Genomic DNA, 72,089 nt, shown 5'->3' with positions numbered 1-72,089 from the left:
AATATACATATATATATAAACCACTAAGGAACAATTACATTTAACCTTTCTAACTTTAAAAATAACTCTAAATATGTATAAAAATAAGTCCAGTACTAATTCTCAACGTTAATTCTACCTTCTAACTTCTTATTTCTCCTCTTTTGTTTTCGTCATTCACACACTCTTTATACACATTATCTAGATTCATTGAATTTCCATAAAATTTGTAGCTTTTCACTTATATAAACATATCCAAATGACATTCTCCTAAACGGTGTCTAAGTTTGTTTTTTATTCAATTCATTGGACTAAAACCTCACCCACAGTCTGCACTAGAGACAAGAAAGGCTCCTCCAATATCCATCAACTTTTCCAAGTCTCAGAACTTCGTTCTGAAGAGCAACTAATACTATGTGTTAAATTTTAAATAATCTTGTATCTAATTTTTCTTGCAACATCAAACTAAATATTTCTGTAGCATCAGCAAGAAAATCATGATGGTTAAGACAAAGGGCAGTAACATGTCCACCAGATGAAAAATCACATTGACCATTCTTGTACCTCATCCTCAGGAAAACTGTCCTGTACATGGGTGTAACATTTTTCATGATTTCATCCAGCCATTCTTCACTTGGAGTTCTTTTTCACTTCACACCCTTTGCTTCATTTGAATCTGACAAGATCCACCAGTTCTATGCAATTCTGTTATTTGTATATATTTTCTTAACATTTGTAAATTTACAAATAGCTACAGATTACAGAATACAACCATGTCTGTGTGCACTATTTACTGAACATAGTTGTTGCCTTGTTTTGTTTCCTGTTGTTTACCTTTAAAATACAAAGTTGGGATGGATCTTTCCAACAGCTCCCTTTCATCTTAATTACTATGATTTTTGCTTTGGCATTGTTTCAGTGTTCCTCTATTATCCAGATATCTCTACTATTCCAATGACTTGTAGTAGCCATTTTTTTCATCAGTATATTCTTTACTCCTTTTGTTATTTTTGAAATGTAGGTTTCTCCAGGAAATTACAGTGATTTTCTTTTCCATTTGGAATTTGAAACAAAAAAAAAAAAACACATTGAGATTGTATCAATTATTCAGACTATTTAATTTGAGGGTACAAAATTAATAACATCCTTCTAGATTTATTTCATTGGACTGAACTTGTACTGGTGATGTATAACTGCTGAACATACAAAATATTTCAAAACTATGTGTAAAACTATGAAATTGTACACTTATATTTCAAAGGTCATTGACAGATTCTCAAAATCACATTCTTTTTGTTTTGAATGCATTGTTATGAAATTAAAGGATTAGTATCTTTAATTAAAATATCTTAACATCATTTTCAAAACCTTGTGCACACTTTTTTCCTTTGTATGCTAGTTGTGAAATGTGTGCACAAACACATGCACAAATCTTACAGGGAATATTTTTCATCACACAAGTCACACTGGAATGGCTTCTTTCCAGTACAAGTCAACATGTGATGATTGAGACCTCCTTTGTGAGAAAGCACAATCACACAGGTCACACTAGGAAGGCTGCTGTCCTGTATTTACCTAGTTGTTTTTTATGGGAAGAGAGCTATGCTTATAGTGACCCGCTTTTGTATCTTTCAGCATCCAGTTTGATCTTAAATTCTTGTATAGTTTTTGCACTGTTTCTTTCATTGGGGGAACCTGTCTCTCTGTCCTTGTTCCCAATTTTGTGAGTTTTCAATTGTGGGGGGATCACATGATATTTGAGGTGATTCTTTTGTGATAAAGTTGCAGTGCACAGGAATGGCTTCTCTCCATTGTGGGTCCTCATATGCATTGTGAGAGAACCCTTTTGTGAGAAAGTTACATCACACATGTTGCACATGAGAGGCTTCTATCCTGTGTGGGTCCTCATATGCTTTGTGAGAGCTATATCATACAGGAATGGCTTCTCTCCATTGTGGGTCATCATATACTATCCAAGTCACATTGGATAGGCTTCTCTCCTTTATTTACCTAGTTGTATTTTATGGGAAGGGGAGCTATGCTTGTGGTGTCCTGTCTTCATATCTCATTTTATCTAAACTGTTTTTAAATTCATGTATTATTTTTGCACATACCACTTTCTCATCTAACTTGTTCCAAATGTCTATTACTCTGTGGGGAAAGCTGTTCTTTTTTAGATCTCTTCTATAACTGTGTTTCTTGATTTTCTTTCCATGTCCTCTTGTATTTCTGTCATCCCATTTTATTAGATCCTCTCTATCAATAATTCTTATGCCTTTTATGATTCTATAAATAGTTATCAAATCTCCTCTCTCTCTTCTTTGCTCTAATGTCTGTAGCTCAAGTTTTGCTAGTCTCTCTTCATATAATAGTTCTGAGTGTTGGTGCCAATTTTGTAATTGCTCTTTGTATTCTTTCAAGTTTTGTTATACATTTTTTGTACTTGGGGACCACATCATTGCTGCATATTCCAATCTTGGTCTTATCAAGGTGATTAGTATTTTCTTCACCATTTCTTCATCCAGGTATATAAATGCTACTTTGATTGTTCTTATTAAATTATATGTTTCTCCAAAAATCTTGTTTATATGTTTCTCAGGTGACATATTATTCATAATAATGACTCCCAGGTCCTTCTCATTTTCTACTTTTTTTAATTCCTTCTCCCAATTTATATGATTCTACTATTTTTTTTTTTTTTTTTTTTTTTTGCTTCTTCCAAATTCCATTATACTACACTTCTTAGTATTGAACTCCATCTCCCACATCCTGCTCCATTCCCATTCTTTTTTCAATAGTTTTGCATAATCCACAAAGAAGTTCATATAACTTTCAATTCCTTCATCCATATCATTAATATATAGCAAACATTATTGGGGCCAGAACTGTTTCTTGTGGAACACCACTTATCACATCATCCCAATCAGAGTGTTTGTCTCTTATCACCACTCTCATTTTTCTTTCATGCAAAAATTCTTCCATCCATTTCAGCAGTTTGCCCTGTATTCCTTCTGTATTTTCTAATTTCTTAAGCAACTTCTTATGTGACACCTGGTCAAAAGCTTTTTTCAGGTCTAGAAATGCACAATCAGCCGATCCATCTCTTTCTTGTATTATATCTATTAGCCTTGAATAGAAACATATTAAGTTTGTGACGCATGATCGTACTTGTCTGAATCCAAATTGTCTTGGATTTAGTACGTTGTTTTTTCTAAATGCCTCACCCATCTACTTTTGATAATTCCTTCACAAATTTTTGCTATCGTGCTTGTTCGAGAGACTGGTTTATAGTTTGTAGGGTCTTCTTTGTTTCCCCCTTTATACATATATAGGTACTATATTTGCTCTTCTCCTGTCCTTTGGAACTTTTCCTTCTTTCAATTAACTGTTTATTAGGCTATGTATTTTGTATGCCAGTTTATTCCTGCATTCTCTCAAAATCCAGTTTGCTATTTCATCTAGTCCATGCGATTTTCTGACATCAAGATCACTCAAGTGTTTCATTATTTCATTCTTTGTTACTTCTATTTCTTTCATAGGGGGGACTTTCTCCTCCCATTCGATATCACTATGTTCTCCCTTGTAAACACTGTTTTGAAATGCTTGTTCATAATTTCTGCTATTTCTATTTCCTCTCTGTATTCAACTCTTGTCATATTTTCTCTAGATCTTGTTTGTTTTTCACTTTGTTATTTACAAATCTGTAAAATAGTTTTGGTTGGTCTTTACATTTTTCTATGACATCTTTTTCGTATTTTCTTTTTTCTTCTCTTTTCACCTGTACATATTTATTTCTATAACTAGTATATATTTTCCATTTTCAGGTCTTTTGTCTTTTTTTCATTTTGTCCAAGCTTTATCTCTTTTGTCATTTAACTCCCTACAACTTTTGTGGTACCAGCACTTTACATATTCTTTTCCTTGCTTTTGTCTTGGGACATACTTTTCCACTCCTTAATAAATTCTTGTCAAAATATTCCATTTCTCTTCCACTGTTGTTTCCTCTTTGTATATTCTTTCCCAGTCTTCTTTTTGAAAGAATTCTCTTATTTTATTAAAATTTGTTTTTCTATACATCAATCTTCCTTTTCTATATTTATTTCTATATATGCATTTTCCTTTAGTTCCATTTCAACCAATATGAGGTCACTTTTACTTATTGGTGTCTTGTATTCAATCTTTTCTACTATTTCAGGTTCTGATGTGATTATTAGGTCCAGTCTCGATGGTTCTTCTTCATTTCTTTACTAGTGTTCTCTTGAATCCATTGCGTCATTGTATGGTCAATAATCATATCAAGTAGTACATTTCCCCATGAGTCATCTCCACCCTTTACTGTCGTCCCTTCCCAGCAGACTTCTTTACAATTAAAGTCACCCATTATAACTATTCTTCCTCCATCTTTCATTATCTTATTTAATGTTATCCTTGTGTCTTCTAACATACTTTTATGTTCTCTCTCTTCCCACGAGGCTGTTGTAGGAGGCACATAATTTATTACAAACTTTCTGCTTTTCCTATCTTTGTCTTCCACTTCCATCATAATCATCTCTACTCTATTCTTTCCATATGTGACATTCCTCACGTTTATATCCTTCTTAGTCAGGAACATAACTCCACCCCCTTGTTTTGCCTCTGTTTCTGCTCCAATAATTATATGCACCATGTCCTACACTGTTGGGTGGTAGTGGACCTTTCAATTTTGTCTCTACAATTCCCATTATGTCCGGTTCTTTTTCCTTCAGATAACCATTCAGTTCATTCAATCCTGTTATTAAGCCATCTATATTTGTGTAAGACACTCTTAATTTTCTGCTACTTCCATTGTATTTTCTGTTTCCCTTTTGTTTTTCTCTGTTATGTGCCATTTCCTCACTTTCATATTCACTACTCTCCAATATTTTTCCTCTTTTTCTGACTCTGTTCTCATCTCGTTTTTCCTTAGCTTCTTGTCTTTTTGTTTTCTCATCCTCTCTTTCCTCTTTATCAATTGTGATAACCCTTTTGTGTGAAAGCAGACTCGTACATGTCACATTGTAAAGCTTCTTTCTTGTGAGCAAGATTCCCCTTACATGAAAAAGCAGAATCATACATGTCGCATTGGAAAGACTTGTCTCCTGTGCCGTGTAAGAGAACCCTTTTGTGAAAAAGTAGATTCACAGAAGTCACAATGGAAAGCCTTCTTTCCTATGTGGATCATCCTGTGACACTTGAGCTGATTCTTTTGTGAGAAAGCTGAATCACACAGGTTGCTTTTGAATGGCTTCTCTCCAATGTGGGTTGTTATATGCATTGAGAGAGAACTCTTTTGTGGGAAAGAAGAATCGCACAGGTCACAGTGGAAAGACTTCTCTCCTGTGCAGGTCCTCATATGCTGTATGAGGGAACCCTTTACTGAGAGAACATAATAGCACAGCTCAAACTGGAAAGGCCGCCCATCTGCAGGGGTCTTCAAATATAGTGTGAGAAACCTTTAATAAGAAACAAGGATTCACAAAGGTCATACTGGAAAGGCTTTTCTCCTGAATGGATCATGTGTTTTTTGAAGTGATTCTTTTGTGAGAAAGCTGCATCGCACAGGTAGCATCACAATGGCTTCTCTCCAGTGTGGGTCCTCATGTGCTTTCTAGAACAATTTTGTGAGAAACCAGAGCCACACAGATCACATTGGAGTCTTCTCTCACGCGTGGGCCTCATATGTTTTGTGAGATAACCCTTTCATGAGAAAACAGAATCACGCGTCATAAAGGAATTGTTTCATTTCTATGGATCATCACATGATATTTGAGGTAATTCTTTTATGAGAAAGCTTCATCACAAAGGTCACATTAGAAAGGCTTCTCTAGTGTGGGTCCTCATGTTTTGTGAGATTAATCTTTAGTGAGAAAGCAGAATTACACAGGTCACACTGGAGAGGCTTCTCTCCTATGTGGGCCCTCATATGTTTTGTGAGATGACCCTTATGTGAGAAAGCAGAATCATAGAGGTCACACTGAATAGGCTTCTCTCCTGTGTGGGTTTGAGATAACCCTTATGTAAGAAATCAAATCCACACAGGGCACATTGGATAGGCTTCTCTTCTGAGTGGATCATCATATATTAGATTACCATTTTGTGAGAAAACAGAATCCCAGAGGTCACACTAGAAAGGCTTCTATTCTGTGTGGTTCTTCACATGCTGTATGAGATTATTCTTATATGAGAAAACAGAACCACAAAGGTCACACTGGAAAGGCTTCTCTCCTGTGTGGGTCCTCATATGCCGCGCGAGATGACCCTTTTTAGAGAAAGCAGGATCACACAGGTCACACTGGAAAGGCTTCTCTCCTGTGTGGGTCTTCATATGCTGTGTGAAATTACCCTTTACTGAGAAAGCAGAATCACACAGGTCACTCTGTAAAGGCTTCTCTCCTGTGTGGGTCCTCATGTGACGTGCAAGAGAACCCTTTTCTGAGAAAGCAGAATCACACAGGCCACACTGGAAAGGCTTCTCTCCTGTGTGGGTCCTCATGTGACGTGCAAGAGAACCCTTTTCTGAGAAAGCAGAATCACACAGGCCACACTGGAAAGGCTTCTCTCCTGTGTGGGTCCTCATGTGACGTGCAAGAGAACCCTTTTCTGAGAAAGCAGAATCACACAGGTCACACTGGAAAGGCTTCTCTCCTGTGTGGGTCCTCATGTGACGTGTAAGAGAACCCTTTACTGAGAAAGAAGATTCACACAGGTCACACTGGAAAGGCTTCTCTCCTGTGTGGGTCTTCATATGCTGTGTGAGATGACACTTTTGTGAGAAAGCAGAATCACACAGGTCACACTGGAAAGGCTTCTCTCCTGTGTGGGTCTTCATATGCTGTGTGAGATGACCCTTTTCTGAGAAAGCAGAATCACACAGGACACACTGGAAAGGCTTCTCTCCTGTGTGGGTCCTCATGTGACGTGCAAGAGAACCCTTTTCTGAGAAAGCAGAATCACACAGGCCACACTGGAAAGGCTTCTCTCCTGTGTGGGTCTTCATATGTTGTGTGAGATGACCCTTTTTTGAGAAAGCAGAATCACACAGGCCACACTGGAAAGGCTTCTCTCCTGTGTGGGTCCTCATATGCTGTGTGAGAGAATCCTTTTGTGAGAAAGTAGAATCACACAGGTAACACTGGAAAGGCTTCTCTCCTGTGTGGGTCCTCATATGCTGTGCGAGATAATCCTTTCGTGAGAAAAAAGAATCACACAGGTCACAATGGAAAGGCTTCTCTCCTGTGTGGGTCCTCATATGCTGTGTGAGATGACCCTTTTCTGAGAAAGCAGAATCACACAGGCCACACTGGAAAGGCTTCTCTCCTGTGTGGGTCCTCATATGCCGTATGAGATTACCCTTTACTGAGAAAGCAGATTCACACAGGTCACACTGGAAAGGCTTCTCTCCTGTGTGGGTCTTAATATGCTGTGTGAGATGACCCCTTTTGTGAGTAAGCAGAATCACACAGGTCACACTGGAAAGGCTTCTCTCCTGTGTGGGTCTTCATATGCTGTGTGAGTGACCCTTTTCTGAGAAAGCAGAATCACACAGGCCACACTTTTTTGAGAAAGGTGAATCACACAAGTCATACTGGAAAGACTTCTCTTCTGTGTGGGCCATCAATTGATTTTCAAGGTGACAGTTTTGTGTGAAAGCTTTATCTCACAGGTCACACTGGAATGCCTTTTCTCCAATGTGGGTTATCACATGAAGTTTGAAGCGATTCTTTTGTCAGAAAGCTACATTACACAGATCATATTGGAGAGGCTTCGCTCCGTGTGGCTCATCACATGCTTTCTAAGAGATCCCTTTTGTGAAAAGGCACAACTTTACAGGTCACAATGGAAAGGCTTCCCTCTAGTGTGGGTCAACATGTGATATCTAAAATTACTAGTGATATAATTGTGCCAAAGATGTCACACTGGGTCCTTTTCATCATGACAAGTATGAAATCTGTAGATAGCTCTTCCAAAGAAGTGATGATATTTACCCTCATCCTGAAAAAATGTAATTATATCATTGACATCTATCTCTGAATGTGTGCAATATATTCTAATAAGACACTGGAAGTTTTGTGCACAAACTCTTTCATACTCAAGTTTGTACCTAAACCAACCATTCGTACATGCCATGACCTATCATAAAATAGGGTGAAACACTAACAGATATAGAGCTATCATATATTCCATTCTACTTTTTCATTAGAAATGTGAAAATCATCCTATAGCTTCAGGCATACTCATTCACCCACAACCACAATGACTCAAATTTTGCTTTAGCTTTTTCATCATGTCATGAGATTTTGGAAGTGGGCAAGGGTCTAGCTAGCCACAACACTCGTATTTGAATATAACTTCATAGCATACCATGTTTGGGCTCACAAGACCTTAATCTAAACCAACTCAAGGAAGGTTTATTCAGTTCATCTGACTCAAATAAGTTATACAAGTCACATACAAGAATTTAAGAACAAACTAAATGCTGCGAGATACAAAGAGAGGTCACTACAAGCATAGTTCCCCTTCCTGTATAATACAACTAGGTAAATACACTGGTAAGTGGTGTACCTGTGTTATTAGTCTGAGCAAAATGTGATATTGATCTAGGAAACTGTAGGGGTATTATCCATATCTTTTCTTGTCACATTTAGTAAAATACCTGTTTGTATAAAACACTTTCACCCCACAGGTCATTTAAACATAGAGGAATTATATACACATACCTGGTTGTCTTTCAGGAAGCCTGTGACATCTCCATTTATGGTTGTGACACTTGTGATAATAAAGGGGAAGGAAAAAAATCCTAATTCTATTTGTGGAACTTTTATTCGATATTAGTACTATCTCAGTTTAGGTGTCCCTGCCCATTAACATTAATCAATGTCAAGTTGGGTGTTCTGCAAGCTTTGCTCTAATTAGAGCTTATCCCACATTACTGCTCAAATGAACACTTCCCACATGAACACTTTATACAAAAACATAATAACAGTACAGCAGGTGTACTATCATCAGCACTTATATTCAGTACACTGGTTGGACAGTGGCTTGTGTCAGAGACATGGTCTGGCTACCATATGTCTGTTTACATTGTAGTGAAAAATATGAATGGGTTCAAGCACCCTCCATTATAATGACCAATTAACCATTTTTGGAATTCACAATACATTTATGAAGTTGATATGTATTTACCTAGTTGTATTTTGTGGGAGAAGAGCTATGCTCATAGTGACCCGCAGTTGTATCTTTCCACATCCAGTTCTTTCCTAAAATCATGTATAGTTTCAGCACTCGCTGTTTTCTCTTTCAATTTGTTCCATGTATCTATTTCTCTGTGTGGAAAGCTCTCTTTTTTTCAGATCTCTTCTGTAATTGTCTTTCTTAAGTTTCTTCTCATGTCCTCGTATTTCTTCCGTCCCATTTAAGTAGGTCATCCCTATCAAGGATTTCCATCCCTTACATAATTCTGTAGATGGTTATCAAATTGCCTCTTTCTATTCTTTGTTCCAGAGTTGATAAGTTAAGTTTGTCCAATCTTTGTTTGTTTGTCAACTTGCTAAGTGTTGGTGCTGTCTTTATCATTGCTCTTTGAATTCTTTCTAGTTTCTTTATGTTTTTTTTTTTTTTTACTAGGTGCCCATAGTGATGCTGCACATTCTAATTTTGGTCTTACCAGTGTAACTAGTATCTCCTTTACCATTTCCTCATCCATGTAGTCAAAGGCCACTTTCATTGATTTTATTAAATTGTAAGTTTCTTCAACTATTTTGTTTACAGGTTTGTCTGGTGTCATGTGGTTTGAGATAAACTCCTGGGTCCCTTTCTGAGTTTACTTTTGTAACTTCCTTTGTCCCAATTTTGTATTGACCCGATACTCTATTTTTTCTTTTTCCAAAGTCCATTATACTTCATTTCTTAATGTTGAACTTCACTTTATTCTTTATACTCCATTTCCAGACTTTGTCCAGGTCTTCTTGAAAAGATTTGCAATCTTCTTCTGTACTTACCTCTTCAATAGTTTCGCATCATCTGCAAAGAAGTTCATATAACATTCGACACCTTCATCCATGTCGTATATATAATCAGCAAACATTATCGGAGCCAATACAGAGCCTTGGGGGACTCTGCTTATCATATTTAGCCAAGTTGAGTTCTTTTCTCTAAGTACCACTCTCATTTTTCTTCCATTCAAGAAGTCTTTCATCCATTCCAATAATTTTCCTTGTATTCCACCTATTGTTTCAATTTTTCTTAGTAGCTTTTTGTGTGCTACTTTGTCAAAAGCCTTTAGTAAATCCAAGAAGGCACAGTCTGGCCAACCATCTCTTTCTTGTATTATTTCTATTAATCTTGAGTAAAAGCATATTAAGTTTGTAGTACATGGTCTTCCACTTCTAAATCCAAATTGTTTGGGGTAACATGTTGTTCTCTTCCAAGTGTTTAGTCCATTTACTTTTAATAACTCTTTTGCATATTTTTGCTACTGTGATTGTAAGGGATACCGGTCTATAGTTTGTTGGATTTTCTTTATCTCCTCCCTTGTAGGTATATTGGTGCAATGTTTGCCTTTTTCCAATTTTGTGGTACTTTTCCTTCTGTGAGTTCATCTACACATTCTTTTAATATCCAGTACGCTATTCTGTCGGGCCCATATGACTTTCTGATGTCAAGTTTCTTTATTTGATCCCTTATTTCTTTCTGTGTCATTGTTATTTCTTTCATTTTGGGGGATCCTTCTCGCTATCCTTCATCCCACATTTCAATTGTAAATACAGACCTAAAGTGTCTGGTCATTACTTCAGGCTTTTCTACATCTATATATTCTTTGTTTCCTTCATGCAGTTTCACTATTTAATGTTTGCCTTTTAGTTTATCGTTTACATATCTGTAAAATAGTTTAGTTTGGTCTTTGCATTTGTCTATTATATCTTTCTTGTAGTTTCTTTTTTCCTCTATGTGTATATCTACGTATTCATTTCTCATTTTGATGTATGTTTGCCCTTTAGTCACTTTTTTGTCTTTTTTCCATTTTTTCCAGGCTTTGTCTCTTCTACCTTTAGTATCTCTACAGTTTTTAATATACCAACACATTATGTAAATCTTTTTTTTTTGTTTCTACATAAGTACATGTTCATCTGTTCCCTCCTTAAATATTTCTTTAAAATATTTCCATTTCTCTTCCATCTTTGTTTCATCATTTGCAAATTTTTCCCAACTAGCATTTTCAATTTTTCCTAAGTTTTACAAAGTCAGTTTTGTTGTACATTAATCTTCCTTCTCTATGTTTCTCATTTCTTCTCACAATATTTTGTTCCTTAAGCTCGAACTCTACGAGTATTAGTATGTGGTCACTCTTCCCAATTGGTGTCTTATAACTTATTTCTTCTACAATTTCAGGCTCAGAAGTGAATATCAAGCCTAGTCTCAATGGTTCTTTTTTGTGTCTATATCTAGGGTTTTCTTTGACCCATTGAGTCAATGTATAATCAATGGTCAGATCCAGTAGGACATTGCCCCGAGTTCCTCTCCACCTTTTATTGTCAATTCTTCCCAATTCATTTCCTTTGCATTAAAGTCACCCATAATTACTATGTTTTTTCCATAGTTCAGTGTCTCGGTTAATTCATTCTTTGTGTCTATCAGTAATTTTGAGTGTTCACTGTCAGACTAAGTCTTAGTTTTTGGGGGCACATATACAACTATGAACTTTCTGCTTTTCATACTGCAATTTTTTACTTTGCAATCAATTCCACATTTTCTTTACCTCTGCTACCTTTACTACATTTATGTCCTTTCTAGTCAATAACATGACTCCTCCCCCCTGTTTGTCCATTCTATTTTTTGACCAAAGCTTGTATAAACCTTGTCCCACCATACTTGATTGTATAGGACCTTTCAGTTTTGTCCCCACAATTCCCATTATGTCTGGTTTCTCTATTCACAAATAGTCCTTTAATTAACTTATTCCAGAAATCATACCATGCATGTTTGTATATGCCACTTTCAATTTTTTCCTTTCTTCTCTTTTTTGGTTTATGACTCAATTTTTTTATGTACCATTTTCTCCATCTCAGATCCAGCACTCTCCAAAAAACAACTCATTTTTTCAGTCTCCATTCTTTTCTTATTTTTCCCTTAGCTTCAGTTCTCAATGCCCTATCTTTCTCTATTTCCTCTTTGTTCATTTCCTTTTTGATCCACACATTTTTGTAGTTTTCACTGTTTGCTAGTTTTGCAGCTTTTGATAGTATTTCTTCCGCTATCATTTGACTTCTTAGTTTGATTTTCATTGGCTTGTAGTTTTTTCTTTTGAGTATATACTCATCTTATGCACATCATCAATTTCCTTTGTACACTAGTTGTGAAATGTGTGCACAAACACATGCACAAATCTTGCAGGGAATATTTTTCATCAAACAAGTCACACTGGAATGGCTTCTTTCCAGTACGAGTCACCATGTGATGGTTGAGACCTCTTTTGTGAGAAAGCACAATCACACAGATCACACTAGGAAGGCTACTGTCCTGTATTTACCTAGTTGTTTTTTATGGGAAGAGAGCTATGCTCATAGTGACCCGCTTTTGTATCTTTCAGCATCCAGTTTGATCTTAAATTCTTGTATAGTTTTTGCACTATTTCTTTCATTGGGGGAACCTGTCTCTCTGTCCTTGTTCCCAATTTTGCGAGTTTTCAATTGTGGGGGGATCACATGATATTTGAGGTGATTCTTTTGTGATAAAGTTGCAGTGCACAGGAATGGCTTCTCTTCATTGTGGGTCCTCATATGCATTGCGAGAGAATCCTTTTGTGAGAGAGTTGCACCACACACGTTGCACATGAGAGGCTTCTTTCCTGTGTGGGTCCTCATATGTTTTGCGAGAGAATCCTTTTGTGAGAGAGTTGCACCACACACGTTGCACATGAGAGGCTTCTTTCCTGCGTGGGTCCTCATATGTTTTGCGAGAGATCTCTTCTGAAAGCTATATCATACAAGAATGGCTCTTCTCCATTGTGGGTCATTATGTACTGTCAAAGTCACACTGGATAGGCGTCTCTCCTGTGTGAGTCACCATATACTTTCTGAGATAACCCTTTTGTGTGAAAGCAGAATCGCACATGTCACATTGGAAAAGCTTCTCTCCTGTGTGCAAGATTCCCCTTACATGAGAAAGCAGAATCATACATGTCACATTGGAAAGACTTGCCTCTTGTGTGGGTCCTCATATGCCGTGTAAGAGAACCCTTTTCTGAAAAAGTAGAATCACAGACCTCTTTTGTGGGAAAGTAGAATTGCACAGGTCACAGTGGAAAGACTTCTCTCCTGTGCAGGTCCTCATATGCTGTATGAGGGAACCCTTTACTGAGACAACATAATAGCACAGCTCAAACTGGAAAGGTCGCCCATCTACATGGGTCTTCAAATATTGTGTGAGAAACCTTTAATAAGAAACAAGGATTCACAAAGGTCATACTGGAAAGGCTTTTCTCCTGAATGGATCATGTGTTTTTTGAAGTGATTCTTTTGTGAGAAAGCTGCATCCCACGGGTAGCATCACAATGGCTTCTCTCCAGTGTGGGTCCTCATGTGCTTTCTAGAACAATTTTGTGAGAAACCAGAACCACACAGATCACATTGGAAAGTCTTCTCTCACGCGTGGGCCTCATAGGTTTTGTGAGATAATCCTTTCATGAGAAAGCAGAATCACACATCATAAAGGAATTGTTTCATTCCTATGGATCATCACGTGATATTTGAGGTAATTCTTTTATGAGAAAGCTTCATCACAAAGGTCACACTAGAAAGGCTTCTCTAGTGTGGGTCCTCATATGCTTTGTGAGATTAATCTTTAGTGAGAAAGCAGAATTGCACAGGACACACTGGAGAGGCTTCTCTCCTATGTGGGCCCTGATATGTTTTGTGAGATGACCCTTATGTGAGAAAGCAGAAGCACAGAGGTCACACTGAATAGGCTTCTCTTCTGTGTGGGTTTGAGATTACCCTTATGTAAGAAATCAAATCCACACAGGTCACACTGGATAGGCTTCTCCTCTGTGTGGATCATCATATATTAGATTATCATTTTGTGAGAAAACAGAATCCCAGAGGTCACACTAGAAAGGCTTCTATTCTGTGTGGTTCTTCACATGCTGTATGAGATTTTTCTTATACGAGAAAACAGAACGACAAAGGTCACACTGGAAAGGCTTCTCTCCTGTGTGGGTCCTCATATGCCGTCTGAGATTACCCTTTTCTGAAAAAGCAGATTCACACAGGCCACACTGGAAAGGCTTCTCTCCTGTGTGGGTTCTCATATGGTTCATGAGAGAACCCTTCTCTGAAAAAGCAGAATCACACAGGCCACACTGGAAAGGCTTCTCTCCTGTGTGGGTCCTCATATGCCGTATGAGATAACCCTTTTCTGAGAAAGCGGATTCACACAGGCCACACTGGAAAGGCTTCTCTCCTGTGTGGGTCCTCATATGCCGTATGAGATGACCCTTTTCTGAAAAAGCAGAATCACACAGGCCACACTGGAAAGGCTTCTCTCCTGTGTGGGTCCTCATATGCTGTGTGAGATTACCCTTTGTTGAGAAAGCAGAATCACACAGGTCACAATGGAAAGGCTTCTCTCCTGTGTGGGTCCTCATATGCCGTAAGAGAGTAACCTTTTCTGAGAAAGCAGAATCACACAGGCCACACTGGAAAGGCTTCTCTCCTGTGTGGGTCCTCATATGCTGTGTGAGAGAACCCTTTATTGAGAAAGCAGAATCACACAGGCCACACTGGAAAGGCTTCTCTCCTGTGTGGGTCCTCATATGCCGTAAGAGAGTACCCTTTTCTGAGAAAGCAGAATTACACAGGCCACACTGGAAAGGCTTCTCTCCTGTGTGGGTTTTCATATGGTTCGTGAGACCACCCTTTTTTGAGAAAGCAGAATCACACTGGCCACACTGGAAAGGCTTCTCTACTGTGTGGGTCCTCATGTGACGTGCAAGAGAACCCTTTTCTGAGAAAGCAGAATCACACTGGCCACATTGGAAAGGCTTCTCTCCTGTGTGGGTCCTCATGTGACGAGCAAGAGAACCCTTTTCTGAGAAAGCAGAATCACACAACCCACACTGGAAAGGCTTCTCTCCTGTGTGGGTCCTCATATGCTGTGTGAGAGAACCCTTTTGTGAGAAAGCAGAATCACACTGGTCACAATGGAAAGGCTTCTCTCCTGTGTGGGTCCTCATATGCCGTAAGAGAGTAACCTTTTCTGAGAAAGCAGAATCACACAGGCCACACTGGAAAGGCTTCTCTCCTGTGTGGGTCCTCATGTGACGTGCAAGAGCACCCTTTTCTAAGAAAGCAGAATCACACAGGCCACACTGGAAAGGCTTCTCTCCTGTGTGGGTCCTCATATGCTGTGTGAGAGAACCCTTTCGTGAGAAAACAGAATCACACAGGCCACACTGGAAAGGCTTCTCTCCTGTGTGGGTCCTCATATGCTGTGTGAGAGAACCCTTTATTGAGAAAGCAGAATCACACTGGTCACACTGGAAAGGCTTCTCTCCTGTGTGGGTCCTCATATGCTGTGTGAGAGAACCCTTTATTGAGAAAGCAGAATCACACTGGTCACACTGGAAAGGCTTCTCTCCTGTGTGTGTCCTCATATGCTTAGTGAGAGAATCCTTTTTTGAGAAAGCAGAATCACACAGGCCACACTGGAAAGGCTTCTCTCCTGAGAGGGTTCTCATATGCTGTGTGAGGTGACCCTTTTTTGAGAAAGCAGAATCACACAGGCCACTCTGGAAAGGCTTCTCTCCTGTGTGGGTCCTCATATGCTGTGTGAGGTGACCCTTTTCCGAGAAAGCAGAAACACACAGGTCACACACAAAAGGCTTCTCTCTTGTGTGCCTCCTTGCATGCTTAATGAGAGCATCCTTTTTTGAGAAAGCTGAATCACACAAGTCATACTGGAAAGGCTTCTCTTCTGTGTGGGCCATCAAGTGATTTTTAAGGTGACAGTTTTGTGTGAAAGCTTTATCTCACAGGTCACACTGGAATGGCTTTTCTCCAATGTGGGTTATCATATGAAATTTGAAGCGATTCTTTTGTCAGAAAGTTACATTACACAGATCATATTGGAGAGGCTTCACTCCTGTGTGGCTCATCATATGCTTTGTAAGAGAACCCTTTTGTGAAAAGGCACAACTTTACGGGTCACAATGGAAAGGCTTCCCTCCAGTGTGGGTCAACATGTGATATCTAAAATGACTAGTGATATAATTGTGCCACAGATGTCACACTGGGTCCTTTTCATCGTATGACAAGTATAGAATCTGTAGATAACTCTTCCAAAGAAGTGGTGATATTTGCCCTCAACCTGAAAAAATGTAATTATATTATTGACATCTATCTCTGAAAGTGTGCAATATATTCTAATTGGATAGTGGAAGTTTTGCGCACAAACTATTTCATACTCAAATTTGTACCTAAGCCAACCATTCATACATGCCATGATCTATTATAAAATAGGGTGAAACACTAATAGATATGGAGCTATCATATATTTCATTCTACTTTTTCATTACAGATGAGGTGAAAATCATCCTATAGCTACAGGCATGCTCATTCCCCAACAACCATCATGTCATGATATTTGGAAGTGGGCAATGGCCCAGCTAGCCACAACAGTCGTATTTGAATATAACTTCATAGCATACCATGTTTGGGCTCACAAGACCTGAATCTAAACCAACTCAAGGAGGGTTTATTCAGTTCATCTGACTCAAATAAGTGATGCTAGGCACATCGTTTAAGACACACAAACCACAGTTTAGAATGGATGTCTAGAATGAGCTCTGGAATGCAGTGCTTTATTGATAAGTTGGAGGTGGTGTCATACTGGGATAGGGGAGCTTTGTCTATCAAGTGACCAAAATGATATATTAGAGTAAATTCACTTAGTGGTTAGAATATAAAATGGAGGATGATGAAGGTAGACAAAAATATAATGAACCAACAAAGAAAAGACTAGAAGTAAGCAGGGTTGAATCACCATCAGGTGTCATCCCAAAAATGGGTTGCAATGTGGAAACATCCAAGAGGAATCAAAGGTATGAAAATATAACATTTTCAGGGTTTCCAAAAGTGGAATACTAGGTAGAGGTATAGATTTGGAAAGGGAAACAAGGTATAAAAATATTCCAAATCAGGCAATTACAGAACTGATAAATGAAATTATAGATTTGAAAGCTGAATACAAGACAATGTATAAAGAAGTGAATGAGTTGAAAAAACAAAATGCTGAAATGAACAGGGAGCTTAATGATCTAAAAGAGGAATTAAACACAGCTAAAAGTGAGAATGAAAAAATAAAAAATTAAGATACTAACAAAAATGAGGCTTTGAAAAAAGAAGTAAAAGAACAAATACAAGCAGTGACTGAGAAAGTTGGAGAAACCATAAAAGAGATAGATCTCCAACAAATCAAAAATCAATGGAAAGTGGAAGAAAACCAAAAAATAACTTTTAAAGAAACTGTCAAACAAGTGGAAGAAAGTGCAAAAGAAACAGTCATTCAAGTATTTAAAGCGAAAGAAAATTGGGCCAGACACAGTTGATAAAAAAAGTGAGTAGTAGTTTATAGTATTGAAGAAAACCACAATGTAGCTAGAGAATTAAGAGAAAAAAGAGAAAGAAATAGCAAAAGAAATTCTGAGAGAGATACAAGAGGAAGGGCAAGAAATGGAAAAGGAAATAGAGTAAGTGCATAGAATAGGACTATACCCTAAAGACAAAAATAGACCACTATAAATTAAAATAAGGTCTCAAATGATAGTGGAAGAAGTACTAACATAACAGTAAAGTTGGCAGTAAGTGAAAATTACAAGAATATATGGATATAAAAAAGAAATGGTCAATGAGGAAGGAGAGGGAAAAGACACTAAGAAATAAAGCAAATAAAAAAAAAAAAAGAGAGAATGACAAGAGACCAAAAAGAACAAGTTTTCTTTAAGAGTACTGGACCTGACACTGAGAAAATGGTATATCAAAAAAATCAAACACAGGAAACAAAAGAGGGAGGAAAAAGGAAAAATTTAGAATAATGTATACCAACATAGATGGCATTTCAGGACTAAATGAATTAAATAACTATCTGGCAGAAGAAAAACTGAGTATAATGGAAATTGTGGAGATGGCATTACAAGGTCCACTACCACCAATTATTGTGGGACAAAGTTTATATAATCATTGGATAGAAAATAGAGGATGGAGGAGTCATGTTTTTGACTAAGAAAGGCTTAAATGTGACAAAGATAACAGAAGGAAATAATAATGTGGAATTGATTATGATAAAAATTGAAAACAGTGACATAACAAGTAGAAATTTTGTAGTGATATATGTGCCCCTGAAAACATATTCCTGGATAGAGTGACCATTCCAAAATTTTGACACAAAGAATGTATTAAATGAAATATTGAAAGGAGGAAACTTAATAATTATGGGTGACTAACTCAGAGAAATATGTTAGGAAATGACAGTGAAAGGTGGAGAGGACCTTTGGTGAAATATACTATTGGGCATGGCCAATGAATACACAATAATTCAATGGGTAAAAGAAAAATACCAGAGATGGAGATAACGAAGAACCATCAGGACTAGATTTAATATTTACATCAGAGCCTGAAATTGTGGATAAAATGGAATACAAGATACCAATTGGGAAGTGACAACTTACTAATCAAATTCGAACTAAAAGGATATTTAGGAAGAAATGGGAAACACAGGAAAGGAAGACTAATGTACAACAAAACAAATTTTGAGAAACTCAGAAAATTCTTTCAAAAAGTGAAGTGGGAAAACTTCTTTAATGAAGTAGATAAATATGTACCAAAACAAACACAGGAAAAGGTGTACATTAAATGCTGGTACAACAGAAAATGTAATGAGGCAAAAGATAGAAGAGACAATGCTTGGAAAAGATGAAAAAAAGAAAAAAATGGATAAGTGACAAGTACATATCAAACTAAGAAATGAATATGTAAAAATATGCAGTGAAGAAAAATAAACTATGCAAGAATCAACCTAAATCATTCTACAGATATGTATATGGTAAATAAAAAAAATAAAAAAGGAAATAGTGAAACTGCATCAAGGGAATGTGGAATGTATAGATGTAGAAATGGCTGAAATTATGAACAAACATTTCAAATCTGTATTCACAAAAGAAAATACACACAATTGTAATGAAGGAAAGGGAGAAAGATTCGTGACACAGAAAGAAACAAGGGACCAAATAATAAACCTTGATGTCGGAAAATCACACGGTCTGGACAGAATTGCAAATTGGATACTAAAAGAATGTATAGATGAACTAACAGACAAAATATACAAAATAATAGATTGCTCACTCAAAGAAGGAAAGGTACCACAAGATTGGAAAAATGCCAATCAATATTGTGCCAATATATAAAGGAGACAAGGAAGACCCAACAAACTGTAGATCGGTCTCCCTTACAAGCACAATAGCTAAAATACCTGAAAAAGTTATCAAAAGTAGATGGACTAAACATCTGGAAGAAAACAATATTCTGAATACAAAATAATTTGGCTTTAGACAAGGAAGATCATGTGCCACAAACTTGATTTGTTTTTATTCAAGGTTAATATAATGCAAGAAAGGGATGGGTGGGCAGATTGTGCTTTCCTGGATTTACAAAAGGCATTTGATAAAGTACCACACAAAAAGCTATTAAGAAAACTTGAAACAACAGGTGTACAAGGAAAGTTATTGAAATGGATGGAAGATTTCTTGCGTGGGAGAAAAATGAGGGTGGCACTTAGATATAAAAACCTGACATGGGAAGAAATGAGAAATGGAGTCCCACAAGGCTCAGTATTAGCTCTAATAATGTTTGCTATATATAAATGACATGGATGAAGGTGTAGAATGTTATATGAACTTCTTTGCAGATGATACAAAACTATTAAAGAAAGTAAGTACAGAAAAAGGCTGAATCACTACAGAGACACCTGCACAAAGTCTGGAAATGGAACCAAACGTGTGAAGTGTACTTCAACATCAAGAAATGTAGTAGAATAGATTTTGGAAAAAAAAATATATAATAATAATAATAATATCAGGACAATAAAAAATTGGTACAAAGGAAGTAAAAAAGATAGCTCAGAAAGGGACCTAGGAGTAGTTATTAACAAAGACATGTCCCCAGACAAGCATATAAACAAAACAGTTGGAGAAACCTACAGCTTACTAAGACCAATAAAGGTGGTTTTTAATTACTTGGATGAAGTAATGGTAAAAAAAATATTAGTCTCATTGATAAGACCAATACAAGCATATAAACAAAATAATTGCAGAAACCTACAATTTACTAAGATCAATAAAGTTGGTTTTTAATTACTTTGATGAAGTAATGGTTAAAAGAAATATTAGTCACACTGATAAGACCAAGATTGTAGTACACTGTGACACTATGGACATCCAGCACAAAAAAGAATATAATGAAATTAGAAAGAACTCAAAGAGCAACAACAAAGGTGGCACCAACACTTTCAATATTGACATATGAACAAAGATTGTCTTAACCAACACTGGAACAAAGATGAGAAAGAGATGTATTGGCCCTTTAGTGAATTGTGGAAGGCATGGAAGTCCTTGTCAGAGAAGACTTATCAAAGTGGAATGAAAGAAAAACAAAAGGACATGAAAAGAAACTCAAACATGGAGCAAACACCACAGCGGACACGAACGGAGCAGCACGTATTTTCGGAGCACTGGCTTACGAGCAAAAATATAAACAAGAAATTGGAAAGAAACAGCGTCGGCCTTGTTGTTTATATACGGTGTGGCAGGGGCTGTGTATTCGTGGTGAAATGATATAGGTCCTAATTGTATCTCTGCATAACTTTTTTTTTTTTTTTTTCAAAATGGAAACCACTAAAGCTAAAGACCCAATTAAAAGAAGCCTGGAAGAAACAAGAATCGGAACACCATTTGGGGTAGTAAGAAAAAAATCATGCTTCGCATCAACACCTAGGGAATACCAAAGGTTAGACGTAAGTAGATTTTCCAGTTTTGAAAGAGAAGGCAATGGATTACTTAGAGTAGAGATGGATAGAGAACTCAGATACAGGAATATAATGAGGAATAGAGATTTAAATTATATCATTGATGAACTATTAGAGCTTAAAAGGGAATACAAGATATTGTACCAGGAATTATCAAACTTAAGAAAAGCTAACGAAGAGAACAACAGGGAGATAGAAGAGTTGAAAAGGGAATTAAAACAGCTTAAGGGTGATAACGAGAGGCTGAAAAGTGAGGATAATAGTAGGAACGAGGCTCTGAAACAAGAAATTAAAAGTCAAATAAAGGAAGTGACTGAAAAGGTGGAAGAAAAAATCAAGGAGAATGACCTAAAGGAAAATTGAACAGGAAAGTCAAGAAATATCCCTAAAGAAAATAATGGAACAACAAGTAAAAGATAATACCAAAGAAACTGTAATTCAGATTATTAAAGAGAAAAGTAACCTAGTTAGGGACACAGTGGATAGAAAAAGGTGTATAGTAGTCTATGGCATTAAAGAAAAGCACAATGTACCAAGATATCAGAGGGAAAAGGAAGAAAAAGAGATTGCTAATGAAATACTAAAAAGTTACAAACAGATGAGTTAGGCTGGGACCGAGAAATCGAGGAAACCCATAGAATGGCCATGTACTCTAGAGATAAACAGTATAGACCACTAAAAGTTAAACTTAGATCGCAATCAAGCACAGAGGAAATATCATCTAGAACAATAAGATTAGCAAACAGCAAACAGTACAAAAATATTTGGATAAAAAAGAAATGAGTGAGGAAGAAAAAGAGAAAGAAAAAGAACTTAGGAATGAGGCAAATCAAAGGAATGAGAATAGAACTGAAAAAGGAAAAGGAGGAGTCTTTTTGGAGAGTGATAGACATGAGGCTGAGAAAAAGATATATAGGGAAAATGGAAACAATGGAGGACAGAAGGGGAGGAGAAGAAAAGAAACTAAAAATAGCTTATACTATTATAGATGGAATAATCTCAGGAATAAACGAACTAAATGATTATCTAGTCTCAGAAGAACCAGACATAATGGGAATTGTAGAAACCAAATTAAAGTACACCCTAACACCCCACACCATGGGACAAGGTGTATACAACTGTTGGACAAAGAATAGAAAGAACAAACTGGGCGGAGGAGTTCTGATATTGACTAGGAAAGATTTGAGTGTAACAAAAATAACTGAAGGAAAAAACAAAGTAGAATCAATTATCGTACAAGTCAAAGGTAAACAAATGAAGAAAAGAAAATTTGCAGTGGTATATGTACCTCCTAAAACACAAGCCTGGGCAGAAAGGGATCATTCCAAATTACTAGAAGATACAAAAGATGAATTAATTGAAACACTGAAAGATGGAGGAAATACAGTAATTATGGGTAACTTTAATTCAATAGAAATGTGCTGGGAAAAAATGACAGTGAAGGGGGGAGAGAAACACTGGGGCAATGTACTCCTTGATTTGACCATTGAATACACAATGACCCAGTGGATTAAAGAAAATACTCAATACAGAGAAAATGAAGAACCCTCAAAATTGGACTTAATACTTACGACAGAACCTGAGATTATTGAAAAAATTGATTATAAAACTCTGATAGGAAAAAGTGACCACGTACTAATTGAAATGGAATTGAAAGAACAAATGGACCAAAGCAAAAATGATAAACATAGAATAGGAAGACCTATGTATAACAAAACTAACTTTGAGAAACTTAAAACATTCTTTCGCAATGCAAACTGGAAAATTTCCAAAACAAAGATACAGGGATAGAAGAAAAATGGAATATATTAAAACAAATTTGTAACGAAGGAGTGAACAAATATGTACCACAACAAAAAATGGAAAAGGCATACATAAAGAGCTGGTACAACAAAAGATGTAGTGAAGCTAAGGAGAAAAGAGACAAAGCTTGGAAAAAGTGGAAAAGAGATAAGAAACAAAAATGGCAAATGTACATTAAACTAAGATACGAATATGTAGAAATATCCAGAGATGAGAAGAGGAATCATGAAAAAAAGATAATAGACAAATGTAAGGAAGAACCCAAACTATTTTACAAATATGTAAATGGAAAACTGAAAAACAAACAAGAAATAGAAAAACTGCGCCAAGATAAAAAGGAATATACAGAAGAACCGGAAATGGCTGAAATTATTAACAACCACTTCAGATCAGTATTCACAATAGAAAACTTGCCTAACAGTGTAGATAGAGAGAATAATCCCCAGCAATGAAAGAAATAAATGTAACACAAAAAGAAATCAGTGATCAAATTAAAACCCTGGATGTCAGAAAATCACATGGCCCAGACGGGATTGCAAACTGTATACTGAAGGAATGCATGGAAGAATTAACTGATAAAATATATAATATAATTAAATCCTCACTTAAAGAAGGAAAAGTACCATTGGACTGGAAAAAGGCAAACATTGTACCAATTTATAAGGGAGGTGATAAAGAAGATCCATCTAACTACAGACCAGTCTCACTAACAAGCACAATAGCAAAAATTTGTGAAAGAGTTGTCAAAAACAGATGGGTTAAATACCTGGAAGAAAAATCTTTACTGAACCCAAATCAATTTGGATTCAGACAAGGGAGATCATGTGCAACAAATCTGATCTGCTTTCACTCAAGATTAGTCGACATAATAGAAGAAAGAGATGGATGGGCGGACTGTGCTTTTCTGGACCTGCAAAAGGCATTCGATAAGGTACCTCATAAGAAATCAATAAATAAGATAGAATCAAAGGGTGGCATCAGAGGAAAATTATTGGAGTGGATGGAAGACTTCCTGATTGGGAGGAAAATGAGAAATGTAATTATAGAAAAATTCTCCAACTGGGAAGAAGTAAAAAGCGGTGTCCAGCAAGGATCGGTACTGGCCCCAATCATGTTCGCCATTTACATTAATGAAATGAATGAATTTTTTTGCAGATGATGCAAAATTACTTAAAAAGGTAAAAAACGGAAGAGGACTGCAACTCATTGCAACAAGATTTGGACACAATATGGAATTGGACTCACAAGTGGGAAGTGAAATTTAATATAAAGAAATGCAGTATAATGGCATTTGGAAAGAGCAAAAACAGAATATCAAAAGAATACAGAATTGAAGAAAAAAAAAAAAAAAAAGCAAACTGAAAAAGATCTTGGAGTGATGATTGGAAAGGACATGAAACCTGATAAGCATATAAATAAAATATTCAGAGAAACCTACAATTTATTGATGTCAATCAAAGTGGCAATTCCTTATATGGATGACGAAATGATAAAAAAAAACTAACTACACTAATTAGACCAAAACTTGAGTATGCAGCATCACTTTGGACACCCAGCACCAAAAAAGAATATTAAGAAACTAGAAAGATTACAAAGAGCGACAACAAAACTAGCACCGACTCTCGCCGAACTAACATATGAGCAAAGACTATACAAACTGAACCTACCAACACTGGAACAAAGAGAAAGAGGAGATTTGCTGACTATCTACAGAATAATGAAAGGAATGGAAGTTTCAGACAGGAATGACCCGTTAGTGTGGGGCAACGGTAAAATGAGAGGACACGGAAAAAAACTGAAAAAAGATAGCTATAGAAAAATGATAAATAAAAATATATAAATAATAATAAATAAAATATATAGTTAAATGTACATTTAGATCATTTTCCTCTGGCTAGATACATCAAGATCTTTTTCTTAAAAGCTACTTTTCATTCGGACAATGCCGTAATATACCCAACATGCAATCTACCGATGTTTAGGATAAACCATCATAATACGAATATTAATTCTGGTAACTTCTATCGCCTTAATTCATTTATATATATATATTATATTTTTATATATATATATATATATATATATATATATATACATAATTTTTTTTTTAAACAAAACTATTTCTACAGAAATCCAAATTATATTAAATTATATAGATGAAATTCTACCCATTTACCTTGAGTCGTGACATAAACTAGTATATCAAAGTAAATCTAACGTACCTACATACTTAGATGACCAATATTTTGGTGTAACTTATGGTAACTATATTAGCTTGCTATTGTCGAGAATTTGATCCAACCACTGTGTTGGTAATTACGTCACAAATAGTAAATAATCTTTTTAATGCGACAATGAACAAGTGTGTGGTCCATCCGAAAACTACCTTTTATTTTCTAAATCTCTGTTGGAAGACCAACTTAGTGACCACTTTTAAACTTTTTCTTTCAACATCTTTATGAACAATTATGGCACAGATTGTGAGGAAAAATAACAGTACAATCGACTGGTGATGCAGTTACCTTCTGATTTCCTATCGACATGACGTCATCAACATCACTGACAGACGCCTACCAATTTCAATTAACACAATTGTTCGTATAAAATCATAAAACGTCTACAACACACTTACCTGATATTTGTAATCATAACCCATCTTTGTTTAAGACGAATAAAATCACTTTTGTCACTTATTTTTTTCAAAGTACCACTGTGCACTATTTCACTTTCCATAAAATTTCTCCCTACCCTCTCTTTGACCCTCCGCTCTCTTTGACCCTCTCCCTCTCTATGACCCTCCCCTCACTTTTCACCCTCCCCTCTCTTTGATCCTCTCCTTTCTTTGACCATCCCCTCTCTTTAACCCTCTCCTCTCTTTATCCCTTCCTCTTTCTTTGACCCTCCCCTCTCTTTGACCTTCCCCTCTCTTTGACCCTCCTCTCTCTTTGACCCTCTCCTCTCTTTGACCCTCTCCTCTCTTTGACCCTTCCTCTCTCTTTGACCTTCCCCTTTCTTTAACTCTCCCCTCTCCTTGACCTTCCCCTCTCTTTGACCCCCCCCCTGCTTCTCAACCCATAGCTCCTTCTCAATTCTTTCAACAAAATAATAAACAGCGGAGGACCTGTACCAGTTACCTCCAAAAGATCTTCTTCAGTCGAGGAGCAGGTCCTCTGGGACCAGAACCAAGTCATGGGGCGAGATACCCATCCGCAGAAGACAGGAAGGTCACCTTTCAGCTGAACAAAATCGTTTCACTCGCGCCACAACATGATCTATGAAGGACATTACCATACTGAAGGGGGAGGGGGGTGGAGGTCGTCCTTGTAAGACTGGACTCACCCTTTCCTTCCGTTGCAGAAGAGTCTCCTCCTTGGAAGGCCGAGTTCGGGATGGTCTTGAGGAGACGGAGCACCCTAGCTCCCCCGTACATGAAGGTGAGGCACAGGATGAGGCCCCAAGCCAAGGATAGGGTCTGGACCGAGCACCACACCACCTGGGAAGAAGAGGGACGTAGTTTAGAATCAGGAGACAGGACTCCGTCATCTTAATAAAAATCACGTGGAAATAGATATACCAACACACACACACACACACTACCACTTGACAGCACAGTGGTAGCGTTTGCGGCCGCCACTATGGCGGTCCGGACTCGAATCCCGACCAGGGCTGAAATAATTTCAGTATGTTCCATTCCTCTCTACTCTCCTCCCTCATTCCTATCTTGACACCTCCTGGATGACGGGTCATCCCTGCATCCCGTCCACTGCCCTAGGTCAGAAGCAGTGTTGCAAGACACAGCACATCCACAGCAAGGCCGCTTCATAAATTCGGCAACCCATCCTCTCCATCCCCTCATGCAGAAAAGGAGAAGACAGGGAGAAATTCCTTTGGGCTGCGTCAATTTTTTTCTCATATATACTTCCTCACCCCCAATCCACTTCCCACCCCTCCTTATGCATCACAGAATCATCTATACACAACCCCTCTCCATTCATACCTATCTTCTGTTCTCCCCCATCCTTCCTCCACAGACATTCCTCTCTTTTGTAATGCCCCTTTCACCCCATCCATCCATCTCATTCTAGGACGCCGCCTCATATTCACTCCTTCCACCTCTGCCTTCCACACTTCTTTTACTAAAGTTTCTTCACTTATTCTTTCCATGTGTCCAAACCATCCTAATACCTTTTCATCAACCCTATCTCCCAACTCCCTTTCCATGTTGGGAAAAAGGATTGTGGTACTCCCCAAGGTAGGCGTAGCTCCTCTTGGGGATCAGTGACACCTGCGTAGAGCCGGTAGCCAGGGGTAGATGCTGCCGTTTGGCCCCCAACTCTTGGGGTTGGGGGGTGGTCCCACGACGTAGACGCTGCAGCTCCAGGACCAGAGTTCTAAGCTACCAGAAGAGGCTGGATGACCGCATTGTGAACAGCTGCCCAGGATGTAACACTTCACCCCATACCATACAACACATAATGGAAGACTGCATTATACACAATCATGCACGCAAACAACACAACATACGCTCTATAAAGGATTTGTGGAAAAACCCAGTTTCGGCTATGGCATTCCTTGGGGAGACGGGACTGCTCGGACAGACAGTCTAGGGAACGACAACAACAACAACAACTCCCTTTCCACCCCTGTTCTCCTCCTCACCTCCTCATTTCTCACTCTATCTAGCCTTGTAACCCCTATCATACTTCTCAGACATTTCATCTCAAACACATTCAAACTCCTTCTCTCTTCCTCTCTCATGTTCCATGTTTCTGCCCCGTACATTGCTGTTGGCACAATCACTCCTTCATATAACCGCCTCTTAGCATCCATTCCCAGTTGTCTATTTCTCATTACACTTTTCAATCCACCAAGGCATTTACTCACTCCTCTCAATCTGCATTCTACCTCCACCCCCACTCCTCCCTTTCCGGTCACATTTGCACCCAAGTATCCGAAACTATCCACTTCCTCCAGTTTCTCGACGCTTAAAGCTCACTTCCAGCCTGCAGTCACTCTCTCCCCGTGTACATCTCATCACCTTACTTTTGCCCACATTTATCTACAGCTTCCTTCTTTCACACACCTTCTCAAACTCTGTCACTAACTTCCTCAATCCCTCCTCTGATCCTGCTACAAGAGCAGTGTCATCAGCAAATAACAGCTGGCTCACCTCCCACTTTTCTCCATTTCCTTTAATCATCTCCAACCCGACCAACTAACCTTGCATTCACCTCTCGCACCACCCCATTCATGTAAAGATTGAACAGCCAGGGCGAAATAACACATCCCTGACAGAGTCCCACCTTTACCTCAAACCATTCACTCTCTCCATTTCTAATCCTAACACAAGCTCTACTATTCTCATAAAAACTCTTGACTGCTCTTAACAGCTTTCCTCCTATCCCATATATCTGCAGTACCTCCCACAGTGCCTTCCTGTCTACCATGTCATAAGCCTTTTCCAGATCCATAAAAGCCCAAAAAATATCCTTACCTTTTCCTATAGCTTTCTCACATATCTGTCTTACCACAAAAATCTGATCTACACATCCCCTACCTGTCCTAAAACCACTTTTCCTCACCAATTACTCCTTCTGTTCCTCTCCTAATCCTCTCAATCAAGACCCTCCCATAAGCCTTCCCAACTACACTCAACAAGCTAATCCCTCTGTAACTACTACACTCACACTTGTCCCCCTTTCCTTTGTAAAGTGGAACTATACAGGCACTCCTCCAGCACTCTACCCTCTCTTAATCAAACATTAAATAACTTCACCAGCCAGTCCACCATAACTGCACCTCCTTTCTTCAGACATTCTGCATGGCATCCATCCAACCCAGGTGCCTCACCTGCTCTCATCATCTTAACAGCTGCTTCCACTTCATCCTTCCCTATTTCTCCTCACTTTCATTTTCATAGCATTTCCCACGCCAACTACCTTTCCCTCCCTATCCTCCTTCACATTTAGCAACTCCCTAAAATACTCTGCCCACCTTCCTCTCACTGCCTTCTCTTCCATTATCATCTCTCCATCTGCACCTTTTACCTTTTCTTCTCTACTTGATTCGCCTCCTTTTTCTCTTTTAATTTCCTTCCAAAACATCTTTTTATTACTTTCAAAAATTTCTGTCATACTCTTTCCCCATTTCACATCTGCTCTCCTCTTTGCTTCCTTTATCTTATGCTTAACTTCTAACTTCCTTTCTCTTTACCTTGTACCTCTCATACAATTCCCTCGTCCTTATTTGTAGCCAATCTATGAATGCCTGCTTCTTCTCTTCTACACCCTTCTTTGCTTCCTCATCCCACCACTCGCTACCCTTCCTTCTATTTCCTCCTGCCCTCCTTGTTCCACACACCATCTCTGCACACCTTATGACTCCCTCCTTAAAACATCCCCATTCCTCCTCCACTCCTAGTTCTACTCTATCCTTTACTCTCTCCCACTCCTCTCTCAACTTCTTCTTATATTCATTTTTTTTTCTCATTTAAGCAGTTCACTCTAAGTACCTCCCTAGCTTCTGCCCTTTTCCTCTTTCTCCACTCTCACTGTCATCATTTCTCTATGTGAGTTTTCCTCTATCACAGACAAAATTATGTGTGACTCTGGTCCATAGGGGTGCCCCATATAGACCCTAAAGTATCAACTGCATGCTACTTTGTCACAATAACATGCAGCCAATACACCAATATTAGTATAAGCTATTTTTTATTTCCTTTTCACTTGTCTTTTTCTGTCTTCTTTGCTTCCATTTTCCTTATATACCATTTTCTCAGCCTCAGATCCACCACTCTCCAAAAAAACTTGTTTTTTTCAGTTTCAGTTCTTTTTTCATTCTTTTCGTTTGCTTCATTCCTAAGTTCTTTTTCTTTCTCTTTTTCTTCCTCACTCATTTCTTTTTTTATCCATATATTTTTGTAATGTTCACTATTAGCTAATTTCATTGTTTTGGATAGTATTTCCTCTGCAATTGTTTGAGATCTAAGCTTTACTTTCAGTGGCCTGTATTGTTTTTCTTTAGAGTATCTGCCCATTCTATGGGTTTCCTCGATTTCCCGATCCCAGCCTAATTCATCTGTTTGTAATTCTTTCAGAATTTCCTTAGCAATCTCTTTCTCTTCCTTTTCCCTCTGATATCTGGGTACATCATGCTTCTCTTTAATGCCATAGATTACGATGCATCTTTTTTTATCCACTGTGTCCCTAAGTTACCTTTCTTTTTTATTACTTCAATCACTGTCTCCTTGGTATTTTCTTTGACTTGTACTCCCCCTGCCGCTCTTTCATGCTGGAAGACCCTGCAGGTCATCTGCCGAGTCCTGTACTGGCATCCTTCAGATAATCAATATATACACAGCTTTATCTCACTATGCTATCCACTCTGGTCTCAAGCCTTTCGCAACAGTTCTCCCTATCCTTCTCAAATACACTGGTGACTTTCTAATCAAGTCTATGTGACATTTACATCTGATAATGCTGCCAAAACCATACAAGGTAATAAATTCCCTACATCTTACAGATGACAACCTAGTTGCTGAGATCATTCAATCAAACAATGTAGCTGACAGAATGATTACTGTTCCAACCTCTCTGATGATGCTGAACAATGCAAAGCTCCCAAAGCTCACCACTCCCCTATACTACACCTTACTGGTTTGTGGCATACTATGAGGAAACCCAAGGTAACTTTTTCCATGCTGCTAAGTATCTTGAAGAAGAGACTGGGTTACTCCCTACAAATAACCTCAAGAAATATGGTCAAGTTGGTCCAAAGTAAGGCCATGATGCTCCTCCATCTACCTTAGCCTTCAGATGGTTAGGTTAGGTTTGGTTACGTTATTGAGGTTAGGTTAGGTTACGTTAGGTTAGTTGTACACAAAATCGCAACTCTCGGTCCTCTCGAAGCTTCATGAATTTATTCCCGATTTTTGGGTTAGCAACTCTTCCGGAGCTGGAGTGCGCTTCACTAAATCCAGCGGATACAGCAAAAGAATATTGCGAATCGTTGTTAATGCTGCTCAAAAACAACATGCCTACGATCGCATAAGCCCTCGCCACTGCTGCCATCAAAGGTGTAATTTATGTATTTCCATATCTTTTATGTGTTGTTGATTTTATGGCTGTTTTGCAATGCACATTACTTGATTTCATGCTCCCCACCCAAAAACCCCGATTTCCCACAGGTCCCCCCTAGATCGTTGAGGAGGAAAGGTAGGCATAAATTTATCAATTAATTTCTTGAAAACTACACATTTGTGACGGAAATGATGTATACCATCAATCTATACACTACATATCTCACCAGAAACACATAAGCCACATACAAAAACCTTTGGTTGGGTGAAACTATAAATTGTCCTATATTTCATTTTTTGCGATACTTGTATTCTATTTTTCAGGAAGAGCCACATGTGTGTGTGTGTATTAAGTTTTTTACCATTGTAAGGTACGGGCACGAAAATTTACTATTGCTGCGAATCTAATCTATTGACCATTTCCTCAAAATACCTTTGCAAATAGCTTCAAAATGCTTCTAAAATTTTCACATTTCAAATCCCCCAGCTGATTCAGGTCACTTCGCTCGCTTCCCACTCATACATAGTTCAGTCCCCCCCCCACCAGTTTATTTTCTAGATCCGCCACTGAGCCAATGGTAATTGCTGCAAACATTTTGATAAATATCCACCCGTTTACCCTTGCTCAGAATGACAAATACACTGCCAAACGAGAATTGAGGAGTGGCAAATGCGAACATACTACTCATGCACTTAGCTATCTTACCCCCATACCATTGCACTTACGAATTCAAGGAGACATACTTGTTTAACCTGTACAAAACACAGCCACGAAAACAGCTCTTTAAATAGCTGAAGGAGTGCAACTTAATGCTTGACGGGCTTTGATGTCATATGTAAACAAACAAGACGTAAAGGTGGAGGTGTACGGTTTCTTTTTTATATCTTCTCTACTTTTCTACTTATATTTTCTGTTCTATGTTTTATATTTTATATGTCTATATATCATATTTTGTATTTTCTATATTTTATTTTTATTTCATACATACATTTTCATTTTATATTTATATCTTATATCTATATTTCTATTACATTTTCTAAATTATGTTTTATTTCTATCTTCTATTTCTATTTTCTATATCAATTTTCTATTTCTATATATATTTTCCATTTCTATTTTTATTTTTATGGTGCAATTGTGATTACTGGAACGATAGAGCAACTGCAGGTGGAGAGACGGATCACAGCACTAGAAAGAAATGGTCTAAGTCAAACAATAGCAAAAGTGAAGTGATGTATGTAGGAAGCATAAATCAATTCAGATCAGCCATCTCGAGTTCACTGCTGAACAAAGGCCTCCTTCGTAGCATTCCATGATTCACACGACCGCGCTTTCTCTGCCACGTCTGATCGTCTCTCCACGCTGCCTGCTCCCCTACTCGCCGCCGTAGCAATGCTGAGAGGGCTACAAGTGTATCCATCCAACACTACGAGAATTTTCTTCCTCTTCCCTATAAGTGTAGACGTAATGGTCTTATTGTGAGAAGACACAATGTTGTGAGTGCCCGACTCAGGCTCGGCTACAGACCAGTGTGGCAAGTGGGTGAGACCGAAGGTGTACCGAGGTACTCATCGTGCAGGCTGTGCGACACCCCTAATGCCAACAGTCTAGAGCACTACTGCATTGATTACCCCACGATAGCCCCTTTAATACCTCATCGACAATCAGTTCTTGATGTCTGTAAATATTTGCTTGAAGGTGATAAATTAGAATTAATCCTATTGCAACACCCTCACTTTGGTGCATGTTAAAGTAAATAAATCAGTCAGTTATGATTCGGAAATGTTTTAAGTATCACTAATAATCTTATCGCGGCGAAACGCGACAGACATATCAATACATCAAAATACCATAGGTTCCGATCAACACTGGTTCAGTTGATAGAGATTGCCACGCTCCCTCCGGGTAAGCGATCATCTTTCCGCTGCTCCTTGTGTCAATGACACACAAACCGAAGGATGAGGGTTGGTACTGGACCGCAGATTAGTCGTCTGGTAGGACATGGGGATTGGGTAAGTGGGTCCTAGTCCACTTTTCCATTCTTGGTTGAAAGGAAACTCGATCTTTTCTCTGTATTTATTCTTCTAGAACTTCCATAAACTTCCCACACCAGGGAAGGGGGGGGGGGGGGTTGCAAACTTGTGTTCCCTTTCAATAGTACATTTTACTCCAGGACTGGTTCCCTGTAAAATTTTATAACCCGTCTTCAGAAACACTACTACATCAATAAGAAACGGCGTAGGGTAGCTGAAAGATTCGTGAGGCAGAATAAATCCTTACGAGACTATAGGGAGGTAACAAGAGGTTAATATGCCTCTTCCTGAAATATAACATAGGAAACACCTCTTCAGAAATCTTTAAATTACCCTACTTAAAGTTTACAAATTATTTTATGTTAGGCTAGGTAGGTTAGGGCTAACCCCCTATACCGTAGTTAAGTCATGACACCTTAAGACCTCAAAACTGACTATAAATGAGAATTGGGTTTGATACATAATTAAAAAAATTATATAACCTAGTTATGAGAACGTAAAGGGGTATCCAAATACGTAGCAACACTCCAAGGGAGTTATTGCTAGCATTCGACTTGCATTGCAGCATTCCCCTCTATCGTCTCATTCCCCTCACTCTTCTATATTCACGCTTCCCAATTAAATTTCTTTAAATGTTAATTAATGTTTCTGACTAACTCTTACCTTCGTGAAGGGATTATTTCGGATTATGATTTAGCAGCCTGGGTCGGCTGTCTTGAAGTTTTCGTGGCTTCTCTAATATGCCACGTAGCTAGATCAGTTCAAACAATGGGCCCATTCTTTACCCTTCGTCCGATAGCGAGATTAGGACTTAATGTTTACGTAGTAACATTTTTTTCATATCCAGTTCTTTTTATGGATTTCTTTATAATTAATTCTAATCATTACAATAGTAAATTAAAAATATTAGAGCTGGATGATGAATCAATTTCTAAGTATTTCCAAAATTTTAAAGGGGTAACTTTTCCCCCTGACATAGCTTTTCCCTTGGGGAAAAATTGATTCATGTCCACTCTAATATCAAGTCACTCTCCGTCATGGGCTGGCCTAACCCTTACTATGTGTCTGCTCCAGTGGAATATAGATCTTTGTCTGACAAACTCAGTCTAGCACACAAAAAATTTTTACTCTTGTAACAACATAAAACATGGATATATTGGAGCACTTAAATGGGGACACTACCCTATAGGTGTGCATTCAAACTGCTTTCCTAGTAGCTTTGCCTGGCCTAATGCTGGGGTTGGATTGACTCCACTTACACAGGAGATCACGGCACTCTACCTCAAAAGAGCTTCTCCATTTAAGAAGACAAACTTGGCTCTTATCTAGGCGTCCTAATGACTATCCGTCCAGACTTCCTTGCCAGAAACAACTCGTAAAAATTGAGTTTCAAAGGGGTTTGGAAAGGGGTGCACTCCATCCTAAGAAATGTACCAACCAGGTACCACAAGAGTAAGACTTAAGACGAGATCCATAATACCACTAAAACATTCACATTTATGACAAGTCTCTGTGACACATTACAAAATTTCCATTACAAACTTATTTCCTTCCAACTTAAACCTAGAGGAATATCTACTTTGACTAATTCTATGGTACTACACAAAAGTTACAAGCAAGTACAAAAGTATAAAGTATAAAAATAGTATGTCCTTACAACTAGGGACAGATTAATTCACCATCCTGCTGAGGGATGGTCCTTCACTTCAGTAATATTCATCACCAGAGTCTAGATCTCTTCTATTAAACGGGAAGGAGGCACAATATTTCTAGCACCTCTTGTGCGAATTCCTTCACTCACTATGTCAGGCACTGTTTCTGCGTGCTCCTGTAGTACTCCTGTAAGTACTGTTCATCACCATGGAACGGCTTAAGTTTATCAGCAGCACGTTCTAGGAAAGTTTCATCAAACAGATTTTGTAGTACATAAGTTGACCCATCACGAACACTTTCAATAACTTTGTAAGGCCCAAGCCATTTCACATTTAGTTTGCGACTTGTTCCAGGTAACTGGGTTTCATTTTTCACCCAAACTAAAGAATTTAGTTCAACACTCTTGTTCCGTCTTTTTCTATTTGCATAATGGATAAAGGTTTTTGACATTTTTGCATGGGTCTTTTGGAGGATGTCGTGAGCTCGTGCTATATCAGAGTCCATCACTTCATCATCTATTGAGGGTAATGCACTAAGTATCTGTCTAAAAGGCCTTCTACTAAAAAATACGTAATGAGGTTGTTCACCTGTGGTTGCATGTATAGCACAATTAAGGGTCCTCTGTGTCTCTCCTAAATATTTTGGCCATTGATGGGGATGACCCTGGCACATGACATTTAGCAAAGTTTTCATGGTTCCGTGCATCCTTTCAGAGATACTATTACCCTCGGGATGGTAGGGAGTTATGAAACCAGTGCTTATGCTGTGTGACTTGCAAAGGTCTCTAAACTGCTGGGACGTGAATTCAGCGCCATTGTCAAGAATTACACACTTTGGAACTCCAAAATCATTCAAATATTTCTCAAAGTTTTTACTGACAATTTCTGTAGTCTTGTTCCTAAGTGGGTAAAACTTCACATAGCGTGAGTAGTGATCAATGATAGTAAGAACCATGTCGGTCAAATCAATACTGATACGCTCCAAGGGTTTGTTTACTGGAGGTAGTTCTTGGAATCTCTGCTGTAAGGAGTGACTGCCTTTGTGGACTTGGCAGGTGATGCATTCTTTGACATATTTAACTACATCTGATCTAAGTGAAGGCCAATAGAAGTATGTCTCCAAAGCATCAATAGTCTTCCTCCTACCTAAGTGACTTGCAACATGTTCATGACCAAATTTTAGTGCTGTTTTCCTAAGCTCTTGAGGTACTACAAGCCTTAACTGTATACTATTATCTTGCCTGTCCGCACTCAGGTACAGCAAACCTTCATATAGTATGAACTGATGAATTAAAGCTCGGGGAAACCTCTTTCTAGGCAATTTTCCTCCTTCTAAATAAGCAATCAGGTCACCCCATCTTGGTTCACTTAGCTGGCTATCCTTATATTCTTCCTTACTCAATCCAAGATAATTGTCTTGATTATTGTGAAAGATGGCTCCAACTGGTCTAATTATCTTATATTATACTTCATTGTGTTTTCCTGGCCTATACACAACTTTGAAACGGTAGTCTTGCATTTCAATAACCCATCTATTCATTCTAGGAGATTTTGTCTTTCGCTTGAATACTGATACAAGTGGCTGATGGTCTGTCTGTATTGTGAACATGTTACCCCAAAGGAAATGATGGAAGCGTCTACAGGCCAGTACTATGGCTAGAGCTTCTCGATCGGTAGTGGAATATCTCTGTTCTACCGGCTTTAATTTCTTTGAAAAATACCCAACTGGCTTCAGAAGACCATCACTCTCTTGCATCAATACTGCACCTATATGATCTAAACTAGCATCTGTAAATAGCTGAAAAGGCTTTGTTGTATCTGCTTTAATAAGTATCGGAGCTGTCATCAAAAGTTGCTTTAGCTGTTCAAAACTAGATTGACACTCTGGTGTCCAACTAAATGGTTCTTTCCCTCTCAGAAGATTGGTTAAGGGGACAGCAACTTTTGCAAAATTGCGTATGTGTTTACGGTAAAATCCACACATACCTAAAAACCTTCTAATCTCCTTGATATTGGTAGGAGCTTTCATATCTCTGATTGCACTCAGGTTGTCAGGACAAGGTCTGCATCCTTCCTTGGATATGATGTGGCCAAGGAATTTGATCTCTTCTTGAGCGAACTGGCACTTCTTGATATTCAATTTCACACCCTTTTCACCAAATAATTGGAACAACTCTCCCAATCTCTCAATTAATTCTTCTAAGCTAGGAGCCCATACTACAATGTCATCTAAGTAATTCTTGACCCAGCCCTTCTTTAATAAGGGGGCTAAGATATTTCCAATTACTCTTGAGAAAATGGCTGGACTACAACTCAGGCCAAAGGGGAGTCTCCTGAATCGATATAATGTAACTCCATCACTAAAAGTAGTCAAATCTCTACTGTCTTCATCTAACTCCACCTGGTAATAAGCATCCTTCATGTCTAAAGAGGCATAAAAATGATTTCCAGATGCAGTTTCAACTAATTCTTGCGGTCCTGGAGCTGCAACGTCTACGTCGTGGGACCACCCCCCAACCCCAAGAGTTGGGGGCCAATCAGCAGCAACTACCCCTGGCCATCAGCTCTACGCAGATGGCACCGATCCCCGGGGAGGAGCTACGCCTACCTGGGGGAGTACCACAATCCTTTTTTTTCCAACACACAATGTTACGTTTTTTCTGCACTGAGGGGTCATTTTCCGGCGATCACCCCTCTTCTTCTACTTTTAGCCGGAGATGTAGAGAGCAATCCTGGGCCCACCACAAAATACACATGCCCAACATGCTCTAAACCCATTACTTCGAGCAGACAGACAAAGGGCTCAGTTCAGTGCAATATGTGCAAAAACTGGGCCCACCTCACTTGTACAACACTTGTTGACACAAACCTCTACACAAACACATGGACATGTTCTCCCTGCCCTCCTGTAACCCCCAGCCCCCCTCCCCAACCCCAGCCACCACCCTTACCCACTCCCAATTTCCCTTTGCCCTTACCCCCGATCAGTACTCCCCTTCCTTTGTCCCCGATCTCTCCTTTCCCCCCCTCTGACCCAGATCCTACACCTTCCCCACTACCACCCCAACCTCAACCCCAAACGGCAACATACAACACATACAAAACACACAACATCAACATATTACAACACAACATTGACGGAATTAACACTAAAAAACATGAACTTGAACACTTTCTTAAACAACACAACATACACATTGCAATTCTACAAGAAACAAAATTAAGACACTCACACAAAACACCATCATTTCATAATTACACCACCATCAGACAAGACCGGACTGACGGCAATGGCGGTGGACTCATCACCCTGATCCACCATTCCATCTGTTTTGTGGACACAAGTGCCACAACCAAAATTCTCCTCCCTACCACAGATAACACAACTGAAACCCAATCCATTCGTATCCGCACAGGCAACAATTCAACACTAACAATAGTTAACATGTACATTCCCCCCCAATCATCCCCCACAGTTCCAAACACCTTCAGACCTCAACTCAGCCAACTAACCTCAATCCCCAACCTGATCATGGGTGGTGACTTCAACGCCAAGTCGTCTGCCTGGTTTGTCGACAACCCTGACACAGACAGAGGGCTTGATATACAGACTCAATTCGACTCATTGACTATCATGAACAACACGCATAATCATACACATATCCCATACCAAGCCCTCTACACTCCCTCCTCTCCTGATATCACCTTTTGCTCACCCTGCCTAACCCCAACAACATCATGGAGAGTGGTCGGAGCCCTTGGTTCTGACCAGCTTCCAATCATCATCACCACCAAAACAAGATGCACCCCAGCTGGCCACAGACACACTTACACCAATTACAAGAGAGCTAACTGGGAAGCCTTTAATGAAGAGACAGAACAACATTTTGAAACACTTAACAGTACACCAATCACAAACATAAACAATGCTGTGCACGCTTTTAATACAATCATACAAAACGCAGACAAGAGATACATCCCTAGAGGCAACAGAAAATCACACAACCCCAACTTCACACCAGAAATCCAAGGCCTCATCAGACAACGTGACACACTTAAACACGATACCCCCACACCTGTCCCTCAAAACATAGCAGACCAAATACAAACACTAAACACTGTGATTGCCAATAAAATACATGAACAAAAAACACAAAATTGGCAAAACTTTATCAATACACTTGATCACAAAACAAACACCAGCAAATTGTACAAAACACTCAACAGCATCACACTATCCAACACTAACACTACACGCTCTCACGCAGCAATAATCACAACAACAGATAATCTACCCTCAAACAGACAACAAGCAAACGCACTCATACGTCATTTCGCACAGACGAGCCATCTTACATCTCACCCTGACGACCGACGCACCATTCGACGTAAGAAAGACTTTCCCACAGACTCAGACTATACACCCTTCATAGACAGTCAGACAAAACTCATAATGCATAGTCTCAAGCACTCATCTGCCTGTGGCCCTGATAACATAAGCAACATCCACCTAAAACACATTGGACCACAAGGTATACACGCACTCACAAACATTGCAAACTACAGCTATTCACACAACACTATACCCGACATCTGGAAGCATGGTAAAATAATCACCATTCCAAAACCGAACAAAGACCCAACAATCCCAACATCGCACCGCCCAATCACACTTCTCTGCACCCCCTCTAAAGTCATTGAACGCCTAATACTTAAACTTGTCACACCATATATTCCCCTTGCTGACTCACAACACGGTTTTAGGCCACTACACTCCACAAACACTCTTCTGACAAACCTCACACAAAGAATTTTAGATGGCATCAATTCAGATAGGCCCCACCACAGAACACTTCTTATAACATTGGACATTAGTAAAGCTTTTGATGCTATCCCCTGCCACAACCTAACAAATAAAATATATAACACAGACATGCACAATAACACCAAAAGATGGCTGGCCAATTATCTGGCAGGCAGGAATGCTCATGTGTCATATAATGGCCAATCATCGCACATCAGAAACATTAAGAACGGAGTACCGCAGGGCTCAGTTCTATCCCCCACATTATTTAATCTATACATGCATGACTTACCTACGCCAGACACCTCAGAAATACAAATCTCTTCCTACGCAGACGACATAACAATCACATGCACACATCGTAACACAGACAAAGCTGCAGAAATAATCCAGCCTTACCTTGACACACTCAACACATGGTTCATCACAAACAGACTCAAAATAGCTCCAACCAAATCTACAGCAACACTTCTCACCAACTGGACAAAAGAACACAAATACATACCTCATCTCTACATCAACAACACTCTAATACCACACACAAACACACCGAAAATTCTTGGTGTAACATACGATACATCCATGTCTTTCAAACAACACCTCACAAACATAAAAAACAAATGCACACCTAGACTTAACGCACTTAAGTCAATCACTGGAACAACATTTGGACAAAACAAAGAAACTAATATAACAATATACAAACAATGCATACGCTCAGTGATGAATTATGCGAGTCCTGCATGGGCTCCTAATCTCAGTGAGACACACCACAACACCCTTCAAATCATACAAAACAAAGCCCTAAAAACAATTACAGGCTGCACAAATACATCACCTACAGACCATTTACACCATGAAACAAAAGTCCTCAAAGTCAAGGACCACCTCGACATGAGAGGCACACAAACACTTGCTGCAGCCACCACAAACACATCACACCCGCTACACTACATAGCAGAACACCCACACACACCAAGAAACATTAAAACTACACCCATAGACCTTTATTACACACAGATACTCTCTTCTCTTCCTCCACAACCACCAAATACCAGCCTCCGGAAACATATTCATAATCATATCACTCACCGCTCCATTAACACACTGAAAGACAACACACTGCTACATGCCAGACCCCCTGATATCCACCCTTCTGAATCCTCTCTCCCACGTAAGGACAGAGTCCACTTGGCCAGACTGCGATGCGGTCACCACCCAGCACTTCTAAGCTACCAGAAGAGGCTGGACGACCGTGTTGTGAACAGCTGCCCAGGATGTAACACCTCACCCCATACCATACAACACATAATGGAAGACTGCATTATACACAATCATGCACGCAAACAACACAACATACACTCTATAAAGGATTTGTGGGAAAACCCAGTTTCGGCTGTGGCCTTCCTTGGGGAGACGGGACTGCTCGGACAGACAGTCTAGGGAACGACAACAACAACAACAACAACTAATTCTTCCAATCTAGGTAATGGATGAATATCAGTCTGAAGGTGAGTGTTAACTTTTCTATAGTCCAGACACATTCTTTGAGAGTTATCGGGTTTTCTGACGAGCACTATAGGACTCAACCAAGCAGCTGTGGATGGCTCAATTATATCTTTGGCCTCCATATCCTCTAACAGAGATGCTATCGAATATCATTTAGAAAGTAACCGTTTGATAAATGATAGCCAACATGGTTTCAGACGGAAACGTTCTTGCGTGACTAACTTACTCGAATTCTACAACACAGTTGTCTCGAATTATGACAAAAGAAACAATATAGATTTAATATATCTAGACTTTGCAAAAGCTTTTGATACCGTCCCACACGAAAGACTACTTACTAAATTAGCTTTGCATGGAATAAGTGGTAGCCTATTAGGTTGGACTAGTAATTGGTTGAAAGGTCGAAAACAGAGAGTTGTTTTAAATGGAAAAACTTCTGGATGGAAAAGTGTTGCAAGTGGAGTTCCTCAGGGTTCCGTTCTTGGGCCACTTCTATTCATAGTATATATAAATGATATAGACCATGGACTAAAATCTACTGTTTCCAAATTTGCTGATGATACAAAACTGTGCGGAGTGGCAAATGATCACTCAAACCAATTAGATATTCAAGAAGATTTAGATCAATTACAGCAATGGTCTGAAAAGTGGCTAATGAAATTTAACACAAGTAAATGCAAGGTAATGCACATAGGTAAAAATAACAGTAAGTACGATTACAAGTTATTTGGAAATTCGTTAACAAAAGTGGATAGTGAAAAAGATCTCGGCGTAATTATCAGTAACGACCTCAAATCATCCAAGCAGTGTATTTCAGCCTCTGAGAAAGCAAATAAGATTCTGGGATTGATTGCGCGATCTTTTGATTTCAAAAGTCCATCACTCATTAACAAGCTATATAAATCGTTAGTTCGTCCACATTTGGAATATGCTGTTTCCGTATGGTCACCGAATCTCATTAAAGACATTGACAGACTGGAAAAAGTACAACGGCGAGCCACAAAACTGATTCCAAATATCAAAAATAAATCATACGAAAATCGACTTAAGCACATGAATCTGTTTTCCCTAAAAAAGTGTAGACTCAGAGGTGACTTGATACAGGTCTTTAAGATTTTAAAGGGAATTGACAACATCAAAAGTGACCAAATTTTCACATTGAATGAGAATCAGACAAGAAACAATGGTCTCAAACTGTCCGGAAATAGATTCAATTTGGAAGTAGGTAGAAACAACTTTGCCAACCGTGTAGTTAATGAATGGAATAAACTTCCTGCACAGGTAGTGCAATGTAGTTCAGTTCGAAGCTTTAAGAATCATTTAGATAAATACCTAAGTAAGATGCTGTAATTATTATAATTTATGTTATATTATTTGTTTTTGTTTTGTTATAATTTGTCTGTCTGATTTTCATTTATCATTAGTTATATGTCAATTTATTATCATTTACTATTTACCTGTTTGTTTGTTATTCAACTATACCAATGCATTTATTTATGTATTTTAATTGTTATTTACATTGTTATAGTTTTAATTTATTATTAATATGATTTTTTTTTTATTTTAATTTTTTTATTTTTTATTTTTTTTTTATTTTTTTTTTTTTTTTTTTTTTTTTTTTTTTGCATCCGACCTAGATATGGATCAAAAGGTCTCCTGTCGGCATGCTTTGCCTTTGTAATCCTTTGATATCTGCTTAGCCTTCTCGGGATATCTATACATTGGGTTCCTAAAGGGCTGTGGATCACTAACATTAATATGTCCTTGAACTCCCTGGAATTTCCCTAATTCATTACTTTCTACTATGAAAATCTGGTGGTTCTCCATTACTAGGTCCTTTAATTGGGCTTGTTGTCCCCTATCTAGATGTGACCAATCCTGTTGTTCAATCAGATTCTCTAATTTCTCCTCTCTAGTGCTTCCTCGTCCTGGTGCAACACGCATGCTTTCAGGGATAAGATCATTCTTGATATCAATCTTTCTACAGATGGGAGTTACTGAACTGAAGTCCCTTTCATCAATCTTATTATAAGTACCTATTAATGTTCCTATCTTTAACTTAACTATACCCTTTGTACTGTTTATTAGAGGTAGGGGGACTTCCTGATCCTTATTGACTTTAAGGCATAAAGCTTTCATAGCACCACTATGTTTCAATCCCGACTCAAATTCAAGTACACTATCTATATCTTCCTTAACTTTAATGGCATATATCCTTGCCGAGGAAGGAGGTAGGATAATTGGTTTCTTCAACCTAATCTCCCTTACATCAGGGTCTGATGGTTGAACTATCCTGAGACTCTTAATTCTCCTTGTGGAAGGTCTCCGTTTAAGAAGCCGCACCTTGTAGGTAATACTATCCCAAACTAGTATACCCTTCTTATGATCCCAGGTTAGACGGGCACTTCCCAGTAAATCTGCACCCAAAAGGACTTCTGTATCTAAAAGAGGGTCTGGCACAACATAAAATAAGTGAGTAACTACTCGATGGCCAATACTAACACCCAAATAAACAGATCCTAATACCGGTACAACTGTGTCTGTGACTCCCGTTAAACTAGGTAAATTTCTCATCTTATCAGGCTTCAAACCTAAACTGTCCACAAAGGATTTCTTGGCTATACTGGCACAACTACCCGTATCAACTAAAGCTGTAACTATGGAATCATTAACCATTAAACTTATACTTGGAGATCTTGCTAGACCCCGCAGTCATTGTGTGTTATTCTTATTTGCCTGTCCTGGGCATCCTGTGTGCCCTCTTCGACTATTGGGTCTATTGCAATCAAAACATACTCCCCTTGGTGGATTATGAGGACAAGCTGACAGGTTATGGTCAGTTACTCTGCAAAAGGCACAGTAAGTGTTACTACTCTGTGGTGTCCTCATGGATATTTTCTCAACCCTTTTGCTTAATTCCCTTACTTCCTTGGTCAGTGTATCTATTTCACTATTTCCCACTTGAGGAGTACCTGTTACTGGGGTTGGTGACTGGGAACTCCCAGCACCTGAAATGGGCATGGTCCTGTTTCTATTACCTCGGCTCATTCCTTGAGCTCGATAGTATTCCTCTTCAGCATATAGCATAAATTTTTCCAAGGGAATTTGATATGCTAGGAAGTCAACTAATCTAGCTTGAGCTTCTGAACTCAATCCCTCATATATCTTTGTCTTAAGGAATTTATCTGATGTTGGGATTTGTTCATTGGGGAACTTCAGTGCTAAAGCTGCAATTCTACACTGTAGTTTAGTGACAAAAGAGCTAGGAGGTTCATCAAAATAATAAGCCAGGGCATTTACCTCTTGCCATGCCTGCACCAGTGTAGCCGAACCTAAAAACTGACGTTTCATGATCCTCTTCATCTCATCCCAAGCTAGATTGTTACCCTTCTTGGCTAGCTCCGCTGTTAAGAGCGCAGCTATATCTGGCTCAGATTTTGTTAATGCTACTTCCTTTCTCTCTTCATCTGAGCTGGTACATGACTCCACCTGCCTGAAGAAAGTATTCAACCTATTATCGGCGCTAACTCCCCTTAGCTCACTAAGTTTGAGGAGACCAACATCCTTTAGCTTGAATACCCTTTCCTGAGGGATTGGCATTGGGACAATGTTTGAATAAAGGAAGGGGTTTGTGTTATTAAGGGGGCTATTAGGTGATCCACCAGAAGGACTGGCTATAACCGTCTGATTGCTTTGGTGTAGATTGGAAGGGTTTGTCTGATTAACAGGAGGTTGCGGAGGTGGATAGGCTGGGGGTGGATTAGGGAAGGGTGTAGGGATGGTAAGGTTATGTGATGCCGGCCAGGGTCTTATAGGTGATAGGGATTCTGTACCAATGAATGCAGGTGCACCTTGTGGTGTGTTTTGTGCAATATTACGTGGTGGTACTGGGGGTCCGGATTGTGGTGTCCCTGCTACGGGATTGGGGTGAACACTTGCGGAGGGGTTGTATGGACTGTGAGGTGTATGAGGTGTTGGTGTTACTGGTGGTTGTGTGTTATTATGCACTTGCATTAAGTGTCGTATTGTCCCCTGTAGATGAGACATTTCCCTGTTCATTTCGCTAATCTGTTGTTCTAAATCCCTTACTTGTGAACAAGCTTCCTGATGGGACTGTGTAAAATTTTGTGTTTCTGTTTCTGTTTGTTGGACTTCCTTTTCCAATTGATTGAACTCCACAAAGGAGTCGTCCACATCATTAGGCATCATGTTTCCAAGTGTGCTTTAACCACTAAAAAAAAAATCTTAGAAAGGTGAACATCTAATATAAGACATATCTGTTCAATAACAATACTTGAGACATGCAAAGTATAAATCATGACAAAGATCAAGCTTAAAACAAATTAAAGAAGTTTCTACTACTACACTATGTGACCTTCTTCACTGTAATTAGGTCTCGTGGGTAAGAGGAATCAATAGCATAAGCTAAAGAATCCAAACACGCTGCCACCATTCTATCGCGGCGAAACGCGACAGACATATCAATACACCAAAATACCATAGGTTCCGATCAACACTGGTTCAGTTGATAGAGATTGCCACGCTCCCTCCGGGTAAGCGATCATCTTTCCGCTGCTCCTTGTGTCAATGACACACAAACCGAAGGATGAGGGTTGGTACTGGACCGCAGATTAGTCGTCTGGTAGGACATGGGGATTGGGTAAGTGGGTCCTAGTCCACTTTTCCATTCTTGGTTGAAAGGAAACTCGATCTTTTCTCTGTATTTATTCTTCTAGAACTTCCATAAACTTCCCACACCAGGGAAGGGGGGGGGGGTGTTGCAAACTTGTGTTCCCTTTCAATAGTACATTTTACTCCAGGACTGGTTCCCTTTAAAATTTTATAACCCGTCTTCAGAAACACTACTACATCAATAAGAAACGGCGTAGGGTATAGGTACCCCGGAATCCGCGCGCGGCGCCACTGTCAACCATGTAATGTTTACATCGCCATTTCTTGCGGACCACCAGTTTCTGTTTAGTTAATTTGAATGCTTCCCACGTTCAGCGGATGCGCAATATAATTAAAATTACCTTGTTGTTTTGCAAGTATATGCCCAATTCTTTAAATAGAAAATGTCTTTAGCGATTCGAACGGAAATTTGGTTATCAAACTCGGCAACATAGTTTTCAGAGTAAAAATATTAAGGTAAGGTATCACTAAATATTATTTAAATATACATAAACGTGTTTATCAACATATTTTCTCCCGGATATGAGAAGCTTAGGAGCGTTGATCACTTAATGTTTGAGCTTAGGGTTATCACATATAGGCATATCACCCATGAATCTTATGCGTCCAGTTCGTATTTGATTTTGTTTACACATTGACGACCAAAACCACACAATGACAGTTTTTGCTCAAATGCATAATTTATATATAAAAAATAGCACATGGTTGCCTTATTTGACCTATTTTCTTCAAAATGTGTGATTTCCATGTAAAATGATCGAAGAGAAGTTACGTTTTTATCCTCTGCAACATTACTAACCGGCAACCAAGGCCGACCAAAGCAAAACGCTGGCTTTTGCTCAAATGTATAATTTTAAATAAAAATTAGCATATGTTTGCATTGTCTGACCTATTTTCTTTAAAATGTGTGACTTCCACGTAAAATCATCAAAGAGAAATTACGTTTTTATCCTCTACAAAATTACCAACCGCCAACTGCCGACCAACGTCGACCAAAGCCAAAACCACGCAATGACGGTTTTTGCCCAAATGCATAATTTATATATAAAAAATAGCATATGTTTGCATTATTTGACCTATTTTCTTTAAAATGTATGATTTCCATGTAAAATCATCAAAGAGAAGTTACGTTTTTGTCATGCAAAAGCCGTCATTGCTTGGGTTTGGTCGGCGTTGGTTGCCGGTTGGTAATTTTACAGAAGATAAAAGCGTAACTTCTCTTTGATCATTTTACATGGAAATCACACATTTTAAAGAAAATAGGTCAAATAATGCAACCATATGCTATTTTTTATATATAAATTATGCATTTGAGCAAAAACCGTTATTGTGTGGTTTTGGCCAGCGTTGGTCGACTTCGGTCGGCGTTTAGCGAGACCCACCATTGACAGCTTCATGATTGCCATGAAAAGGCAAATATGGTATGATGGAGATGTCTCACATTGTTTTTGACATGCTCATGCGATTTGTTAATCCATAAAACCCAAGTATTCAGAATTTTAATTAAATTGGACCAGTGGTTTAGAGTTAATGTGTATTTCTTTACCGAAATCTTTACAAAACACCACCCTTAATTCTAACACTTTGTTATGGTAAAGTCTAGCCAAAAATGCGGGCTAAAAAAATAATTAAAAAATCGTATCTCCCTTATTTTTAGCTATTTCAAAAATTTAAAAAGCATTTTGTTTCTAATAAAGTTGTCTTTCATATGCAACAATAATTCAAGGGTTATTTGTTTTTTGAAATTTTTGTGGGGGTACCTATAGGGTAGCTGAAAGATTCGTGAGGCAGAATAAATCCTTACGAGACTATAGGGAGGTAACAAGAGGTTAATATGCCTCTTCCTGAAATATAACATAGGAAACACCTCTTCAGAAATCTTTAAATTACCCTACTTAAAGTTTACAAATTATTTTATGTTAGGCTAGGTAGGTTAGGGCTAACCCCCTATACCGTAGTTAAGTCATGACACCTTAAGACCTCAAAACTGACTATAAATGAGAATTGGGTTTGATACATAATTAAAAAAATTATATAACCTAGTTATGAGAACGTAAAGGGGTATCCAAATACGTAGCAACACTCCAAGGGAGTTATTGCTAGCATTCGACTTGCATTGCAGCATTCCCCTCTATCGTCTCATTCCCCTCACTCTTCTATTGGACAAGGGCTTCCCAATTAAATTTCTTTAAATGTTAATTAATGGTTCTGACTAACTCTTACCTTCGTGAAGGGATTATTTCGGATTATGATTTAGCAGCCTGGGTCGGCTGTCTTGAAGTTTTCGTGGCTTCTCTAATATGCCACGTAGCTAGATCAGTTCAAACAATGGGCCCATTCTTTACCCTTCGTCCGATAGCGAGATTAGGACTTAATGTTTACGTAGTAACATTTTTTTCATCATCTGTTAACGAATCCAGTTCTTTTTATGTATTTCTTTATAATTAATTCTAATCATTACAATAGTAAATTAAAAATATTAGAGCTGGATGATGAATCAATTTCTAAGTATTTCCAAAATTTTAAAGGGGTAACTTTTCCCCCTGACAATCTGTATATAGTTATCTTTTGCACTAGGTTTGTTGTTCCCTGAACATGATAACAAGGAATGTCTGTAGTATGGATCTGCCAGCTGCTACAACTATTGCCCTACTACAAATGGATGGTACGATAAGCCGCCACTTCCCTACACGTCACCGTGGTAATGCTGAGAGGACTTCAAGTGTAACCATCCAACACCACGAGAACGTCCTTCCACTTCCACATGCATACAGAGGCAGCGAACTTCTGGCGAGACGACAGTGTTATACGTGCCCGACGCAAACCCGGCTACCGCACGATGTAGACGGGTGAGACCAGAAAGGTGCCGAGGTACATGATCGTGCAGGCTGCGCCGCTACACCCCATATGCCAACAACTTTGATACCTCATCGACGATTACTTATCATTATATGTAAATATTTGCCAGAATGTGATCACTGTAGATATTTTTGTATCACCCGCACTAATGGGTGATAAACTACAAATAATTCCTTCAGTTATGGTTCGAGAGTGTCCTGTGTGTCACTAGTACTCTGTACATAGCTACACTTTTGTACTAGGTTTGACGCTCCTTGAGCGTAATAAATTGATTAAAACAACGTCTCTCCACCTTCTGTCTGGTCTCCCTCTTACACGCTTCCTATCTAGCGGCGTCCACTCAGTAACACACTTGCTCCATCGCTCATCAGTCGTTCGCACTAACTTACCTGCCCAGTTCCACTTCCTCTCTTTTACCGCCTCCACAATATCTTTCACTCTAGTCTGCTCTCTCACCCAACTTGCTCTCTTTCGGTCTCTCAGCGTTATTCCCATCATTGATCTCTCCATTCTTCTCTGTGCAGTCCTTAGTTTGGTTTCCATCGCCTTCGTTAGTTTCCAAGTCTCAACACCCGTAGATTATTGCTGGCAGAATGCATTGATTGTAAACTTTACGTTTCAAACATAAAGGTAGAGGGCCTCTCAGGATTTTATCATACATACCAAACACTTTCCAACCAATTGTAATGCGTCTTTTTATTTCATTATCAAGATCTTTCGTCACTTTCACCATCTGGCCTAAATGATTATACTCTTCAACTTCTTCAAGACTCTCACCATCGATTATAATCTCTTCACTTTGAACTTTCGTGTTAAACATTACACTCTATAAACATTTACTCTTATTCATTTTTAAGCCTTTTTTGAGACTTTCCTTGTTCAGATTACTCAGCATGGTTCAAATATTCGCCATTAATCTTCAAACCTTTCTCTTCCCAACTCAACCTTCTGAAAATCTCTTCCAAACAAGCTGTAAATAATTTGGGTGAAATGGTATCGCCTTGCCGTACTCCTTTCTTGATCTTGATATTTTCTGTATTTTCGTGTAGTCGAATTATAGCGGTACCTTTCGCATAAATATTTTCTAAAAACCCTTACCATCTGTTCGTTTGTACCCTGATTGCGTAACGAGTTTAATACTGCTATTTGTTCTACCGAGTCAAAGGCTTTCTCGTAATCCAGAAAAGCTAAACAAAGAGGTATATTGGATTCTGTCGTTTTCTCGATTAATTGGTTTGTCGCCTGCAAATGGTCTAGGGTCGAATATCCGCTCCTAAAGCCTGCCTGTTCTCTCGGTTGGTTTCCATCTAAAACTTGGCTTAGTCTTTTTGTAAGGATCTTGGAGATCACTTTATATACATTTGATAGTAAGCTAATTGGTCGATAGTTACTAAGGTCCTTCGGGTCTCCTTTTTTATGAAGCAAAACCACTATAGCATTACACCACGATTCAGGAACGCTTTCTTGGCGTAAGCACTGAGTGTACAACTGAGCTAACTTAATATGAACGTCTTTCCCTGCGTCTTTCAACAGATCTATCGATATACCATCTCCCCCAGGTGCTTTTTCTCGTTTCATAGTTTTTAGAGCAAATTCTACTTCTTCCTTTCCAGTCTCATGTACACTACTAATGTCTGCAGGTGAACTTACTGACTCAACTACGGTCTTCGACAAGTAAAGCTCGTGATAAAATTCTTCCACTCTTTTTACCATTCTGTCTCTACAGTTAATGATTTCTCCATTTCTATCTTTCAAACATATCACTCATTTGCTGTCTTAAAGTATGTCTGCGCTCGGTCCCTTTAATACTCTTACCTTTCAAAATAATTTCCTCTGTTTCATCCCTCTTTTTCTTTCTTTTTCTCTGATCTCTGCCTTTTTCTTTATAAGCTTGTTTAGTTCTACTCTTTCTATTTCGTCTTTCCTGCTTTTAATCTGCGTGGTCCTTCTTCTTTTAATTAGGTCATCTGTAGCTTTAGAGTATGTTTTTTTTCAATACTTTTTGTACTTATTACGTTCTCTGCCGATTCCCTAATGATATTCACTAAATCTAAATTCATATCTTCAACGATGTCCTCGTTGGATCTTAGCGCTTCGAATCTACTTTAATATCTAATTGAAATTTCATCTTCTTATCCCAAGGCTGATTTTCTTTCCTAAAATTAGTTTATTTCTCTCGGCTTTGAAATTGAATTTAGCTGTGCAAACTACCATTCTATGGTCGCTACCTATGTTGACTTTATTTATGACCGTAACATTGCTAACGCTCTTGCTCTCATCTCCTAATATGAAGTCTACTTCATTCTTTGTCGTTAAATTTGGACTTCTCCAGGTCCATGTGCGACCTACACACTTTTGGAAGAAAGTGTTCATTACCCTCATGTTGTAGTTCTCTGCAAAATCTACTAACATCTCGCCTCTGTCATTTCTTTCACCTATTCCGAACTTCCCAATGCACGACTCATCTCCCATCTTCTTCCTCACTTTAGCATTAAAGTCGCCTATTACTTTTTTCTTGATCCATTACCCGACTTAGATCATCGTAGGACTCAATTTCATCGTCTGAACTCTGTGAAGTTGGTGTATAAACCTGAATTATCTTTAGAGTGTACCTTTTACACAGCCTAATCACAATCCAAGCTACCCTGTCTGATAAACTACTGAACTTGACCACATTACCGGCAACCTCTCGGTTTATCAAGAATCCTACTCCACTAGATCTTTCTTTGTCCTTACCTCTATAGTAGAACAAGTGGTGACCATCTTGTAATTGTATCAGCTTTTCTTCCACTCTTCGGACTTCGCTCAGTCCTACAATGTCCCACTTGATGTTGTCTAGTTCTTCCATTAAATTCTCGAGCCTGTGGTCTTCTGAGAGTTCTTACGTTGTATGTATAGATCTTCATTTTCTTCGTGTTGTTTAATGTCCAATACTTGGATCTGTTTGGACAATGCTTACTCATATTCGGTGGCACACTGCCCGTAAGCACACGAGGTAATGCGGTTGGACCTTCAGGAGACGATGATCCAAGAGGACGCCCGGTTTTGTTTTGGTTGTGCAGTTCATGGTTACTATGAAGGGAGGTTGGCAGAAATATCATCTCCTTGCCAGCTGTTTCTGGCGAGATATTTCTCCGGTGTGACCTTATTCGTTATATTCGGTGAAGCACTATATATCTATAGGGTGCCCAATGGTCCACGCCGTCATTATGACGGTACCCCATATATCTATGAGGAATTTCCCTGCTCGCCATCAGGGACGTGCCAGTTAGCAGTGGGTCCTGCGACTGTGCGTGTAAGCTGCTCTTTGTCTTATCTTTCTACCTGTTCAATACGGGTGACCCTGCAGAGATTGCCTCTCTATCGACATAACTTTTGTAACCATTAAGATTCTCAAGCCTATCCACCACATCAAGGTGTCAACTCTCGGATAGGAGGACGCATAAAAGAAGGATATAAATATCACAGCTGGAATACTTCAGTGAAGGGTGACATATGACTTGAGGAATAATGTTGAATATTATTCCCAACTTCAAGCTTTATTCAACATTTTCCAATAGTAATGGGAGTGCTGTACTACTTGTAACTCACCTGATTTCTGTGGTTTCCCGTTTCTTTGGTTGTTTCTGCTTCACTTTTCAATCCTCTGATACACTCACTGTTCTGACTCTACAATCTACCTTACCTAAACCCACTAGCTCTGCTAATCCTAATCGTGTTAGAGTTCCGCTTGCATCTTCTCGTTCCACACACACACTGACACGCACACCGTCGTGCGCCCTCCTTCCTATACCGTGACCTTTTGACCCCGTGCTAGGGGTGCCAACTGTGCACACATATGTGCACCACATTCACAACACAAGTACACAATTTGCAAAAGGCAAAGCAACGCCAACATTACAGAGTCCATAACATTTCCATTATAAAACATTACAGTACACAATCTACAAGTGAAACATTATCGTCATATTCCACAACTTAATTACATTAAGGATAGTTTTAAATAGAATAAGAAATAAAGTGAGAGAACAAGTTTCATGGGAGCAATTTGGTTTCATAGAAGGGAAAGGAACAACAGGTGCAATTTTTATAATAAGAACGATTATGGAGAGGATGATAGAAAAACAAAATGTATATCTTTGCTTTGTTGACTACGAGAAGGCGTTTGATAGGGTAAGACATGAGGATTTGATCAATATTTTGGAAAGAGTGGATATAAATGGCAAAGACATGAGTATCATCAGAAATTTGTATTGGAAGCAAAGAGCAGCAGTGAGGGTACGGGGAGAAAGAACAGAATTTCAAGCTATAAAGAGGGGAGTGCGTCAAGGCTGTGTTATGTCTCCAGATTTATTCAATTTATATGGGGAGATGATCCTTAGGGAATTAGAGGGAATGGAAGGGATTAAAATTGGAGGATATAATATAAATCATATCAGATATGGTGATGACACGGTATTGGTGGCTGACTCAGAAGAAAAACTGCAACATCTATTGAATGTAACCGTAAGAGCTAGTGAGTAGAAAGGTTTAAATGTAAATATGGGGAAAACTAAAATACTAGTGGCCAGTAAAACAGATCCACCAAGAGTGCAAGTACAAATAGCAGGGAGAAGAACAGAACAAGTAACCAAATTTTCGTACCTGGGAAGCGTATTGACAGAAGATTGTAAATGTGAAAAAGAAATAAAATCAAGGATAGCGATAGCTAAAAGCACGTTTCAGAAAATGAAAGGGGTGTTAACAAACAAGAAAATATCTACAGATATAGGAGAAGAACAGTTAAAACATTTATATGGTCAACACCATTACATGGTTCAGAAGCGTGGATAATCAGCAAAAAATTGCAGGAAAACCTAAAAGCAGCAGAAATGTGGATATGGAGACGAGTATTAAAAGTATCATGGACAGCGAAGAAAACAAATGAAGAAATATCGATAGAAATGGAGACAGATAGGGAATTAATGGCTACAATAAGGAAAAGACAGTTGCGATTCTTAGGACATATAATTCGGCGGGAAGGGTTGGAAGAGGTGGTGATGACGGGAATGGTGGAGGGAAGGAGAGCAAGAGGAAAGCAGAGGGAGAAGTATATGGACGGGCTGATGAGGGCGACGGGAAAACAACTCAAACCAGCACAGATGTTACAAGTGACTAGGGACAGTGAACGGTGGCGCTCCATGGTTGCCAAAGTCCAAGAGGATATGGCACGACGGTAAGGTAAGGTAAGGTAACGAACTTCCAAATAACATGTAATCGTACTTACTGTTATTTTTACCTATGTGCATTACCTTAAATGTACTTGTGTTAACCATTTTTCAGACCATTGCTGTAGTTTATCTAAATCATCTTGAATTGGTTTAAGTGATTATTCGCCAAACCGCACAGTTTTGTATCATCAGCAAATTTGGGGACAATAGGTTTTAGTCCGTGGTCTATATAATTTATATATACTCTCAATAGAAGTGGCCCAAGAACGGAACCCTGAGAAATTCCACTCGTAACATTTTTCCATCTAGTAGTTTTTTATTTTATTTAGAACAACTCTGTTTGCGATCATTCAATCAATTACTAATCCAACTTAATAGGCTACCACTTATTCCGTGTGAAGCTAATTTAGTAAGTACTCGTTCGTGAGGGACAGTATCAAAAGATTTTGCAAAGTCTAGATATATTAAATTATATTGTTTCTTTTGTCATAATTCGAGAGGAGTGTATTGTCGAATTTGAGTAAGTTAGTCACGCAAGGACGTTTCCATCTGAATCCATGCTGGCTATCATTTATCAAACAGTTACTTTCTAAATGATGTTCGATAGCATCTCTGATGATAGTTTCCATCATTTTTCCTACGATTGAAGTCAAACTTATAAGCATATAGTTATTTGGTTTCTTTTTGTCACTTTTTATATGGGAATAATGTTAGCTAGTTTCCATGCTCTTGGGACATCTCTGGATATTACGGATTTCTTGAAAATAATTTCTAATGGAACAACAATCTCATTTTCCATTTCCTTTAAGATTCTTGGATGCCAACCGTCAGGCCTTGATGTTCTATTAACTTTGAGTTTCTGTATACACCTTTTAATATTTTCTTTTGTGATATTTACCGTAGTAGGTTCACCCTAGACTTTTTACAAGTTTCAGTTTGGAGTTCACTTTAAGTTGTTTCATTTACGAATACTGAGCAAAATAGTTGTTTAAAATATCACACATTTCTTCATTTGAATATTCAAGTTGACCGTCAGCAGATGATAGTGGGCCAATGGGATTCCTAATAACCTTTTTTTATCTCTACTGTAACTATAGAATTCTTTGGGGTTCTCTTCGGATTTATCAGCGATATTCATTTCGTATTGTTGTTTTCGTTTTTTATTTTTTTAACCTCTCTGTATTATTAGATAGATAGATAGACTTTATTTGGCAATGAATCAATGTACATGAAGTGCAAATAATGACAAGAACACATAGTTCGAAATAATAAATGTAAATTGCCGAGGATAACACAAAAAGCATGTACGCTTATTTTCATTGTGGTCCTCATAACTTTGGTAGTCATTAGGTGCACTCGAGCATTTGTATTTCTTATAAGCCTGTTTCTTGCTAGAAGTACTTTTTTCAGTTTCTTTGTCAAGCCATTTTGGGCGAGCCTGATTTGGGGGGGGGGGGTCTGTCCTTCCACGGGATGTAGGTATGAATAATCATAGTGAGCGTATTTTGAAACATTGCCCACATCTGATCTAGGTCCTTCGCTTAATTTTTCCTCCCAATCTGTAAGCTGAAGCTTCTGACGTAGTTCTATGAACTGAGCTTTACTGAAATCGGGCATTTTAGAAACACATGTATCTATTCTAATTTTTTTCAGCAGTTTGAATCTAAGATGTGATCGCTACTTGCAATAGATTCACCAACTTCTACATCGGTTATTATGATTTCGTGGCTAGTGATCAATAGATCGAGTAAGTTTCCATGTCTTGTGCGCTCTTTTACATGCTGAACTAAGTAACTGTCTCTGAGAAAATCTATCAAGCAACTATCTATGGCCATGTTCAAGGGTCATCCAATCAATGTCAGTAAAATTGAAATCACCCATTATCAATAAGTCCCGGTTGCAGAAACTAGACAGTTCTTGAAACATTTTGTCGTCTGCTAATGATATTTTTGGCCTATATATTACACCTGGAGGAGAAATAGGGAAAGGATGAAGTGATGATGAGAGCAGGTAAGGCACCTGGTCTGGATGGATGCCATGCAGAATGTCTGAAGAAAGGAGGTACAATTATGGTGGACTAGGTGGTGAGGTCATTTAATGTTTGTTTAAGAGAGTTGAGTGCCAGAGGACTGGAAGAGTGCCTGTATAGTTCCACTTTACAAGGGAAAGAGGGACAAGTGTGAGTGTAGTAGTTTCAGAGGGATCAGCTTGTTGAGTGTAGTTGGGAAGGCTTATGGGAGGGTCTTGATTAAATTAGGAGAGGAACAGAGGGAGTAATTAGTGAGGAACAGTGTGAGTTTAGGACAGGTAGGGGATGTGTAGATAAGATTTTTGTGGTAAGACAGATATGTGAGAAAGCTATAGGAAAAGATAAGGATGTTTGTTGGGCTTTTATGGATCTGGAAAAGGCTTATGACAGGGTAGACAGGAAGGCAATATGGGAGGTACTGCAGATATATGGGATAGAATGAAAGCTGTTAAGAGCAGTCACGAGTTTTTACGAGAGTAGTAGAGCTTGTGTTAGGATTAGAAATGGAGAGAGTGAATGGTTTGAGGTAAAGGTGGGACTTCGTCAGGGATGTGTTATTTCGCCCTGGCTGTTCAATCTCTACATGGATGGGGTGGTGCGAGAGGTGAATGCAAGGGTAGTGGGTTAGGGGTTGGATATGATTAAAGAAAATGGAGAAAAGTGGGAGGTGAACCAGCTGTTGTTTGCTGACGACACTGCGCTTGTAGCAGGATCAGATGAGGGATTGAGGAAGTTAGTGTCAGAGTTTGAGAAGGTGTGTGAAAGAAGGAAGCTGAAGATAAATGTGGGCAAAAGTAAGGTGATGAGATGTTTAAGGGGAGAGAGTGACAGCAGGCTGGAAGTGAGCATTGAGGGTGAGAAACTGGAGGAAGTGGATAGTTTCAGATACCTGAGTGTGAATGTGACAGGAAAGGGAGGAGTCGGGGTGAAGGTAGAATGTAGATTGAGAGAAGCAAGTAAATGCCTTGGTGGATTGAAAAGTGTAATGAGAAATAGACATCTGGGAATGGATGCTAAGAGGAGGTTATATGAAGGAGTGATTGTGCCAACAGCACTGTATGGGACAGAAACATGAAACATGAGATAGGAAGAGAGGAGGAGTTTGAATGTGTTTGAGATGAAATGTCTGAGAAGTATGACAGGGGTTATTGGGCTGGATAGAGTGAGAAATGAGGAGGTGAAGAGGAGAACAGGGGTAGAAAGGGAACTGGGAGATAGGGTTGATGAAACAGTATTAGGATGGTTTGGACACATGGAAAGAATGAGTGAAGAAAGATTAGTAAAAGAAGTGTGGAAGGAGTGAATATAAGGGAGCGTCCTAGGATGAGATGGATGGATGGGGTGAAAGGGGTATTACAAAAGAGAGGAATGTCTGTGGAGGAAGGACGGGAGAGGACAGAAGATAGGGGTGATTGGATAGGGGTTGTGTATAGATGATGCTGTGATGCATGAGAGGGAGTGGGTGGGGGATGGGTGGTGAGGAAGTATGTATGAGAAAAGTTTGACGCAGCCCAAATGAATTTCTCCCCCATCTTCTCCTTTTCTGCATGAGGGGATGGAGAGGGGGGTCGTCGAATTTATGAAGCGGCCTTGCTGTGGATGTGCTGTGTCTTGCGATGCTGCTTCTGACCCAGGGCAGTGGACAGGATGCAGGGATGACCCATCATCCAGGAGATGCCAAGATAAGAGGGAGGGAGGAGGGTGGAGAGGAGTGGAATATATAGGAAATGGAATGGGTGGGAGTGGTTTCTATGCCTTTTTCTTTTTGGCTACCCCCCGTGTAGAGGGAAAAAGCCTTTGATATATGTATGTATTACACCTACATTAATTTTTTGTCCATTTGTTTGGGTTAATTCTACTCACAAACTATCATATGCATCCTGTTTCATTTTCTCTAAAACACATGGTTTTTAACATACAACAGAACACCCCTACCTTTCTTGTAGTTTCTATCCTTATAAAAGTGTTTAAATTCTGCAATATTGAATTCAGTTTCAAACTCTTCATCATTTAACCATGTCTTGGTTATTCCTATTATATTGAGATTTTTACTTTTGACATACAACTGGATTTCTTGCAATTTGATCCTAATACTATGAGCATTAAAGTATATGGTTTTAAGTCATGATTCTTTCTTTTTGACATATTTTGTGTTTCAACATTGTGCCTTACATTATAATCTAGTTCTTTATTGACATCTTGCTCTATAGTGACACTTGGTCCTTCATTAACATTCAGTGCCTCATGGACATTTGCCCCATTAAGGACATCTGGTCCCTCACAGTCATCCAATCTCTTATGTACACCTTGGCCCCCTCCCTTCCACGCCGGCCACCTGTAGGTCTTTGGCATTCTGTCCAGCATCACTTCCTAAAATGATATTCTGTGCTCCAGTGACATTATATCCTAGAGTAATATTTTGTCCTCCACTATCATTACACCCCATCTTATTTTTTCCTCCACTCTTATCACATCCCATTGTGATATTTTGTCCTTTGACATTACATCTTAATGTAATATTTTGTCCTCTGCCGACATTATATCCTAAAATGATATTTTGTCCTATACTATCATATTGCTCTACATTATTGCTATGCCCTACTGTTTGCCCCAATACTCTATTTACCCTTTCCTTTAATTCTGCAGTAAAAAAGGAACTAGGTCATTACAAACTCCAACTGTACTCAAAAAGTTATATACAGAGTTTGATTAAATTTTGTGGAAAGGCATGTCTTAAACTAAGAAATAAGTTAATAGATTTTGAGGCAGATTCGGATATGTATGAGGATCAAGTTTTTTGTATCCTTGGCATGTATAGTACACAAATTTAATTAATTTTATACAAAATGGACCCTGCTATCATTTACTGTAAAATGTGGGTATAATAATCTTTTTCGATTTTGTGACCCTTGACACCGGTATGTTCTCTAAGTGCCATCTAGTGTAATATTTTATTGTGTATTAGAAATACCTCCTAAATTTGGCCTTCTATAAATAAGATAAATGATTAGGGACATATATATTTTTGCACTGATTTTCTATTTCAAGAGTCCTTTGTGTGACAATGACAGAGCTGACAGAAATATTTAATATGTATTTTATATTCATATATATAATATACATATATATATAAACCACTAAGGAACAATTACATTTAACCTTTCTAACTTTAAAAATAACTCTAAATATATATAAAAATAAGTCCAGTACTAATTCTCAACGTTAATTCTACCTTCTAACTTCTTATTTCTCCTCTTTTGTTTTCGGCATTCACCCACTCTTTATACACATTATCTAAATTCATTGAATTTCCATAAAATTTGTAGCTTTTCACTTATATAAACATATCCAAATGACATTCTCCTAAACGGTGTCTAAGTTTGTTTTTTATTCAATTCATTGGACTAAATCCTCACCCACAGTCTGCACTAGAGACAAGAAAGGCTCCTCCAATATCCATCAACTTTTCCAAGTCTCAGAACTTCGTTCTGAAGAGCAACTAATACTATGTGTTAAATTTTAAATAATCTTGTATCTAATTTTTCTTGCAACATCAAACTAAATATTTCTGTAGCATCAGCAAGAAAATCATGATGGTTAAGACAAAGGGCAGTAACATGTCCACCAGATGAAAAATCACATTGACCATTCTTGTACCTCATCCTCAGGGAAACTGTCCTGTAAATGGGTGTAACATTTTTCATGATTTCATCCAGCCATTCTTCACTTGGAGTTCTTTTTCACTTCACACCCTTTGCTTCATTTGAATCTGACAAGATCCACCAGTTCTATGCAATTCTGTTATTTGTATATATTTTCTTAACATTTGTAAATTTACAAATAGCTACAGATTACAGAATACAACCATGTCTGTGTGCACTATTTACTGAACATAGTTGTTGCCTTGTTTCGTTTCCTGTTGTTTACCTTTAAAATACAAAGTTGGGATGGATCTTTCCAACAGCTCCCTTTCCTCTTAATTACTATGATTTTTGCTTTGGCATTGTTTCAGTGTTCCTCTATTATCCAGATATCTCTACTATTCCAATGACTTGTAGTAGCCATTTTTTTCATCAGTATATTCTTTGCTCCTTTTGTTATTTTTGAAATGTAGGTTTCTCCAGGAAATTACAGTGATTTTCTTTTCCATATGGAATTTGAAACATAAAAAAAAACATTGAGATTGTATCAATTATTCAGACTATTTAATTTGAGGGTACAAAATTAATAACATCGTTCTAGATTTATTTCATTGGACTGAACTTGTACTGGTGATGTATAACTGCTGAACATACAAAAGATTTCAAAACTATCTGTAAAACTATGAAATTGTACACTTATATTTCAAAGGTCATTGACAGATTCTCAAAATCACATTCTTTTTGTTTTGAATTCATTGTTATGAAATTAAAGGATTAGTATCTTTAATTAAAATATCTTAACATCATTTTCAAAACCTTGTGCACACTTTTTTCCTTCGTATGCTAGTTGTAAAATGTGTGCACAAACACATGCACAAATCTTACAGGGAATATTTTTCATCACACAAGTCACACTGGAATGGCTTCTTTCCAGTACAAGTCACCATGTGATGATTGAGACCTCCTTTGTGAGAAAGCACAATCACACAGGTCACACTAGGAAGGCTGCTGTCCTGTATTTACCTAGTTGTTTTTTATGGGAAGAGAGCTATGCTTATAGTGACCCGCTTTTGTATCTTTCAGCATCCAGTTTGATCTTAAATTCTTGTATAGTTTTTGCACTGTTTCTTTCATTGGGGGAACCTGTCTCTCTGTCCTTGTTCCCAATTTTGTGAGTTTTCAATTGTGGGGGGATCACATGATATTTGAGGTGATTCTTTTGTGATAAAGTTGCAGTGCACAGGAATGGCTTCTCTCCATTGTGGGTCCTCATATGCATTGTGAGAGAACCCTTTTGTGAGAAAGTTACATCACACATGTTGCACATGAGAGGCTTCTATCCTGTGTGGGTCCTCATATGCTTTGTGAGAGCTGTATCATACAGGAATGGCTTCTCTCCATTGTGGGTCATCATATACTGTCCAAGTCACATTGGATAGGCTTCTCTCCTTTATTTACCTAGTTGTATTTTATGGGAAGGGGAGCTATGCTTGTGGTGTCCCGTCTTCATATCTCATTTTATCTAAACTGTTTTTAAATTCATGTATTATTTTTGCACATATCACTTTCTCATCTAACTTGTTCCAAATGTCTATTACTCTGTGGGGAAAGCTGTTCTTTTTTAGATCTCTTCTATAACTGTCTTTCTTGATTTTCTTTCCATGTCCTCTTGTATTTCTGTCATCCCATTTTATTAGATCCTCTCTATCAATAGTTTTTATGCCTTTCATGATTCTATAAATAGTTATCAAATCTCCTCTCTCTCTTCTTTGCTCTAATGTCTGTAGCTCAAGTTTTGCTAGTCTCTCTTCATATAATAGTTCTGAGTGTTGGTGCCAATTTTGTAATTGCTCTTTGTATTCTTTCAAGTTTTGTTATACATTTTTTGTACTTGGGGACCACATCATTGCTGCATATTCCAATCTTGGTCTTATCAAGGTGATTAGTATTTTCTTCACCATTTCTTCATCCAGGTATATAAATGCTACTTTGATTGTTCTTATTAAATTATATGTTTCTCCAAAAATCTTGTTTATATGTTTCTCAGGTGACATATTATTCATAATAATGACTCCCAGGTCCTTCTCATTTTCTACTTTTTTTAATTCCTTCTCCCAATTTATATGATTCTATTGTTTTTTTTTTTTTTTTTTTTTGCTTCTTCCAAATTCCATTATACTACACTTCTTAGTATTGAACTCCATCTCCCACATCCTGCTCCATTCCCATTCTTTTTTCAATAGTTTTGCATAATCCAAAAAGAAGTTCATATAACTTTCAATTCCTTCATCCATATCATTAATATATATAGCAAACATTATTGGGGCCAGAACTGTTCCTTGTGGAACACCACTTATCACATCATCCCAATCAGAGTGTTTGTCTATCACCACTCTCATTTCTCTTTCATGCAAAAATTCTTCCATCCATTTCAGCAGTTTGCCCTGTATTCCTTCTGTATTTTCTAATTTCTTAAGCAACTTCTTATGTGGCACCTTGTCAAAAGCTTTTTTCAGGTCTAGAAATGCACAATCAGCCGATCCATCTCTTTCTTGTATTATATCTATTAGCCTTGAATAGAAACATATTAAGTTTGTGACGCATGATCGTACTTGTCTGAATCCAAATTGTCTTGGATTTAGTACGTTGTTTTTTCTAAATGCCTCACCCATCTACTTTTGATAATTCCTTCACAAATTTTTGCTATCGTGCTTGTTCGAGAGACTGGTTTATAGTTTGTAGGGTCTTCTTTGTTTCCCCCTTTATACATATATAGGTACTATATTTGCTCTTCTCCTGTCCTTTGGAACTTTTCCTTCTTTCAATTAACTGTTTATTAGGCTATGTATTTTGTATGCCAGTTTATTCCTGCATTCTCTCAAAATCCAGTTTGCTATTTCATCTAGTCCATGCGATTTTCTGACATCAAGATCACTCAAGTGTTTCATTATTTCATTCTTTGTTACTTCTATTTCTTTCATAGGGGGGACTTTCTCCTCCCATTCGATATCACTATGTTCTCCCTTGTAAACACTGTTTTGAAATGCTTGTTCATAATTTCTGCTATTTCTATTTCCTCTGTGTATTCAACTCTTGTCATATTTTCTCTAGATCTTGTTTGTTTTTCACTTTGTTATTTACAAATCTGTAAAATAGTTTTGGTTGGTCTTTACATTTTTCTATGACATCTTTTTCGTATTTTCTTTTTTCTTCTCTTTTCACCTGTACATATTTATTTCTATAACTAGTATATATTTTCCATTTTCAGGTCTTTTGTCTTTTTTTCATTTTGTCCAAGCTTTATCTCTTTTGTCATTTAACTCCCTACAACTTTTGTAGTACCAGCACTTTACATATTCTTTTCCTTGCTTTTGTCTTGGGACATACTTTTCCACTCCTTAATAAATTCTTGTCAAAATATTCCATTTCTCTTCCACTGTTGTTTCCTCTTTGTATATTCTTTCCCAGTCTTCATTTTGAAAGAATTCACTTATTTTATCAAAATTTGTTTTTCTATACATCAATCTTCCTTTTCTATATTTTTTTCTTTATATGCATTTTCCTTTAGTTCCATTTCAACCAATATGTGGTCACTTTTACTTATTGGTGTCTTGTATTCAATCTTTTCTACTATTTCAGGTTCTGATGTGATTATTAGGTCCAGTCTCGATGGTTCTTCTTCATTTCTTTACTAGTGTTCTCTTGAATCCATTGCATCATTGTATGGTCAATAATCATATCAAGTAGTACATTTCCCCACGAGTCATCTCCACCCTTTACTGTCGTCCCTTCCCAGCACCCTTCTTTACAATTAAAGTCACCCATTATAACTTTTCTTCCTCCATCTTTCATTATCTTGTTTAATGTTATCCTTGTGTCTTCTAACATACTTTTATGTTCTCTGTCTTCCCACGAGGCTTTTCCTATCTCTATCTTCTACTTCCATCATAATCATCTCTACTCTATTCTTTCCATATGTGACATTCCTCACGTTTATATCCTTCTTAGTCAGGAACATAACTCCACCCCCTTGTTTTGCCTCTGTTTCTGCTCCAATAATTATATGCACCATGTCCTACACTGTTGGGTGGTAGTGGACCTTTCAATTTTGTCTCTACAATTCCCATTATGTCCGGTTCTTTTTCCTTCAGATAACCATTCAGTTCATTCAATCCTGTTATTAAGCCATCTATATTTGTGTAAGACACTCTTAATTTTCTGCTACTTCCATTGTATTTTCTGTTTCCCTTTTGTTTTTCTCTGTTATGTGCCATTTCCTCACTTTCATATTCACTACTCTCCAATATTTTTCCTCTTTTTCTGACTCTGTTCTCATCTCGTTTTTCCTTAGCTTCTTGTCTTTTTGTTTTCTCATCCTCTCTTTCCTCTTTATTAATTGTGATAACCCTTTTGTGTGAAAGCAGACTCGTACATGTCACATTGTAAAGCTTCTTTCTTGTGAGCAAGATTCCCCTTACATGAAAAAGCAGAATCATACATGTTGCATTGGAAAGACTTGCCTCCTGTGTGGGTCCTCATATGCCGTGTAAGAGAACCCTTTTGTGAAAAAGTAGATTCACAGAAGTCACAATGGAAAGCCTTCTTTCCTATGTGGATCATCCTGTGACACTTGAGCTGATTCTTTTGTGAGAAAGCTGAATCACACAGGTTGCTTTTGAATGGCTTCTCTCCAATGTGGGTTGTTATATGCATTGAGAGAGAACTCTTTTGTGGGAAAGAAGAATCGCACAGGTCACAGTGGAAAGACTTCTCTCCTGTGCAGGTCCTCATATGCTGTATGAGGGAACCCTTTACTGAGAAAACATAATAGCACAGCTCACACTGGAAAGGCCGCCCATCTGCAGGGGTCTTCAAATATAGTGTGAGAAACCTTTAATAAGAAACAAGGATTCACAAAGGTCATACTGGAAAGGCTTTTCTCTTGTGTGGATCATATGTTTTTTGAAGTGATTCTTTTGTGAGAAAGCTGCATCGCACAGGTAGCATCACAATGGCTTCTCTCCAGTGTGGGTCCTCATGTGCTTTCTAGAACAATTTTGTGAGAAACCAGAGCCACACAGATCACATTGGAGTCTTCTCTCACGCGTGGGCCTCATATGTTTTGTGAGATAACCCTTTCATGAGAAAACAGAATCACACGTCATAAAGGAATTGTTTCATTTCTATGGATCATCACATGATATTTGAGGTAATTCTTTTATGAGAAAGCTTCATCACAAAGGTCACATTAGAAAGGCTTCTCTAGTGTGGGTCCTCATGTTTTGTGAGATTAATCTTTAGTGAGAAAGCAGAATTACACAGGTCACACTGGAGAGGCTTCTCTCCTGTGTGGGCCCTCATATGTTTTGTGAGATGACCCTTATGTGAGAAAGCAGAATCATAGAGGTCACACTGAATAGGCTTCTCTCCTGTGTGGGTTTGAGATAACCCTTATGTAAGAAATCAAATCCACACAGGGCACATTGGATAGATTTCTCTTCTGAGTGGATCATCATATATTTGATTACCATTTTGTGAGAAAACAGAATCCCAGAGGTCACACTAGAAAGGCTTCTATTCTGTGTGGTTCTTCACATGCTGTATGAGATTATTCTTATATGAGAAAACAGAACCACAAAGGTCACACTGGAAAGGCTTCTCTCCTGTGTGGGTCCTCATATGCCGCGCGAGATGACCCTTTTTAGAGAAAGCAGGATCACACAGGTCACACTGGAAAGGCTTCTCTCCTGTGTGGGTCTTCATATGCTGTGTGAAATTACCCTTTACTGAGAAAGCAGAATCACACAGGTCACTCTGTAAAGGCTTCTCTCCTGTGTGGGTCCTCATGTGACGTGCAAGAGAACCCTTTTCTGAGAAAGCAGAATCACACAGGCCACACTGGAAAGGCTTCTCTCCTGTGTGGGTCCTCATGTGACGTGCAAGAGAACCCTTTTCTGAGAAAGCAGAATCACACAGGCCACATTGGAAAGGCTTCTCTCCTGTGTGGGTCCTCATGTGACGTGCAAGAGAACCCTTTTCTGAGAAAGCAGAATCACAGAGGCCACACTGGAAAGGCTTCTCTCCTGTGTGGGTCCTCATGTGACGTGTAAGAGAACCCTTTACTGAGAAAGAAGATTCACACAGGTCACACTGGAAAGGCTTCTCTCCTGTGTGGGTCTTCATATGCTGTGTGAGATGACACTTTTGTGAGAAAGCAGAATCACACAGGTCACACTGGAAAGGCTTCTCTCCTGTGTGGGTCTTCATATGCTGTGTGAGATTACCCTTTTCTGAGAAAGCAGAATCACACAGGACACACTGGAAAGGCTTCTCTCCTGTGTGGGTCCTCATGTGACGTGCAAGAGAACCCTTTTCTGAGAAAGCAGAATCACACAGGCCACACTGGAAAGGCTTCTCTCCTGTGTGGGTCTTCATATGTTGTGTGAGATGACCCTTTTTTGAGAAAGCAGAATCACACAGGCCACACTGGAAAGGCTTCTTTCCTGTGTGGGTCCTCATATGCTGTGTGAGAGAATCCTTTTGTGAGAAAGTAGAATCACACAGGTAACACTGGAAAGGCTTCTCTCCTGTGTGGGTCCTCATATGCTGTGTGAGATAATCCTTTCGTGAGAAAAAAGAATCACACAGGTCACAATGGAAAGGCTTCTCTCCTGTGTGGGTCCTCATATGCTGTGTGAGATGACCCTTTTCTGAGAAAGCCGAATCACACAGGCCACACTGGAAAGGCTTCTCTCCTGTGTGGGTCCTCATATGCCGTATGAGATTACCCTTTACTGAGAAAGCAGATTCACACAGGTCACACTGGAAAGGCTTCTCTCCTGTGTGGGTCTTAATATGCTGTGTGAGATGACCCCTTTTGTGAGTAAGCAGAATCACACAGGTCACACTGGAAAGGCTTCTCTCCTGTGTGGGTCTTCATATGCTGTGTGAGTGACCCTTTTCTGAGAAAGCAGAATCACACAGGCCACACTTTTTTGAGAAAGGTGAATCACACATCATACTGGAAAGACTTCTCTTCTGTGTGGGCCATCAATTGATTTTCAAGGTGACAGTTTTGTGTGAAAGCTTTATCTCACAGGTCACACTGGAATGGCTTTTCTCCAATGTGGGTTATCACATGAAGTTTGAAGCGATTCTTTTGTCAGAAAGCTACATTACACAGATCATATTGGAGAGGCTTCGCTCCGTGTGGCTCATCACATGCTTTCTAAGAGATCCCTTTTGTGAAAAGGCACAACTTTACAGGTCACAATGGAAAGGCTTCCCTCTAGTGTGGGTCAACATGTGATATCTAAAATTACTAGTGATATAATTGTGCCAAAGATGTCACACTGGGTCCTTTTCATCATGACAAGTATGAAATCTGTAGATAGCTCTTCCACGGAAGTGATGATATTTACCCTCATCCTGAAAAAAATATACTTATATTATTGACATCTATCTCTGAATGTGTGCAATATATTCTAATAGGACACTGGAAGTTTTGTGCACAAACTCTTTCATGCTCAAGTTTGTACCTAAACCAACCATTCGTACATGCCATGACCTATCATAAAATAGGGTGAAACACTGACAGATGAGCTATCATATATCCCATTCTACTTTTTTAATAAAAATATGAAAATCATCCTAAGGCTACATGCATACTCATTCCCCCACAACCACAACGACTCAAATTTTGCTTTAGCTTTTCCATCGTGTCATGAGATTTGGAAGTGGGCAAGGGTCTAGCTAGCCACAACACTCGTATTTGAATACAACTTCATAGCATACCATGTTTGGGCTCACAAGACCTGAATCTAAACCAACTCAAGGAAGGTTTATTCAGTTCATCTGACTCAAATAAATCATACAAGTCACATACAAGAATTTAAGAACAAATTAAATGCTGCAGGATACAAAGAGAGGTCACTACAAGTATAGTTCCCCTTCCTGTATAATACAACTAGGTAAATACACTGGTAAGTGGTGTACCTGTGTTATTAGTCTGAGCAAAATGTGATATTGATCTAGGAAACTGTAGGGGTATTATCCATATCTTTTCTTGTCACATTTAGTAAAATACCTGTTTGTATAAAACACTTTCACACCACAGGTCATTTAAACATAGAGGAATTATATACACATACCTGGTTGTCTTTCAGGAAGCCTGTGACATCTCCATTTATGGGAAGGAAAAAAATCCTAATTCTATTTGTGGAACTTTTATTTGATATTAGTACTATCTCAGTTTAGGTGTCCCTGCCCATTAACATTAATCAATGTCAAGTTGGGTGTTCTGCAAGCTTTGCTCTAATTAGAGCTTATCCCACATTCCTGCTCAAATGGACACTTCCCACATGAACACTTTATACAAAAACATAATAACAGTATAGCAGATGTACTATCATCAGCACTTATACTTGGTACACTGGTTGGACAGTGGCTTGTGTCAGAGACGTGGTCTGGCTACCATATATCTGTTTACATTGTAGTGAAAAATATGAATTGGTTCAAGCACCCTCCACTATAATGACCAATTAACCATTTTCGGAATTCCCAATACATTTATGAAGTTGATATGTATTTACCTAGTTGTATTTTGTGGGAGAGCTATGCTCATAGTGACCCGCAGTTGTATCTTTCCACATCCAGTTCTTTCCTAAAATCATGTATGGTTTTAGCACTCATTGTTTTCTCTTTCAATTTGTTCCACGTATCTATTACTCTGTGTGGAAAGCTGTCTTTTTTTCAGATCCCTTCTGTAATTGTCTTTCTTAAGTTTCTTCTCATGTCCTCTTTTATTTCTTCTGTCCCATTTAAGTAGGTCATCCCTATCAAGGATTTCCATCCCTTTCATAATTCTGTAGATGGTTATAAAATTGCCTCTTTCTATTCTTTGTTCCAGAGTTGATAAGTTAAGTTTGTCCAATCTTTGTTTGTTTGTCAACTTGCTAAGTGTTGGTGCTGTCTTTATCATTGCTCTTTGAATTCTTTCTAGTTTCTTTATGTCTTTTTTTTTTTTTTACTAGGTGCCCATAGTGATGCTGCACATTCTAATTTTGGTCTTACCAGTGTAACTAGTATCTCCTTTACCATTTCCTCATCCATGTAGTCAAAGGCCACTTTCATTGATTTTATTAAATTGTAAGTTTCTTCAACTATTTTGTTTACAGGTTTGTCTGGTGTCATGTGGTTTGAGATAAACTCCTGGGTCCCTTTCTGAGTTTACTTTTGTAACTTCCTTTGTCCCAATTTTGTATTGACCCGATACTCTATTTTTTCTTTTTCCAAAGTCCATTATACTTCATTTCTTAATGTTGAACTTCACTTTATTCTTTATACTCCATTTCCAGACTTTGTCCAGGTCTTCTTGAAAAGATTTGCAATCTTCTTCTGTACTTACCTCTTCAATAGTTTCGCATCATCTGCAAAGAAGTTCATATAACATTCGACACCTTCATCCATGTCGTTTATATAATCAGCAAACATTATCGGAGCCAATACAGAGCCTTAGGGGACTCCGCTTATCATATTTAGCCAAGTTGAGTTCTTTTCTCCAAGTACCACTCTCATTTTTCTTCCATTCAAGAAGTCTTTCATCCATTCCAATAATTTTCCTTGTATTGCACCTATTGTTTCAATTTTTTTTAGAAGCTTTTTGTGTGGTACTTTGTCAAAAGCCTTTAGTAAGTCCAAGAAGGCACAGTCTGCCCAACAATCTCTTTCTTGTATTATTTCTATTAATCTTGAGTAAAAGCATATTAAGTTTGTAGTACATGGTCTTCCACTTCTAAATCCAAATTGCTTGGGGTAACATGTTCTCTTACAAGTGTTTAGTCCATTTATCTTTAATAACTCTTTTGCATATTTTTGCTACTGTGATTGTAAGGGATACCGGTCTATAGTTTGTTGGATTTTCTTTATCTCCTCCCATGTATACTGGTACAATGTTTGTATTTTTCCAATTTTGTGGTACTTTTCCTTCTGTGAGTTCATCTACACATTCTTTTAATATCCAGTAAGCTATTCTGTCGGGCCCATATGACTTTCTGATGTCAAGTTTCTTTATTTGGTCCCTTATTTCTTTCTGTGTCACTGTTATTCCTTTCATTTTGGGGGATCCTTCTCGCTATCCTTCATCCCACATTTCAGTTGTAAATACAGATCTAAAGTGTCTGGTCATTACTTCAGCCATTTCTACATCGATAAATTCTTTGTTTCCTTCATGCAGTTTCACTATTTTATGTTTGCCTTTTAGTCTATCATTTACATATCTGTAAAATAGTTTAGTTTGGTCTTTGCATTTGTCTATTATATCTTTCTCGTAGTTTCTTTTTTCCTCTCTGTGTATGATCTACATATTCATTTCTCAGTTTGATGTATGTTTGCCCTTTAGTCTCTTTTTTGTATATATATATTTTTTTTTCATTTTTTCCAGGCTTTGTCTCTTCTATCTTTAGTATCTCTACATTTTTTATTATACCAACACTTTATGTAAACCTTTTTTTTTTGTTTCTACATAAGTACATGTTCATCTGTTCCCTCCTTATATATTTCTTTAAAAATGTTCCATTTCTCTTCCATCTTTGTTTCATCATTTGCGAATTTTTCCCAACTAGCATTTTGAATTTTTCCTAAGTTTTCCAAAGTCAGTTTTGTTGTACATTAATCCTCCTTCTCTATGTTTCTCATTTCTTCTCACAACATTTTGTTCCTTCAGCTCGAACTCTACGTGTATTAGTATGTGGTCACTCTTCCCAACTGGTGTCTTATAATTTATTTCTTCTACAATTTCAGGCTCAGAAGTGAATATCAAGCCTAGTCTCAATGGTTCTTTTTTGTGTCTATATCTAGTGTTTTCTTTGACCCATTGAGTCAATGTATAATCAATGGTCAGATCCAGTAGGACATTGCCCCGAGTTCCTCTCCACCTTTTATTGTCAATTCTTCCCAATTTATTTCCTTTGCGTTAAAGTCACCCATAATTACTATGTTTTCTCCATATTTCAGTGTCTCTGTTAATTCATTCTTTGTGTCTATCAGTAATTTTGAGTGTTCACTGTCAGACTAAGTCTTAGTTTCTTGGGGCACATATACAACTATGAACTTTCTGCTTTTCATACTCCTATTTTTTACTTTGCAATCAATTCCACATTGTCTTTACCTTCTGCTACCTTTATTACATTTAAGTCCTTCTAGTCAATAACATGACTCCTCCCCCCTGTTTGTCCATTCTATATTTTTTTACCAAAGGATGTATAAACCTTGTCCCACCATACTTGATTGTATAGGATCTTTCAGTTTTGTCTCCACAATTCCCATTATGTCTGGTTTCTCTATTGACAAATAGTCCCTTAAATCACTTATTCCAGAAATCATACCATGCATGTTTGTATATGCCACTTTTAATTTTTTCCTTTCTTCTCTTTTTTGGTTTATGCCTCAATTTTTTTATGTACCATTTTCTCCATCTCAGATCCAGCACTCTCCAAAAAACAACTCATTTTTTCAGTCTCCATTCTTTTCTTATTTTTCCCTTAGCTTCAGTTCTCAATGCCCTATCTTTCTCTATTTCCTCTTCGTTCATTTCCTTTTTGACCCACACATTTTTGTAGTTTTCACTGTTTGCTAGTTTTGCAGCTTTTGATAGTATTTCTTCCGCTATCATTTGACTTCTTAGTTTGATTTTCATTGGCTTGTAGTTTTTTCTTTTGAGTATATACTCATCTTATGCACATCATCAATTTCCTTTGTACACTAGTTGTGAAATGTGTGCACAAACACATGCACAAATCTTGCAGGGAATATTTTTCATCAAACAAGTCACACTGGAATGGCTTCTTTCCAGTACGAGTGATGGTTGAGACCTCTTTTGTGAGAAAGCACAATCACACAGGTCACACTAGGAAGGCTACTGTCCTGTATTTACCTAGTTGTTTTTTATGGGAAGAGAGCTATGCTCATAGTGACCCGCTCTTGTATCTTTCAGCATCCAGTTTGATCTTAAATTCTTGTATAGTTTTTGCACTGTTTCTTTCATTGGGGGAACCTGTCTCTCTGTCCTTGTTCCCAATTTTGTGAGTTTTCAATTGTGGGGGGATCACATGATATTTGAGGTGATTCTTTTGTGATAAAGTTGCAGTGCACAGGAATGGCTTCTCTCCATTGTGGGTCCTCATATGCATTGCAAGAGAATCCTTTTGTGAGAAAGTTGCACCACACACATTGCACATGAGAGGCTTCTTTCCTGTGTGGGTCCTCATATGCATTGCGAGAGAATCCTTTTGTGAGAAAGTTGCACCACACACGTTGCACATGAGAGGCTTCTTTCCTGTGTGGGTCCTCATATGTTTTGTGAAAGATCTCTTCTGAAAGCTATATCATACAAGAATGGCTCTTCTCCATTGTGGGTCATTATGTACCGTCAAAGTCACACTGGATAGGCTTCTCTCCTGTGTGAGTCATCACATACTTTCTGAGATAACCCTTTTGTGTGAAAGCAAAATCGCACATGTCACATTGGAAAAGCTTCTCTCCTGTGTGCAAGATTCCCCTTACATGAGAAAGCAGAATCATACATGTCACATTGGAAAGACTTGCCTCTTGTGTGGGTCCTCATATGCCGTGTAAGAGAACCCTTTTCTGAAAAAGTAGAATCACAGACCTCTTTTGTGGGAAAGTAGAATTGCACAGGTCACAGTGGAAAG

General features: G+C 38.4%; 2 protein-coding genes and 1 long non-coding RNA gene across 4 annotated transcripts in view; all 3 read right to left on the bottom strand.

The window, feature by feature from the left end:
• Window positions 1-12,035: 12,035 nt before the first annotated feature.
• On the bottom strand, window positions 12,036-34,619 carry LOC143031921 (uncharacterized). Of its 2 annotated transcripts, XM_076196292.1 has the most exons (4): window positions 33,647-34,619; window positions 31,694-33,133; window positions 26,212-26,365; window positions 12,036-16,359 (listed from the first exon to the last, which is right to left on the bottom strand). In XM_076196292.1, the coding sequence occupies exon 4, from the start codon at window positions 15,977-15,979 to the stop codon at window positions 14,114-14,116; it is 1,866 nt and encodes a 621-aa protein (XP_076052407.1). In that variant the 5' UTR covers window positions 15,980-16,359; window positions 26,212-26,365; window positions 31,694-33,133; window positions 33,647-34,619; the 3' UTR covers window positions 12,036-14,113. The 2 variants fall into 2 exon arrangements, with proteins under 2 accessions (XP_076052407.1, XP_076052408.1); XM_076196293.1 differs by lacking the exon at window positions 31,694-33,133.
• A 24,198-nt stretch (window positions 34,620-58,817) lies between these two features.
• The window catches only part of LOC143031927 (uncharacterized), a 298,829-nt gene continuing 285,557 nt past the window's right edge, over window positions 58,818-72,089 (bottom strand). The window contains exon 2 of the long non-coding RNA XR_012967047.1: window positions 58,818-63,478. This is a non-coding gene — a long non-coding RNA (uncharacterized LOC143031927). The remainder of the gene's footprint in view (window positions 63,479-72,089) is intronic.
• Window positions 69,847-72,089, bottom strand: part of LOC143031904 (uncharacterized) — a 14,426-nt gene continuing 12,183 nt past the window's right edge. The window contains exon 2 of the mRNA XM_076196271.1: window positions 69,847-72,089. This exon is cut by the window's right edge and continues 2,034 nt beyond it. The gene's annotated coding sequence lies outside the window, so the exon portion shown is untranslated.

The sequence above is a fragment of the Oratosquilla oratoria genome, chromosome 12 (genome assembly GCF_046742065.1).
Source record: "Oratosquilla oratoria isolate Oo_2021 chromosome 12, ASM4674206v1, whole genome shotgun sequence".
In the NCBI taxonomy this organism is placed as follows: domain Eukaryota; kingdom Metazoa; phylum Arthropoda; class Malacostraca; order Stomatopoda; family Squillidae; genus Oratosquilla; species Oratosquilla oratoria.
Note: the sequence above shows the minus strand (reverse complement) of the source record. Positions and strands in the feature narration are given on the sequence as shown.

What these genes read in the sequence shown, in the direction of transcription:
- LOC143031921 (XM_076196292.1), bottom strand. Translation starts at nt 15,979, where the DNA reads ATGGCCCACACAGAAGAGAAGCCTTTCCAGTATGACTTGTGTGATTCA.